Source organism: Malania oleifera, chromosome 7 (genome assembly GCF_029873635.1).
Source record: "Malania oleifera isolate guangnan ecotype guangnan chromosome 7, ASM2987363v1, whole genome shotgun sequence".
Taxonomy (NCBI): Eukaryota; Viridiplantae; Streptophyta; class Magnoliopsida; order Santalales; family Ximeniaceae; genus Malania; species Malania oleifera.
Genome location: NC_080423.1, coordinates 71,265,956 through 71,338,044, shown reverse-complemented (window position 1 = coordinate 71,338,044; position 72,089 = coordinate 71,265,956). Strand labels below are relative to the sequence as shown.

Below are 72,089 nucleotides of genomic sequence, written 5' to 3'. Positions count from 1 at the left end.
CGAAATTTCTTTTAAATAAATTGATCCAACTGCCAAAAATCCATCTAAGGCCGAGAACTCTTATAAAATTAACCTAGAAACCCTAATGCCTTGCTTTTTGCATTAATATTGAGAGACTTGAACATTCTTGCACATCTCTTGAGATGTTTTGAATACTCTTGCTAAGAATCATTGCCTGCACTACAAAGAACACACTTTTACTTGGGCATTCACATATTCAAGATCTGAGAAAATACACACGCAACTTCAGCTAAATCTAGGTTTGATCTTGAGGTTTGGAAAAATAGTTTATTGAGCTTTCAGCTTTTTATTAATTGATCATCTTCTCCATTATTCATTTATTGAAAAATCTTTTTGGGAGCAAGAAACTTATTTTTCCACAGTTATTTATTTGAGAAATCTTTTGGGAATAGCTTTCTAAGGTTTGTATTCTTGTGATATTCAAAGTTGTATTTTATTCCAAGAGATCTATCTTATTGGTGCAAAAAATATTTGAAAAATATTATTTAAATCTTTGAAATATTCAAAGTTACACTTTTATTCAAAGATTTAATTGTACGAGTCATTTGATAGCAAGAACTTAGATCTGCATAATACTCAAAGATTTTTTTCATCTCACAAACTTATTCTTGAATAATTATTTTGAGAGATTGGAATCATTTGATTGTAAATACTAAGAGCCTCTAAATACATATCCTTGAAGAATATTATTTTTGACACATAGTGTTTAAATCTTTCCAATATTCAAGGTCGTATATTTATTCAAAGATTCAACTTGAAAAATTATTGATAGCAAGAACATAGATCTTTGTATTATTAAAGATTATTTTTTAAAGGATCTTATTTTCTAATCTTGCAAAAGTATTATGCAATTGAATCACACATTTCTCTAAAGAATTTATAAAATCATTTTTGGGAGATATTGATTTAAAAGGTAAATTTGTGAAGAATATAATTCATATAACGATCTTATCGTTACATACATACTGAGCTTTAAGTTTTATCATATAAATATGTGTTAGGAATTTTTATTGTACTCATTACCTTGTTTAGAAGCATCTGAGTGTTCAAGAATTTCATCTATCTATTGTATTGACGGTTCGGGTTATGAACGGGGAAGGAGGAAGTTGTGCCTCGTGTAAGCAGCGGAGTAGGAGGAAGTTGCGCCTTTTGTAAGCAATAGAGTAGGAGGAAGCTGTTCCTCTTGTAAGCAGTGGGTTTGTAACAGGAAGCTCTGTCCCGATTAAAGGAGTGGATTAGTGCAACCCTTGGGGGTTTTGCTCAAGGCAAGGACGTAGGCCGAGTTTGGACAAACCTCATTAAAAATTCGATGTCTGCACTCTATTTCTCTATCTCTCTCTATATTTCCACACTTATATTCATATTATATCTACTATGCATGTGTTAAATATTGATATATATATATATATATATATATATATATATATATGAATATCTAAATTATGTGAGAATAATTGGGTAATACTGAATTAATTGAGATATCCACGGATTAAATCAATTGAGTTGTATACTACTGAAATCGGTGTGTATCTAAATTTGTACTTGTAAGTTTGGGTTTTCAATTAAGGATTGAAGTACCAAAATATTTTTAAATACCCAATTCACCCCCTCTCTTGGGAATACACCTAAATTAGCACTCTAGTAGACTGTTCAGAGAGAAAATGTTAAAAATGCTTAACCGCACCTTCATGGATCTCCTTAGGGGATGCCAGAATCATACCGTCCTCTAAGACCATAAAATCAATCATTGACAAATTCTATTTTTGATTAATAAGCACACGAAAAAACTTGGAATTTTGATCACCCTCCACTAACCATCACTTCTTCGCAAGTTGAGGAACACGGGTTCCCTCCATTTTTTCCTAATAATCTAGTTCACATTTTGTAACCTGGTACTTTGTCTCCTCTTCCTGATTATATCCCCTCTGTAACTGCTCCTCCAAGTCTATCGTTCGATTCTCTAGATCCTTGGTAGTAAGGTCCGCCCGGCCAAAGACCTCTACATTCCATCTCTTTAAAGCAATTTTAGCATTTTTGAGCTTAGGAACCAACTTACGCATGGCTGAAACCTAAACTAACTCCATCCATATTGGATGCATAAAAGAAAGGAAATTTTCATAGGAAATCCACATATTTTGATACTTGAAAGGAGGTGGCCTATATTTTGTTGTAGGATTTGAGAAATGTATCAGTATAGTTTTGTGATCCGACATCTTCCTTGCCAAGTATTTCAGCTTAGAAGTTTGAAAACGATTAATGAACAACACATTCACAATAGCTTGGTTAAGCTTCAATCATAATCTAGTCAGACCAACTTGCCCATTAAGCCAAGACATACACCCACCATGGGACTTTAAATCAACAACACCACAATTGTTCAAACAATCGTTAAACTCCTCCATAGCAGCTAAAGGTCTACGCTACCCCTATTTCATTCCCCATCCTCTTGAATAATGTTAAAGTCCCCTATAACAAGCCAAGGATTCAATCCTACTTGTAAAGCTTCCAAATCTGTCCAAAGATCCCTATGCTCATAAAAGGAGCATTTCGTATATACAAAAGTGACAAGCACCTTTATCCCATTTAAGACTGCCCATCCTGCGATCGTTTGATTTGACATACTCACCACTTCAAAATCATCATGCCAATTATACATTACCCACACTTTACCTCTCATTGATTCATTCCAACAATACTTACAAAAATCTAAAAATTATGCGAAATGAAACATAGATTCCTCATGCATGAACAGTTTCGAAATGGCCAACATAGATATCGAATATTTCCTAACCAAATTCCTCAAGTGTTTTTTTAATGAGCCTATACCGTGCATGTTCCACACCATCATTTTTGTCCTCATAAATTAAGTCTTACATAACGGGTAATAACCCATTGGGACTGCCTCACTCCATTACTGGAAGCTTTTACTAATGGAATTCTGGGGATTAGATAAATTACCTTCTGAATCATAGCCTTTTACAATGGCCAAACCATGTAATTTTATTTCATTCTCATGTGCAACTTGAAAATGTTCTAGATCCAACCCCGTATTGGCAAGTAGTAACTAGTTCTCTTGTTTCAGTATTTCAGACACCAGGTTTGAATGATTACTCATGTTATCTCAAGTCATAAACAACTCCTTATCACACCGCCAATCAGCCTCCTCTTGATGTGGTAGAACATTAAAGACAAAATCTCGTATGTCGGAAGCAAGTTCAATAATCTCCTCTTCTTCTATGACCATATTTTTTCTAAGCATCTCTTCACACTACACTCTTCCACTTGACTGATGCACAACACAATCTTCAACCACCTCTAGAATTTATTTTCCTCCCTTACTTCCTTCATCCACCACCAATGCATTACACTCTCTTTTCATTTCAATCTATTCCATTTCACCATTTTCAATTGTCTGAAAATTATTGCCTGGCCCACTCGAATGCATTCCCTCATCAATGAGGACCAAGTGAGAACTACCCTCCTTTAAAATCTATTTTCTATTGTCCACAACTAACTTACCTCCTTTCTAATCTCCTTATAATCAAACACAATAATATGATCCACTCCAACATTTCTACTTGCACTTTCATTTAAGTTGTTGACCCTCCTTCCCACCTCCTTCCAAGCTTTGACCTTCCCTTTCTTCCCTTCAATCATCATCCCGTTCTTATTAACTATTTTAGCTTTGACACTATCACCTAGCCTACAAGCAATCTTTGTATGGCTATGCTGGAAACAATTTTTGCTATGAAAACCTTGTTTCCCATACACCATTTCCTTCTAAACATGATGTTTTTGACAAACCACCAATGGGAAGCCATGAACTAGCTCCTCCTGCAAATCCACTTCAACAAAAATTCTCGCACCCGAAGCGGGATTTCTATATAGTGTAGCATTATTTGTTTCAAGAAACTTTCCAAACCTTGTAGCAAGAATTTGAAGACAATCTAGCCTATACAAGAGCAGTGGAAATCCAGGTAGGAAGATTCATTGAGGAGCAATGCATGATTCCTTTTTAACATCAAAATCAATCGTCCAGTTGAACAAGCAGAACTGACAACTAGCCACAACCCATCCCTCCCTCGCCCATGCATGCAAATAATCTTTCTCATTAGCCAAGTGCAGCAACACATGATATTCATCAATAAAACTAATCATTAGAACCTCAATGAAACCCCACATCATAATAATTTGAAGCCGCAGCACATCAATTGATAGTCTCTTCGATAAGAATTTCAGAATAAGTGCAAACTTAAGATCCTCAGTCGTTCTATCCATCTTAACGTTTGAAAAGAAAATGTTTAATTCCCTATTGATAATCTTAGGTTTCCTCAATGGTAACCGAAATTTGGATTGAGGGACTAGTCTTTCCTTTTTGTACAACAACCAACCCATCAACCTAGGACCCCGACTTGAGAGCCCTCTCGTTCCCGCCGGCGACAAGGGTTACCGGAGGGCCGCCCTATGAGGGGCAATGATGATTTGAAAATATTGGTTTAGTTTAAATCAAGATCAGTGTTTTGATTGGTAAAAATTGGAACTAAGATCAATGTTTTATTTATTATATTTACTACTGTTAAAAATCATATCTTATAGGCACAAACAATCATTTATTTTCTAAAAAAATTCAAAAATTCCAAATATAGGAGTTGAGATCGATTTTTAGGGACATATCTCTTTGCCAGAATAGATGATGTAGTGGCTACAGACTTGTGGTCTAGCCATTGATTGTCTACTGAGTCTATCATGTGTTGGAAGATAAAGACCTGCCATGCAGTAGATGAAAATTAAGACATGAAATTGCGAACAACCAAAGTGAAGCTCTCTTTAGTGGTCACTGGTGAAGCCTTACTGCCTCAATGATCAAAGTTGTGAAGGCAAAATTGGATTGTGGAGTCTATTGAAGCACTAAGGTGAAGCCTTACTCCTCCCTCAACCCATGTGGCGTGCGTGATGTGAAACTCTATCTAGGGTTTCTTCTCTTTAGATGGCATACTCCGCTTGAATTTGAATTGTTATACCCCTGAACCAAGCTTCCCCTTCCCTTCATAACATGAACTTGAAAAGGATAAAAGTCATCCTTTAGAGTGATCTAAAGAAGAGAGAAGGTAAGCATCCCTACATTCAAACATATAATAGCTAAGCTAGTATCATATTATAGAAAATTTAAAATTCCAAACCCATTTTAAAAGGACAAATGACATAGGATGAAAAATTTCGACATGTTGAGCAAATGACTAGGTATCCATGTCACAAAGGACCATATGGATGGCCTTATGCCTCAATTGCACAATGTGGTGAAAGAATGGTGCTGGCTTTTTGAGTTCAATCCCTATTTTGATGCTGACAAGGCACAAGGATCTTATGTGTGTACTTAGCATATGAACAGGTTTACAGTTCAACACACACATAAGGAGACTAAAAATAGAAGTCAGAAAGGACATAAAACTCACATTATTGTGGCCTATTCCATGAAGATTTGAAGAGAAAGAGAAGAAGAAGACAACTAATTTCATTTGTATTTGCATTTAGTTTTTATCTTTGGCTTGTAATAATGTATGCATCTGCATGATATAGATCGATTGAATGCTTAAATAACCGTAGACTGACCTTAGGGCATCTACATTTCATAAAAAACTTTTTTCATAAAATGATAAAATCTTACAAAGGTTTTAAAATAACTTTAAGGTCAAATTAGGGCTTACACTTCATAAAAAACTTTTTTCATAAAATGATAAAATCTTACAAAGGTTTAAAAATAACTTTAAGGTCAAATTAGGGCTTAAACTGAGGAAGTTATTGAGCTCAGTCGACTCACCAATTTCAAGTATTAATAACCTTGGTTGGCCGAACCTTGCAAATGTCAACAGTATGACTTGCTGTTGACCTTATAGGTCCGCTCGGTTTTGATTATGATAAATATTCATTGTATCTAATGGGTGTTTGAGGTTTTGTGCAAGAACTAAGATTGTTAAGATCGAGATGGGCACAAAGCAAGTAAAGCCTGAAGACCAATTATTATTTTCAAATGTAATATATTCATTTGTAGAATTGGTCTGTAATAGTTAATTAGGGTCTTTGGTTTGTAATAAGCTCACACACATCACAAGCATGATAATACGTAAGCTCAAAGCAACCATAATGAAAAATGACCTTAAAATGACCTTAGGGTTTACCTTTCAGTCAATCGACGCCAGATTTTTTCGGTGTCTTCATTTTGGACAAATATGACCCTAGGACACACACCATTGTTCATATGATTGTTAGGCACTTGAATAAGGTTTGTGTGTTTCAATATAGGACCGAAATGCACACATTGTGCACTTTCGGTCGACCGACCAAGGCAGTTCATTCTGCCTCAGTCTACTTAAACAGGCCTGGGTCAACAGTTAACCAAGGCCCTGATCGACCGAACTAGTATAGTTCAAAACCTCCCAGTCAACCGAAACCCTTCGAGGTCAACAAATTGACCATCTGGTCGACCGAGCCAAAATTGTATTGTAACTACCTGGTCGATCGAGGGTCCTCGAGAGAAATCCCAACTATTTGGTCAACAGAACCATTCAGTTCAAAATGGCCTAGTCGACCGAACCTCGGTAAAGTGGAAAATCGCCCACTTTCAGTCGACCAAGTCTTTAGTTCAAAAGTGTCCTGGTCAACCGAACCATATGAACTCTAGTTGACCAAAACTGTTCTGGTCCACTGGACCTCTCGAGTTGCCTTGATTTTTACCACGGTTAAACACTTTTAAACAATATTAATAATACCCTACATGTCCTAACGGCTATAATTCTTCCAATGTGTTGACCATATTGGTCTCGCCTGGTTTTGATAATGACAAATACTCATGTATTTAATGAATATCTAGTTCATGTGCAGGTCCACATTAGCAAACACATTGAATGCACGTGAAAGCTTAAAGCTTGAAGACCAATTCAAGCTTTTCAGTTGTAATATATTTTTTCAGTAGAGAAATTGGTCTGTAATAGTAATTAGGACATTTGGTTTGTAATAAACACACACATCACATGTATGATTTATTACGTAAGCTCAAACCAAATATGAACTAAAAGTGACCATTTGGTTTGTAATAAGCACACACATCATCGAACTTTTTTGGTGTTTTAATTTTGGACATAAATGACCTTAGGACACACATTGCACATATATTTGTTTGGCACCTCATTAGGATTTGTGTGTATTAAAACGGAACCGAAATGCACACTTTGTGCACTTTCATTTGACCGAACCAGGCAGTTCATTCTGCCCTGGTTGACCGAACCAGGCCTAGGTCAACAATTGACCAAGGCCTTGATCGACCGAACCAGGTAGTTCAAAAAGCCCCGATCGATTGAAACCTCCCTGGGTCAACATTTTGACCATTTATTCAACCGAGCCCTTTTTGTACTCCAACTACCTGGTCGACTGAGGGTCATCGGGAGAAATCCCAACGATTTGATTGACTGAACCATTCAATTCAAAATGGCCCAATTGACCGAATATCAAAAATTTGAAAAATAACCCTCTTCTGGTCGACCGAGCCTTTAGTTCAAAATCCCCCTGGTTGACCGAACCATATAAGACCTGGTCGACCAAAACATTTCTAGTCGACCGGACCTCTTAGGTTACACCTAATTTTTTACCACAGTTAATATTTTTAAATAGGGCTAAAATATTTTAAACTTCATTAAACTTTCCTAACAATCCCTAATAGGTCCCCAACAGTCAAATATTTTTGTATGTTTATATATACTCTTTCATTTGGGAGAATTAAGCATCGATTAGCAAAAACATAAAATCAAATTCTCTCCCAAGCAAAGTATTTCTCATTGCTCATACTCTTCCAAATACACTCTAGTTTACATTCAAAACTCATTAAATCATCTATAAGTGTTCTTGAGGGTTTAGAAAGAAAGATCTATTTTTATTGAGAGCCAAACCAAAAGGATTCTTAGGGGACTTTGCTAATAAGTTCATCCTAAGAAGACTTTACTAGATCTTCTGAGACTGCATATTCATTGCAAAATCTTGAGAAGCTCGTATTTGCTTTTGGTTGCGAAATATTTTCAAAATCATTTACAAATATCTATTTTTCTTTATTTTGAAAACCATTTGAGGAGATATTTGTTTTTGAGGTGAAACATCTTTGTTGCAATATTTATTCACTCATATTTTTTTTTTCTAAAAACAAAGATCATATATATTTTGCAAGTCGAAGCATATACATTTTTATGTGATTGAGATATTCTGCTGATCGATACTCATAAGGCTTGCTTGATATTCTGTGTGAGCACGTTTGATTGAATATTTTGAAATGCACAGATTGTCGTTGACACTCTCATGTACGTATTACACTGATAGAAAATATTTTTGAGAGTTGAACCATTTAGACCACACTGAGCTTACATTTTAAATCATCTACGATGTTTGTGATTGTGCGCATTTGGGGTACAAATTTACTTTACGTGAAAGCACCCTTATACTATACCTTTTGATTGTATATCTGAGAGATTCCAGGCGTTGCCTAAGGGGGCGGTAATCCAGTCCGGTAAGGATTGGTGTATAGGTTGAGGTCAGCCCTGTGCTAATTGACCTAGTTTGTATAGGTGCAACTCCACCCGTTTAAGTGAGCAAGTTATTGTGATAATCCTTGTGCTGGTTAGCCAAGGTGAGAACGTAGGCAGTTGGCCGAACCTCGATAACATATCTGTGTGTCACCCTTATCTTTACTACTTTCTGGTGCTTGAGTAATTGATTAAATAGCTTTATTTAATTTCTAATATTACTTGCACTAGATTGACCATGGGATTGTGAACATACTGCTATTAGGAGGAATACTTAGGGGATAGATTTTAAAAATACCAATTCACCCCTACTCTTGGGATCACGGTAAAGCTAACAGTCTATATATAGCCCATCATTTGCTAAGATTAGCAAGAGATTAGCATATTTGATTAGGTGAAATTCTTTGAAAATCCCAAAACCCATAATACTCATCTTTGAGCCTCCAACACTTATTCTTACCAGATTTTACTTCTCAAGTACTTTTGTAAGTGTGATTAAAGTGTGGTTGTTCTATAGGTTTGCTCTCCTTGTTTGGTAGTTGTTTCTTAGGAAACTTTGTTAATAAGTCTCACCTAAGAAGACCTGCATTAAACTTCTGAGTATTGCATATCCATTGCAATAACTTAAGAAGTTCGTATTTGTTTGTGGATTGCAAAATCTCTTTAAAACATTTTCAAATATCTTGTGATATTTATTTTGATATAACTTTGAGAAGATATTGGTTTATGTGATAGTGGTCTTTGTTGCAATATTCATTCACTCATATATTATCTGCTGAATACAAAGATTACACATCTTTTGCAAACCAAGCATATACATTATCTGATATTTACATGCTTGACACATCCTGCTGATTGAAATATTTGAGACTTGACATCTTTGTGTGAACTTATCGGCTGAATATCTTGTATTACAAAGATTGCTTGATTGATACTCTCATGAAACTCATTACACTAATAGTATATATATATATCCGAGAGTGGAAATACTAGACCACACTAAGCTTACATATTAAATCATTTTGTGGTGTTTGTGATTGCGCGTAACTAGGTACAAATCTGCTTTACGTGAAAGCACTTTTATATTGTACCATTTGATTGTAATACACATTTTTTGTATTTCCAAGAATGGGCCTGAAGAGGGAGACTAGCCTTGGAATAGTCTCGGATTAGCTTAGACCCGGTTAGGAAAGCTAGGTGCACCATCCTGTTAAGGCGTGTAGGTTGAGGTCAACCCCGCTAATTGACCTGGTTAAGGTTGAGGTCAGCCCTGTGCTAATTGTCTTGGTTGTAATCGGTGCCGCTCTATCCTTAAGTGAGCTATTAGTGGAATCCTCGGGCTTGCGAGCTAGAGGCGGGGACGTGGGCACAATTGGCTGAACCCCAATTACATATCATGTGTTTGTTTATATTTCCACACTTTATATTCACCGCACGTATATGTTATTATGTGAATGATGTGCTTGATTTCAATTTCCGCATATCATATTTATCGGCGTATTTGGAAGTGCATAGAAAGACCCTAGGTTGTAATATTTTGCTATCACCTAGTTCAACCTAGGAGAAAATTTTAAAATTAAAATTCAACCCCCCTCGTGAGAATACACCAATTCTAAAAATTGGTATCAGAGCCTCATTGCACTTGACTTAAACATTTTTTCAAAAAGATCGCAATGGCTCACATTGGTGTATCCTCATTCTGTGAGGGACAGTCACTTTCCAGTCCTCTATTATTTTATGGTGTCGACTTCACCACGTGGAAAGTCAGAATGACCATATTTTTGAAATCTATGGGCTGGAGGGTTTGGCTTGTGACTGCTAAAGGAAGATGTGCAAAAATAAATGAAAATGATTTTAATGTGATTAATTCTAATGCCATAGACATATTATATCTTGCGTTAGATTCTGATATTTTGTTGAGTATCTGACATGTTATAGTGCACAATAAAATGGGATGAACTAGAAAAGAAATATGGAGAATCCCATGAGAAGGAAATCGTAATTCCTCCAAATGCTCCAAGTTCAAATGACCAGGAGGAGGTAAATCTTGAGCTAGAAATTAACAAAGAGGTATATGATTCTCACTCTAGCTTGTTTGATTGCTCAGGTGATATTTATTGTGATGATCCTCATACCAAATCATATGATGTATCAGATTCAGGATCATTAGTTAAATATCATAATAATTATGTTACTATTGCATGTGATGATTCATCTGTTGATTCCTATAATATATCTTGTGATGAATCTTCAAATGTCTCTTGTGATGATGATGGTATGAATGAATGCAATGATTCATGTGTCTTTCATTTTGATAAATCATGTGATGAATCATTTGATGAGATGCCTTCATATGGAAAACTAGAAAAGACCTCATTTGAAATGCGTAAAATTCTAATTAAGATATCAAAGAAGAAAACATTTTTGAAAGATAAAAATGAAAAGGTGGCAAAGTACTTAAGGTTTTGAAAATCATTTGCCTAGAAATAAAAAGGAAAATTTATTTTGAAATGTTTTTCAAATCCCCAAATGATAAAGACAACTTAAACAACCCCTTCGGACCTAAAAATAAAACTCATTTCAAAAAGGGTTCAGGTTGCTTACATAGAACCAACCGTCTAGCCTCACTAAAGAAAAATGAAATAAATAAGCACAATCCTTTACTTATAATCAATACCTGCTTATTTTGCAAAACTATGTGGCATATATGGTTTAATTGCTCGCTTAGAAGTGCCAGAGGCCTAGAAGAGGAAATGAAATGGATAATCAGCGAAGCAAACCCTGTAGGACTTAAGGAAATTGCATTCTAGTTATCCTTCCTTTGTTCCTAGGTTTGGGGGTTGTGACCACTTAGGCTTTGGAAGTGGTTTGGGCTTAAAATGGAAATTCTTAGTATATGTATTCACCATGCTCTCTTGCCATACTAACAATCATAAGATTAGCAAGCCAATTCAAAAATTGGATAATTTCCACTTCAAAATGGACTAGGCATCTTTGTTAGGTAAAATATTTTCAAATGCTTAACTCATGCTTAAATATAATACTGCTATTGTCCATTGCACTAAATTGAGTGTTAGGGTTCCATTATCACTATACCCTAAACTCACTTTTGAATATAAAAAGCCTAAATCAAAATCAAGTCATCACTCTAGGCTTAAAGCACTATTGATCATAAATGACTAATGTATATATTGAGTGCATCTCATAGCTATAACCAAATTTGATGTATCCTCTAGGGAATTGGTCCCTCTGAGTTTGAATTACAAATCCTTAAATTTTGGTCTATCTCATCTATAAGGAGCCCTTACCAAACCATGATCATACTTGGTGAGGTTTCACCCATTCCTTGGTTCATATCCTTGCTCCTCTATGTCGTCATTTCTAAAGGATACTCTCCAATCACCAAAGAGCATAGTTTAAGAAAAGCCACATACTCCTTTGTACTCGGTGCCAAAATAGTTTGAACTTAAAGGGAAGTAATTTACGATCAATAAGTTGATTCTTGGTACGTACCTCAATTGTGTAATATCTCTTCACCAAGAATCCCTAAGAATCATGTTTATGTTGTAACATATCAAATCTGAGCCCAAGGGAGAACTTTGGATCAAAATGAAGAAAAATCAGGAAAATTCACTATGCTCGGTCGACAGAGCATTGGATGAGTAAAGTCTCCCGGTCGACTGAACTATGTTGACTTTGACCCTCACGGTCGACCGAACCTCAGTGAACATATTCCAACGATCGACCAAAAGTTTTAGTTTTCCCCTGCTCAATCGAACATAGCTACAGTACTCCCTTTTGGTCGATCGACCATCTCAGTTCATTTTCTCCTTGGTTGACCGAACAATGTTAGTGCAAGGGGAAGTTCAATTGTTGGTCAACCGTATCTATTTCTGGTTGACCGAGCTACGATATATATATATATATACTTTCTCCTCATTTGCAGGTCATTTGTGCAAAAATCTTGAGAGATCCTTCACCCCTTCCTACTATTTCCAAGCAAACCCTATCACCAAGCCTCACATCCTTGCAGTCATGGCACACATTGAAGCCCACGATAATGCACACGCTAAGGATGAGTACTTCCTTTCAGAAAGGTGCAAGGTCAGATACATACAGGAATTTCGTCCTAAGGAGGTAATATTAAGTAAGATCCTAGATCAGGACTTCATGAATCAGCATTTTAGCAACATAATAGATATGTTCAAATATCAAGGTTGGAAAATGTTTATTTCCTATCAGGCTGGGGGTTATTACCCAACGTATGTTAGAATGTTTTACGCTAATTTGGGTAATGATGAAAATGGGTACTTCTCTCGTGTATTAAGGATAGATGTATATTTTGTTGCACAATACATTTCAGATGTCCTTAATATTGACTGTGGAGATTTCGAGTGCCCCGATGTGGTAATTCTTAGATTTTCGAATAGGAATTCTCAGTTGCCACATTTGCAAACTTGACCCTATCTGATCCTAGCACGACTAGCTAAAACCATCCCCCATAATACAGACAGTTCACTTTAGAGGCTAAGGTTGTGCACCACTTGATCATGTATAATGTCCTGCCCAAGGCAGGGTCTAAAGTGCACGTGTCATTTTTGGTAAGTTTCAATATGTGGTGTCTCTTTTCTTAGAAGAAATTGGATTTGCCCAGCTTAATAATCCGATGGATGATGGCCAAAACGATTGGCCACCGAATTATAATGCCGTATGGGGGTATCCTGAACAAGCTCTTTAGGAATATTGAAGTCACGCGCTCAAATGTGGCTTCACTGAAGAGGAGATGACCTGCTGATATATTCTCTAGCGTGACCCTGAGACTGATGGGGTACGAGCTTGTCAGCAACATCTGGGTGCCTTCTAGGGGAGTAGCAGCACAGGTAGAGGCCTTGTAGGAGCCACCACAGCTCGCGTAGCCATCAAATGTGGATCTTATGGCCGCCATCACTAACTTTTCTAACTCATTCATACAATTTCAAGGATCAGTCCAGTCAAACTTGTGAGACTTGGCATTGTCATCCACTGCACTTCGTGAGGAGTTCCAGCAGTTCTCCATCTCTACTTCCAGTCGCTTTACAGATTTAGAGAGGTCCATGACAGCTAGCTTCAGCGAGCTGAACAACCATATTCAGGAGATGCAAGATGAGAGAGATAGGATGACCATGGACTTTGACTTTGATGTTGGTAACGGTGGTGATAGAGGAGATAATGGAGGGGAGTTCTAGACTCCAGAGTAGTCTATAGATCAGATTACATGGCTTTGAATCATTTTATTTTATTCTATATCATTTGGTCTGTACTAAATAAAAACAACTTTTACTTTTATTTTGTATTCTCATATAGATACTATGATATACTACCCTATTTGATTATAATATATATCAATAGTACCTTGCATTGTATGTGCTTGTGGTTAAATGATTATTCTATTGAAATGCATGAATAGTATAGAATGCTTCCTGCATGGCAGATGTAGTTTATAAGAATTGCCTGCTGGTAGATGATAGGTTCTTGCAAGCCTTACTCATGTGATACTACTTGTTTGAGAATCATTTTTGTGTAGGTAAAATTTTAGGAAATGTCTTGTTTATAGCCGGCATGCTGCCAAATTTTCTACGGACATTTGCTCAAATGACTAAAACAATCCTCTTTTGTGTGCACAACATCTAAATATGTCAAAAGCTAATTCATTTACATATTACATTCCTGGATTCAATTGTGCATTTATATATACATTTAAAGTGATTGTTTCATAACTTGCATAAATTTAGGGGGAGCTCTCTCGTGGGAACTTTCCAAGTCTTAGCAACTGATACTAATGATTAACTTATTTTCTTGCTTCAGGCTTTGTGAAAGTTGATTATCGATTGTGTGCACAATTCATATTTCTATCGCTTGCTTATATTGATTATCATCTATGATGCACAAATTGTCCATTTAATGATCATCTTGAACGTATATATTTGCTTGATTGGACCATACTGAACTGTTTGAGTAGTTGTGAATAAACTGCTAGGACTTATTTGAACTCAAACAGGTTACACTTATACAAGTTTTATTTTGGAAAGTTCAATTTACAATTAGCACTCTGCCGAAATTTTTCTAAATCTTTCCAAAATTCTTTTTGTATAAATGTAATAATCACCCATTGCCTAGGTTATTAACTCATATGGCCCTTTTTTCTGTTGCCAAAAGGGGGAGATGAAAAGGGGTAAAAATAATGGGTAAGAGGACTTTGTTTAAAAAAAAAATTGGATGCATATTGAGAGGGGGAGCCTTCTTAGGCTTAACCCAATATTTTTGCTAATTATATTTGTCATCATCAAAAAGGGGGAGAATGTTGACCTTATAGGTTCCCCTAGTTTTGATTATGAAAAATATTCATTGTATCTAATGGGTGTTTGAGGTTTTGTGCAGGAACTAAGATTGTTAAGATCGAAATGGGCACAAAGCAAGTAAAGCCTGAAGACCAATTATTGTTTTCAATTGTAATATATTCATTTGTGGAATCGTTCTGTAATAGTTAATTTGGGTCTTTGGTTTGCAATAAGCTCACACACATCACAAGCATGATAATACGTAAGCTCAAACCAACCATAATGAAAAATGACCTTAGAATGACCTTAGGGTTTACCCTTCAGTCGACCAACACCAGATTCTTTTGGTGTCTTCATTTTGGACAAAAATGACCCTAAGACATACACCATTGCACCTATGATCCATTGCACCTATGATTGTTAGGCACTTGAATAGGGTTTGTGTGTTTCAATACAGGACTGAAATACACACATTGTGCACTTTTGGTCGACCGGACAAGGCAGTTCATTTTGCCCCGGTTGACCTAAACATGCTAGGGTCAATAGTTGACCAAAGACCTGGTCGACCGAACTAGTATAGTTGAAAACCTCTCGGTTGACCGAAACCCCCCGAGGTCAACAAATTGACCATCTAGTCGACCGAGCCAAAATTGTATTACAACTACCTGGTCGACCGAGGGTCCTCGGGAGAAATCCCAACTGTCTGGTCGACCGAACCATTCAGTTCAAAATTTCTTGGTTAACCGAACCTCGGTAAAGTGGAAAATCACCCACTTTCGGTCGACCGAGTCTTCAGTTCAAAAGTGTTCTGGTCGACCAAACCATATGAACTCTAGTCGACCGAAATTATTCTGGTCCACCGGACCTCTCAGACCACGATTAAACACTTTTAAACAAAGTTAATTAGGGTTAAAATGATTTCAGCAAATATTAATAATACCATACATGTCCTAACGGCCATAATTCTTCCAATGTATATATATATAGCCCATCATTTTCTAAGATTAGCAAGAAATTAATAGATTTGATTAGGTGAAATTCTCTGAAAATCCCAAAACCCATAATACTCATCTTTGAGCCTCCAACACTTATACTTACCAGATCTTACTTCTCAAATACTTTTGTAAGTGTGATTTAAGTGTGGTTGTTCTATAGGTTTGCTCTCCTTGTTTGGTAGTTGTTTGATATAATTTTCTTGAGAGCTAAACCTAAGTATTCTTAGGGAACTTTGTTAATAAGTGTCACCTAGGAAGACCAGTATTAAACTTCTGAGTATTGCATATCCATTGCAATAACTTGAAAAGTTCGTATTTGTTTGTGGATTGTAAAATCTCTTCAAAACATTTTCAAATATCTTGTGATATTTATTTTGATATAACTTTGAGAAGATATTTATTTATGTGATAGTGGTCTTTGTTGCAATATTCATTCACTCATATATTATTTGGTGAATACAAAGATTACACATCTTTTGCAAACCAAGCATATGCATTATCTGATATTTACATGCTTGACACATCCTGCTGATTGAAATATTTGAGACTTGACATCTTTTGTGTGAACTTATTGGCTGAATATCTTGTGATACAAAGATTGCTTGATTGATACTCTCAAGCACTGATTACACTGATAGTAAATATATATATCCAAGAGTTGAAATACTAGACCACACTGAGCTTACATATTAAATCATTTTGTGGTGTTTGTGATTGCGCGTAATTGGGTACAAATCTGTTTTACGTGAAAGCACTTTTATATTTTTCCATTTGATTGTAATACACATTTGTTGTATTTCCAGGCACGGTCCTGAAGAGGGAGACTAGCCCTAGAGTAGTCTCGGATTAGCTTAGACCCGGTTAGGAAAGCTAGGTGCGTCATCCTGTTAAGGCGTGTAGGTTGAGGTCAGCCCTGCTAATTGACCTGGTTAAGGTTGAGGTCAGCCCTATGCTAATTGACCTGGTTGTAATTGGTACTTCTCCACCCTTAAGTGAGCTATTAGTGGAATCCTCGGGCTTGCGATCTGAAGGCGGGGACATAGGCACAGTTGGCCGAACCTCGATAACATATCGTGTGTTTGTTTATATTTTTGCACTTTATTTTTACCGCACGTGTATGTTATTATGTGAATGATGCACTTGATTTAAATTTCCATATATCATATTTATCCGCATATTTGGAACTGCATAGAAAGACCCCAGGTTGTAATATTTTGCTAACACCTAGTTCAACCTAGGAGAAAAGTTTAAAATTCCAATTCACCCCTCCTCTTGGGAATACACCAATTCTAACACTTGCCTTGGTTGACTGACCTGTTTTGAGCTAATGTTCCTTTGTCAACCAATCCATTAAAATTTACTTTTCTAAACACTTGGTCGACTGGCCTTGTAGTTCAAAATTGTCTTGGTCAACCGAACCTCAAGAATGGTCAGCTAGCATTTTACCTTGGTCAACTGAACCCATGAAGGGTTCAAAATCGCCTTGAGATGGTCGACCATCTTGCTTCTTTAGTCAACCGAGCTGTTAGTAAAAAATCAAAGTTTATACAAGTTGGTCAACCGAACCTCTCGGGTTGCCAAATTTTTACCGTGGTAAAAGGAAGTTGATTTTAATTAAACCTCATTAATCATTTTCCCAAATTCCTCTTATGTCCCCAATGACATATTTTTTAGAAAAACAACATATATCCCTTCATAAGCCAAGATTAGCAACTTTGATTAACTCCAAATTCTCTCTAAACCCTTTGTTAATCAAAGTTCCCTCAAACCAATTTTTATTGATGAAATCATTTCTTTAGGACATATTTTTATCAAATCTCTTCCACCCACTTTTCATTTATTTATTTTCAAATTTATTTTGAAGGAGATCATATTTATTTTGGGCATTTATTTTATATTCATTTACATTTACCCCTATTTGCATCTTCATTTATTAAAATCATTTTTGAGAGTAGCCTTAATATTTCTTTCAGTAATTTTTATTGATAAACAATTTTGGAAGAAATCTTTTATAGCACAAATATTTTCTTAAACTTAAACTATGAAATTAGGATAGCTTTCCCGAGACCCAGGGGGGGTGTGAATTGGTTTATTTTAAAATTTTAACCTCTTTTGATTACTTACTTGTTTTAATATAACAATAAGAAAATCAATCAATCAACTAATAATCACAACCAAAACACACCACAAGATACTGAAAATTTAAACACACAATCCAATCAACCAAAGTATAAAATTTAAACAAACATGCAAGATTTGTTAAGCTTTCTGTTAGCTGCCCTGTGGATGTTTGCAACCTGCTTTGAATGAAATTTTGGTTTGCGTTTCTCTTGATTAAGATTTTTACAAATTAACCAATGTACTCCCCTTTGGGTTTCTGCAAACGATTAATTAAAACGTACTTTCTAAATATCAAGAGTCTTCCTTAAATATGAACTTTAAGCCCTACAACCTGCACTTAGCATACATAAGAATATGTTGTGTAGAAAATAAAAAGTAAGGAAAAGAGAGAGACACAAAGATTTTGCAAGGTTTGACTTCAACACAGCCTACATCCTCGCCCTTGGCAAACCACCAAAAGATTCTGCTATCGTAGTTCCTTTACTGAGTGGAACAAAACCTTTACAAGCACTTCTTCAAATATGCTAGAGCCCACCTCTCCAAATGATGTACTCTCATTCGGTCAAAGATTCAAAAACCTGGAATCATAAAATAATAACAAGAGAAACAATAAGAGGATGTGTACAAAGAGTGCTCACACAAAGAGCAAGTTAGTACAATTCAAATCTATGTACTTCAAATTTTGAATATCAAGAAAGAAATACACTTTGAAGCTCAAGAATAGAACTCACCAAACTCCCTTTTCTCCAAATGAGAAATCAGTGAGTAAAACCCAGGGATTAATGATTAATGATTTCAAAAAACCAGCACCTTCAGTTTGCAAAAGTTGAGCAAGTAAGAACGTTGAGAGTAAGAGAGCTTATAGCAGAATTTTCAATTCTTGGTATAATTTGATTTGCAAAACCATGTATTTATAGGCTTTCAAAAGAGTTTTCGTGTTGCCCAAGTTTACTTGGAGTATTTCCCAAATGTTTATAAAAATTTGAGGCACAAGCAACCTATATTTAAAAAATAAAACTTTTGAAAAATTTGCCCACTAATAGTGTTCAGACGACTGAACATTTGAGTTCAGTCTTCTAAAGTTCCTTAGCCTTTGAAAAATTTGAACTGGATACAAAGTCAGATGACCGAGGTTGAGGGTTAGATGATTGAAGTCTTAGGTTCAGATGACTGAAGTTTGAGTTCAGTCTTCTGAGGTGCTTCTGCAAATTTTTCTTTCACCAATAAATCTTTAGACGACTGAACTTATTCTTCAGATGTTTAAAGTAATTATTTAGATGTCTAAAGTAATTCTTTAGACGACCGAAATTGAAGTTCAGTGTTCTAAAGTTGCCATTTTAGGCTTCTAAGTAGAAACTTTAGTCTTTTAAGGTTCTTGTTTTTTGATTTTTCAATTCCAATTCAAAATATGATTTGCTCTCTTTATTTATTCCTTTATAAAACTTTTTCTAGAGTTATTAAATAGGTCCCTAAGTCCATATAATTCCTCTAAAGAGTTTCAAAATATATTTCAATAGATATTTTGACTTTAAAGTACTTACATTGTTTTTCCTAAAACCTTATACTCTAAGCTTGAAATCATCCACTTTATATTTGCTTTCAAATCCCTTGGATGTCATCTGGAGCTGGTTTTAGCTTCCCATGCTTTGATCAGTATAGTGTTTCTTTGAACTTTTTTTGGATCACTTGTTCATTTATATAGCATGATGGTCCACGATGATCGTTGTTTTCTTGTTAAACCTCAAACACCATAACTCAACCATTCCAAGTTAAAATGTCCTTTGTTTGTTATCACCAAAACTGATTGAAAAGTCTAGTTAGGCAAAAAATCTCCCCCTTTTTGATGATGAAAAACAAGGAGTAAAGATAAGGATTTCTTTGATAAATACTCCCCTTTACTATAAGCATCCGATAAAAATGAAGTAAACAAGAAAACATATTACTTTAACCAAGCATGTCAATATAAGTGGTTTTAAGTGCACTTTTCCATATTGTTAAGTTCACTTTACTACCGTATTGTTAAGTTCACTTTAGCATATTGCTCGTAGTTCATTACTTTTGCATTTTGTATTTATCTTTGCTAGCAACATGTTCTCCCCCTTTGTCATTATTCAAAAAAAAAAAAAACAAGTAATAGGAAAGAGAACCATTTTTATAATCAATAAGAAAAATTTTTACATAAAGAAGCGCTACATCCAAAAAGTGTCAAAAACCACCAACAACAACAAAAAGAGTCCAACCAATACACTGCAAACTACAACATTAGCTACTTGCTAGTTATCTATACTTAGTTACATTCAAAAAGTTTCATTGTAGCTAGTGATCTATGCTAGTTGCATCCTAATGATTTTCTTCTTCTTCTTCCTGGCCTTCTTCCTCAAAGCCTTCTTCTTGTCTTTCTTCTTCTTCTTCTTCTTCTTGGTCTCCTTCATCCTCAGTTCCTTCTTCCCTTTCCTGTTCTCCTTCTTCTTCAAAACCTTCTTCCTTGTCTTCAGTTTCTTCATCAGAACTATCATCTTCACTTCGAGGGGCTGAGCTGATATCCATGGGATCACCTCCCCTAGAAGATTTAGCCAGATATTCCTCAATTCTAGTGATGCGTTGATCAAGATGTAACTTTTTCTTTGATACTCTGAAGCCCGATGCGCACTTCATATGAGAAACTAGAGAAATCTTTTTGAAATGATAAAAACCATGAAGGTGCATCATGTGAAGATCCCAGATTTTTGGGTGGGAGAAGAAGGAGCTGCTGGTGCACACTGGGTTCTACCCATTTTCAAGTACCAACTTGAACTACCTTTGTCATACCCCATTCATTTTAGGGTGGTAACATTAAAAAGATCATCGCGAGTTCTCTTTACGAAGAATTCAGAACTGTTAGAGATATGAAGGTGGGCGGCGAAAAGAAGAGTAAGGACACCTCTATATGGAAGAACAACTCGAGAGGACTCTAGTTTGGCCCACATCCATTTGATAATTAAACAAGCCAAATCTAGTTTCTTTCCTTTGAGAAGACACCAAAGGATGAAGCACTCCATGTATGTAAGGTGGTCAAACGAACCTTGTTTAGGAAGGATGTTTTAGGCAACACTTTTGTGTAAAATTTGAGCTTTCAAACTAAGTTTCTTGTATAAAAAAGGATGCCCAAAATAGGAAGGTTCGCTGTCCATGATCAATAGGAGAAAAGTTTTGGGAGTAAACCTTTGTTCTAAAATCCAAGATTGAACGAGCGTAGGACATTCAAATTCTCCTGGATTAATTTTGGAAATAGGAGATAAAATTTTAGAATTTAACAAGATTTTCTTCCCTTTTACTTCAAAAGAAAAAATCTCATTTTTTGTAAGTCATATTTGCATAAAATATTTTAATAAGATATGGGAAGATGCCTTTTGGTTGCTAAGTAACAAAATCATACCATCCTATGTTTTTGAATAAGGGAAGGATTTCTAGAAATTCTACATTTAGGAAAGAGACATCCAACACCTTACCTAGAATGGGATCTATGAAGCTTGGCTTGAGGTGAAACAAGCCATTTGTCAAGGTTTTGCTCATCCCTTCCTGATGAAGAACCACGATTGGCTGTTTGTTTAAGACGAGGCATATTCAGAGAGATGAAGAACCTTGAAGGAAGAAACCCTAGGCTTCATCGGATTGATCTTGGAGGAGCAAACAAGGCTTCATATTGTATGATTTCTAGGTGAGAGTGAAGAGAATTAGAGAGAGATGGGTTCGAAAGAGTGAAACAACGAACTTCAGAAGGCTGAAATTAGGGTTTTAAAAGGGTTGTTATATTTAAGTCCCGCGACTTTGGAAGACTGAGGATTATCTTCAGTCATTTGAAGATTTTCAGATACGGAATTTGAAAAGTCAGTAGCCTCCTAGTCGTCTGAAGTTCTAGGTTCAATTGTCTGAACCTGTTTGCTACAGTGTTGAGTCGTCTGAAGTTTTTGGTTCAGAAGACCGAAGATCAAAAACATTTTGTAATTTCTTTTCTAACACACTTGTCTACTATGAATTAACCCAAGAGCTCTCCTAATGGTTATAAATCTTTCTTCACTTAGGGGTTTTATAAATGTGTCTGCCCATTGGTCACTTGTATTAATGAATTCAAGTATTATATCCTCTTTTTTGGACATGATTTCTTAAAAAATGATGCCTTATGTCTATATGCTTGGTTCTTGAGTGTGAAATAGGATTTTTGGATATATTTATAGCACTTGTGTTGTCACAATTCATTGGTATTGTTTAATAATCTAGATTGAAGTCTTTTAATTGTTGTTTCATGTATAGAATTTGTGCGCAACAACTCCCGGTTGCTACATATTCAGATTCGGCAGTTGATAAGGCTATAAAGTTTTGTTTCTTTGAAACCAAGATACTAAAGATTGTCCTAGGAAGTGACATGTGTCATTTGTACTTTTTCTATCAATCTTACATTTGGCATAACCAGCACCAAAATAACTTATCATTTCAAAGTCAGTATCCTTTGGATACCGTAAGCCTAGATCAAGTGTGCCTAGCAAATACCTAAGTATCCTCTTAACTGCTATTAGATGTGATTTCTTAGGTGCTGATTGAAACCTAGCACACATACACACTAAACATAATATCGGGTCTACTAGTGGTTAGATATAGTAAACTACCAATTATTCCTTTATAGTATTTTGTGTCTACTTGTTTTCCTTTTTCATCTCTATTAAGGCTTGTTGAGGTACTTATAGGGGTTCCTATGGGTTTACTTTGCTCCATATCAACCTTCTTAAGCATATCTTTAATGTATTTTGTTTGATTTATAAATGTTCCATTTATGGCTTGTTTAATTTGTAACCTTAGGAAATAATTTAACTCCACCATCATACTCATTTCAAATTCTTTTTGCACACATGTGGCAAAGTCTTTACATAGTTCTTCATTTGTAGCTCCAAATATAATATCATCCACATATATTTGAACAATTAGCGTTTCTTTGTTTTTGGTTTTGATAAATAAAGTGCTATCTACCATTCCTCTTGAAAATTCATTTTTGAGTAAGAATTTACTTAGCCTCTCATATGAAACTCTAGAAGCTTGTTTCAAACCATACAAAGCTTTTGTTAACTTAAATACATGATTTGGATTTTTTATGTCTTCCAAACTTGGAGGTTGTTTAACATACACTTCTTCATTTATATATCCATTTAAGAATGCACTCTTTACATCCATTTGCTATAATTTAAAGTCTTTATGGGCAGCATAGGCTAGGAGCATTCTAATTGCTTCCATTCTAGATACGGGAGCAAAGGTTTCATTGTAGTCAATGCCTTTTTCTTGATTATAGCCTTGTGCTACTAGCCTAGCTTTATTTTGTACAACTACCCCATTTTCATCCTTTTTATTTCTAGACACCCATTTGGTTCCTATGATTGATTGTTCTTTGGGTTTAGGTATAAGTTGTCATACTTGAATCCTTTCAAACTGATTTAGTTCTTCCTACATAACTACAATCCAAGAATCGTCTTTTAGGGATTCTTCAATATTCTTGGGTTCTTCTTGAGATAAAAAGGCATAATGGTTGCATATATTTTTTAATGATGCTCTAGTGGTTACTCCTTTTGATGGTTCTCCAAGGATTTGATCTTTTGAATGAATTTTAACATATTTCCACTCTTTAGGTAGTTCTTGATTTTCTATGAAGTTTTCATTTAAGGTTTCGTCATTGTTTTCTTCTTTTATTTCAATATTATCTTCTTTTTGTGAGATATCTTCTCTTACATCATTTGTTATTTCTTTGACATAGTGATTTGATTCATAAAAAATTATATGTATGGATTCAACAATAGTAAGAGTTCTTTTATTATAAATCCTATAGGCTTTACTGTTTGTGGAATATCCTAAGAAGATACCTTCATCAGATTTTTCATCAAACTTACCTAAATCATCTTTGGTATTGAGAATAAAGCATTTGCACCTAGAAACATGAAAGTAGGATATGTTGGGTCTTCTACCTTTCCATAGTTCATACGGTGTTTTATCTAAATTTGATCTAATAGATACCCTATTTATTATATAACAAGCTATGTTTACAGCTTCTGCCCAAAAGTTTTTAGGTAGATTATTTTCATTTATTATAGTTCTTGCCACTTCTTGGAGGGTTCTATTTTTTATTTCTACAACTCCATTTTTTTGTGGAGTCCTAGGTGCTGAAAAGTTATAATTTATTCCATGATTATCGCAAAATTTATCAACTTCTTTGTTTTTGAACTCTTTACCTTGATCACTCCTAAAGTTGGTTACATTATAACCCTTTTCATTTTGTAGTTTCTTGCATAGAGTGATTAGCATGTTACAAGCCTCATCTTTATTTGTTAAGAATAATACCCATGTAAATCTTGAATAATCATCTACAATTACAAAGGCATATTGTTTGCCTCCTAGGCTTAGGTAACTAGTGGGACCAAATAAGTCTAGGTGCAAGAGTTCTAGGGGTCTACTAGTTGATATGTACTTTTTATTTTTGAAACATGTTTTGACTTGTTTTCCTTTTTGACATGCATCACAGTTTTGTCTTTTATATATTTTGTATTTGGTAATCCTTTTACTAAATTTTTCTTGGATAGTTTAGATAATAGGTTCATGCTAGCATGTCCTAGTTTCCTATGCCAAAGCCAACTCATTTCATTCATTGCAGCCAAACAAGTCACTTTTTGATTTACTAAGTTCTCAAGGTTTATACAATATACATTATTTATCCTATGAGCTATAATAAGGTTTCATTGTTCTTAAGGTTTTGAATAACATATTTTTCTTTCTTAAAAATTATTTCAAAACCTTTGTCACTTAACTGACTAATGCTCAAAAGATTGTGTTTTAATCCTTCTACCATTATCAATAGTAAGAGAGGGTTCTTTACCTATTTTACCAATGCCAACAATTTTACCTTTGGCATTGTCACTGAAGGTCACGTATCCCCCATCCTTTTGCTTTAGTGTGGTGAACTTGGTCCTATCACCAGTCTTGTGTCTTGAACACCCGCTGTCCAAGTACCACTTTTCCCTTTATGGTGTTGTCCTAAAGCACACCTACATTGGATGATTCATAGTGTTAGTTTTTGGAATCCAAATTTTCTTAATTTTCTTTGAATTTTTTTTAGATTATTTACTTTCCACTTACCTTGAATTTTAACATATTTTCTTTTGAGTGGGAAATTGAACATCACATGACCTTTATTCTTGCACATGTAGCAAGAGTACTAGCATAGTGCTTTGCTTCTCTAACGATTTATAACTTCTTACTCCTTTTATTTGCTTTTCCATTATTTCCTATCCCTTCTCTATTTCCAAGTGGTCTTTGTTGTCCAATCATTTTTTCAAAATTTTCTTTTCCTTTGGTAAAGTTATAAATTGTTTTCTCTTTATCCTCAATTGATTTCTTAAGTTCAATTATCTCTAAATCTTTTTTATTTAGATCATCTACTTGAAGTTTGCCTATCTCTTGAGTCATATCTTTCATTTCCTCTTCTAACTTTTCAATACAAGAATCTTTCTCCTTTTCAATGGTTTTAGAGGATTCAAGTTGTTTTATTAATTCTTTATTTTGTTCTTTCAAAGTTATGTTTCTTTTGGAGACTTTTATGAATCTTTTATGCAAAAAAAATAACTCAGCTTGTAGTTTTTTATAGGAGGGCATGCTATCGCAAGATTCATCACAAGACTCATTTTGTTAAGGAGAAGTAATAATTTACCTCTTCATCATTTGCCATGAAGCATATATTTTCCATCTCTTGTCCACTTGACTCGTTCTCCATTTCGCTGGAGCTTGAATCACCCCAAGTAGCTTTCATGGCTTCATTCTTTTTCTTTTTTTCTTTCTTGAGTAATGGGTAGTCCGACTTGATGTGCCCTGGTTTCTTACAATGATAACATATAGGAGGGTCATTTTTACTTTTGTTTTCTTTTCTACTTGTTTTCCCTTTTTCAGATTTCTTTTTATTAAACTTTCTAGGAAACCTTTTATTTCTCCTATAAAACTTGCCAAGTTTTTTAGTGATGAATGCTAATTCATCTTGGTCTAAGTCACTTGATTCACTTTCATCTTTACTTGAGCTATGACTAGAAGCTTTTAAGGCAATGAACTTTTTATGCTTGGGTTTAGGGTTTCTTTCCTTTAATGTCATTTCTTAGGTGAGTAGTGAACCTATGAGTTCATCTATTGAGGTGGTTTTAAGATTCTTGCCTTCCGTAATGGTAGTAGCCTTTGGTTCCCATATGGAGGGAAGGACTCTTAGTATTTTCCTAATCATTTCGTAGGTAGTGTAGGTCTTTCCTAAGGCACATAAAGAATTTATTATGTGAGTAAATCTGGTCTACATACTAGAGATTGTTTCATTTGAATTCATTTTGAATGCTTCATACTCACTTGTTAACAAATCTATCCTATTGTCTCTAACATCTACCGTTCCTTCATATGTTACTTCTAATTTGTCCCAAATCTCTTCAGCTGTTTTGCAAGCCATCACCCCTATTGAATTCATTAGCATCTAATGCATAGTATAAGACATTTATAGCACTTGAATTTATTTGACGCATTTTATAGTCTATATCAGTCATATCCTTTTTCCCTTTAGGAATTTGTTTTCCATCTACTATCTTAGTAGGAATTAGATCTCCATCCATAACTACTTCTCAAGCTTTCCAATTCATGTGTTGGAGATAGATTTGCATTCTCTTTTTCCAAAAGGTATAGTTATGTCCACAAAAGATTGGTGGACAGGTTGAGGATTAGCCCTCACTGAAGGGAGCTAGTCCTATATGTGCCATTAGATCTTTTTATAGTTTCTTGTTAAGAATTACAATAACTAGGCTCTGATACCAATTGAAATTATGATAGCTCTCCCAATAGGGGGGGGGGAGTGAATTGGTTTATTTTAAAATGTTAACCTGTTTTGATTACTTACTTGTTTTAATATAACAACAAGAAAATAAATCAATCAACTAATATCCACAACCAAAACACACCACAAAATACTAAAAATTTAAACACACAATCCAATCAACCAAAGTATAAAATTTAAATGAACATGCAAGATTTGTTAAGCTTTTTGTTAGCTGCCATGTGGGTGTTTGCAACTTGCTTTGAATGAAATTTTTGTTTCAGCTTCTCTTGATTAAGATTTTCGAAAATTAACCAACTTACTCCCTTTTGGGTTTCCGAAAATGGTTAATTAAAACGTACTTTCTAAATATGAAGAGTTTTCCTTAAATATGAATTTTAAGCCCTGCAAACTGCACTTAGCATACATAAGAATATGTTATGCAGAAAATAAAAAGTAAGGAAGATAGAGAGACACAAAGATTTTACGAGGTTCGGCTTCAACACAGCCTATGTCCTCGCTCTAGGCAAACCACCAAAGGATTCCACCATCGTAGTTCCTTTGCTGAGCAGAACACCTTCACTAACACTCCTTCAAATAGGATAGAGCCCATCACTCCAAACAACTTACTCTCATTTAGTTAATGATGCAACAACCTAGAATCATCCAATAACTACAAGAGAAACAATAAGAGGATGTGTACAAAGAATGCTCACACAAAGAGCAAGTTAGTACAATTCAAATCTATGTACTTCAAAATTTAAATATCAAGAAAGAAATACACTTTGAAGCTCAAGAATAGAATTCACCAAACTCCCTTTCTCCATATGAGAAATCAGTGACTAAAACCCAGGGATTGATGATTAATGATTTCAGAACACCAACACTTTCAATCTGCAAAAGTTGAGCAAGTAAGAACTTTGAGAGCAAGAGAGCTTATAGTAGAATTTTCAATTCTTGGTATATTTTGATTTACAAAACCAAGTATTTATAGGCTTTCAAAAGAGTTTCCGTGTTGCCCAAGTTTACTTGGAGTATTTCCAAAGTTTTTAGAAAATTTGGGGCACATGCAACAGATATTTAAAAAATAAAACTTTTGAAAAAATTGCCCATTAACAGTGTTTAGGCAACTGAACCTTCGAGTTCAGTCTTCTAAATTTCCTTAGCCTCTGAAAAATTTGAACTGGATATAGGGTTAAACGATTGAGGTTGAGGGTTGGACGATTGAGGTTGAGGGTTGGACGATTGAAGTGTCAAATTTAGACAACCAAAGTCTGAGTTCAGTCTTCTGAGGTGCTTCTGCAAGTTTTGTCTTTCACCAATAAATCTTCAGACAACTGAACTTATTCTTCAGATGTCTGAAGTAATTCTTTAGATGTATGAAGTAATTCTTCAAACGATCGAACTTGAAGTTCAGTCTTCTAAAGTTGCCACTTCATGCTTCTGAGCAGAAACTTCAGTCTTCTAAAGTTCTTGTTTTTTGATTTTTCAATTCAAATTCAAAATATGATTTGCTCTCTTTATTTATTCTTTTATAAAACTTTTTCTGGGGTTACTAAATAGGTCTCTAAGTCCATATAATTCCTCTAAAGAGCTTCAAAAGATATTTCAATAGATATTTTGACCTTGAAGTACTTACATTGTTTTTCCTAAAACCTTATACTCTAAGCTTGAAATCATCCACATTATATTTGCTTTGAAATCCCTTGGATGTCAGCTTGAGCTAGTTTTAGCTTCCCATGCTTTGATCAGTATAGTGCTTCTTTGAGCTTCTTTTGGATCACTTGTTAATTTATGTAGCTTGATGGTCCACGATGATCCTTGTTTTCTTGTTAAACGTGAAACACCATAACTCAACCATTCCAAGTTAAAATGTCATTTTTTTGTTATCACCAAAACTGATTGAAAAGCCTAGTTAGGCCAACAAACTCCATATTCTCCAAATATTTTTATTTGAAAAAATCTTTGTTGGAGATTATATCTTTATACACATACATGTATTTGTTGTGTAAAATTATTTGATAAGAACCCTTAATCTACTGAGCATATTTCTTATCATTAGAGAGTGTATTTTTAGAGCTTCAATGTGTACTTTAGGACCCTCATTCTAGCCTTCTAGTGAATTTCTTGTAGCTTATTTGCAAATCTACTCAGAAAACCAACTGCAAAATTAATATTGGGTCTTCTGTTGCATTGGTACACCAAACTCTCAATTATGCTTCTGTAGCTCTTTGTATCAACAAGTGGAAAGGGATCTTCAATGGAGAGCTTAATGGATAGTGCATTCTGCCATCCCAAGTGCCTTCAATACTTCTTGAGCATATCGTTGTTGAGAAATGAAGATTTCTCATGGATGCTGCCACACTTCAATGCCTAAGAAGAAGTGTAGTAGCCCCAAGTTTGTCATCTCAAATTCGGAGCATAGATCTTCACAAATGTTGTTGATCTTCTCCTCGTGGTCACATGTAAGAACTAGATCATCTACATATAGTACAATTATTACATACATCCCATTCTCCTTCAGTATATATAAATTTGCATCAGAGGTACTTCTATGTACAAAATCCATAATTGGTGAAGAAAGAATCAATCCTCTGGTACCAAGCTCTGAAGGCTTGTTTTAGCCCATATAAGGCTTTCTTCAACATGCACACTTTGTTGTCTGAATTTGGCAATTCAAATCTAGGGGGTTGCATCACATAAACCCCCTCTTTAGGATGACCATTAAGGAATGCAGACTTCGCGTCCATTTGAATTAGCACCCAGCTTTTGTGTGCAGTAGTATGGAAAACCACGCGGATTGTTTCCATGCGAGCTGTTGGTGCAAAGGTTTCAGTAACATCAAAACCTGCCACCTAAGAAAATCCTTGTGCAACAAGACGTGCTTTGTACTTCTCTAAAGTACCATCAACTTTATATTTTATCTTCCATATCCACTTCATGTTGATTGCCTTCCTATGAGGGGGATGATCCACAATCTTCCAAGTATCATTTTCATGATACTTTCATATTCAGCTTCCATAGCCATTCTCCACTTCGGATCAGCTAGTGCTTCATCTAGGCTACTTCGTTCTTTAAGTGTATTGATTATATAAGCCATTAAGGCCATATTTACGAAGTGTTCATCTAATCATTGTTGTTCCTCTATTATCTTCGACTTTTGAGGTCCATTAGGTTGTGAACATTGATTCACAGGTTATGTATTGCCTTTGTCAAAAAGCTATTTTACCCACTTGGGGTGTGGCTTCTAGACAGATGCTATTGGTATGACAGGCTAGTTTTGAATTTCTTCATCATTCACCTCAATCTGCTGCTCTAAGTAAGGCACATGGTGGGTTACTTCATCAGTTGATGATAAAGTGGGCCGATCTCTATCTCCCACTGAGTGTGGTCCTTCATCAAATACCACATCTCAGCTTGTGACGATCTTCTTTGCCTCTACATCATACAAATGATATGCCTTCGATTCTGTTTTGTATCCCAAGAAGATGCACTTGCGACTCTTGTCATCTAACTTCCTTCGACTTTCATCTGGAATATGCACAAAACATCTGCAACCAAATGTTCTAAGATGAGAAATGAAGGGTTTCTTACCATAGTAAGCCTGGTGAGGTGTTTTATTCCCCAAAGCTTTAGTGAAGCATCGGTTGAGGATATACATAGTTGTATTAATAGTTTTTTCCCAAAACGATTTTGGAAGGTCTTGTGCCTTCATCATTGCTCTAGCCATCTCCATCACAGTGCGATTCACTATTCCACAATGCCATTCTATTATGGAGTTTTTTATGCCAACAATTGGCACTTGTTGCCAAATGCATTGTGATAATTGTTGAACTCCCCTAATGAGAACTCGCCTCCTCGATCTGTTCGAAGTTTATTTAGCTGCAAACTTGTTTCATTTTCAACAAGTTTATGCCACACTTTAAATTTTACAAAAACCTCAGCCTTATCACAAAGAAAGTACCCCCAAATCTTTCTACTATAATCATCGACTTACAGCATAAAATAGAAAGATCCTCTTAGTGCAGGAGTAGTCATTTTACCACAGAGATCTACATGTACCAGTTCTAAAGGAAGCTTTCATTTATTGTTGCTCTCTTGTGGAAATTACATACGATGTTGCTTGCCTAACATGCAAGCTTCACAAGGCTCTGCAATATCAACTACTACAGGCAGATCAACCACCATTTCCTTTCTCTGCATCTCCTTCAAAACTGCATAGGAGATGTGTCCAAACCTTTCATGCCAAAGTCTGCTTGTTGTATCTCTAGTTGTTGCGGCAAGTGCCACAAACTCATACATGCTTTTCTTTCGAATACCTTAACCCATAATCCTACCATTGCTATCAATGATCTCAGCTTTTTTTTTCATAAATTGTACTTCATAGTCACGGTTAGTGATAGCAACTACAGATAAAAGATTCCTTTTAATTTGAGGAGCATAAAGGACATCTGAAAGAGTTTTACCTTGGCCATTCGTGGCTTTTAAGGAAATGGATCCATTGCCCTCTACTAGACACTTTGCATTATTTCCAACAATCACATTCATAGGTTCATGTAAAGGCTTAAGGGAACCATACCAGTCCTTTTTGCTGGTTATGTGTCGGGAAGCTCCACTGTCCAGTACCCATGAGCAATCCCCCGGTACTGTTTGAACAATTTAGCACATTTCTTCTGTAACCACAGAAAGATTTAATTATGGTTCAGCACAATTTGCTACTTGTTTGACATTCTACGTAGGTGACTCACTCGAAAAATGAGTAACTCCAAAGCTATCCCAAGTATAGGAGTTACATCGTGTAATACTCAGCCCAAGGGCTAGATCGTCTCCTCAGGGAATGCATTTTAATTTTCAAATTTTATATTTTTCCAATCGAAAACAAAAAGGGCACTGAACTCAGTTCAGATTTGAGGTTTTCAGGGTTGGTTCAATTTTACTTTTGACAAATTAAATGATACGCAATTTAAACCCTAAACCTAACATGCATGGTATTAAAGAACAACAATGTAAATCCTAATCTATTCAAGGAATTAAAATGCTCGTTAATTAAAGATGGCAATTTAAAACACGTAATTAAAACACACAATGGAGACATAGTCAAATTTAAACACACACGCAACAGTAAAAATCGAACCTTTAACACGAACTTGAACCGTAATCACAAATTAAACACAACCATGAACTTCAACGAAAAGGGAACATTCAAACGATTTAAAAAAAAAAACGAACTTTAACAAACCAACCCTAACTAAGCAGAGCTTCGGCACGAAAACTAAATCTCTCGAAAAGTTTCAAAACAAAAATACTTTTCTTTTTTTTTTTTCTTTTTTTTCTCTCTTCTAAAAAAAAAATAAATTGAGATTTAATCAGAAGAAAACAAAAATAAATCAACTCAAGCAATATTTAAACCTAATACTAATTTTAATTAAGAGAGAGATAAATAAACAAAAAAAAAACTTCATTAAACACAAAAATAAATAAATAAAGCTCCTTAACAATTATTCAAAAGCTGAGAGTTTCAATAAACTTTAATAACTAAATAAACAAGGGTCAGTTGCAATAAAAAAAAAAAAAAGGAGAGAGAGAGAGAGAGAGAACAGAGTGTCCGGGGTGCTGAGGCTGCTTGTGCTGCTGTTTGGGGCTGCGGCTGGGACTGTTGAGGTCTGCACTAGAGTGAACGCTAGGCTGTTACCTTGCTGTGGCTCTCGAGTTGAATGGAAGTGCTCTCGGGTAGCTGGTGCCGAGGATGGGAGCCTCGACTGGGCTTGCGAGTTGCTAATGAGAAGGAGATCGCCTCGGGTAGCAGAGGAAGCTCGCTGGAGTTGCAGTAGAGGGGTTGAGCTGTGACAGTCTGCTATGATCGCTGGGTTCTGAGGGAGATGCAAAGGGCAGTGGCTGGAGAGACAGCTAGAGCTACTGCAAATTCTAGAAGGCTGCCGGAGGGATGAAAGTAGTTGAGGAGGACAGGGGAAGAGGAAAGAAGCAGAAAGAGATGGAGATAGCTAAGGGAAGGAAGAGACAGAGCAAGAAGAGGAAGATGAAAGGAGAAGAAGAACAAGAGAAGAAGGAGAAGGAAGAAGAGAGGAGAAGAAGAAGATGGACGAACAGCTGTGCTCGGGTAAGAATTTAAAGAGAGTTGTGGCTGCCCCAACCAGATAGGAGACCCAACCCGGCTTGCATGGCCGGGTCAAATAACCAACTAATATGTATTGTTTTTCTTTTCTCTTTTTCATTTTTTTCGTTCTCTGTTCACCACAAAATTTGTCCTTCTTGAAGCCTGTTTCTCATCATACTCAAAACACAAAAGTTGTAGATAATTTTTTCCCTTTTTTCAAGAAATTTGAATCATCTCAATCAGAGTTCGGACAAAAATGTTATGCATAAAATACGAATAGGTGCTGGTTTTGATTCTCGAGAATTTTCCTGCGTCAAAAAATTACCAAAAATTCATAAGTTGCACAATAAAATTCAAGAATGATAAATTCATAACTTTATTAAAATATTGGACAATTTTGGATATTTAATTTAAAATATAAGTCGTAAAGATCATATTAAAGTGCCCAATTATGCAGTTTTAACGCGTAATCAGTAGGCTTCAACATGCCGCTCTTTTCATCGTGGATATGTTTTCTACAATCTTTGGCTGCATGCCCTTTTTTTTTGTAATAGTAGCACGTACCAGAAAATCCCTTCTTGTTCTTTCCCTTCTTCTTTTCAACATTATTATCATTGCCTTTGATTTGCATGATGAATGCACTACTGCTTTCATTTTCTCTAGTTCACTGCCTCATCTCCTCCTCTAGTAGTAAAGCACAGAATTCCTCAAAGGTTATGCAAGAGTTCTAATCTGCGTGTTAAGAGCATTTACCAGACTGTTATATTTTGATGGCAGCACTCAAATACATCTTTGAGCTAACTCCTCACTGGTCTTTGCTATGCCCACTACCACCATCTGACCACATCGATTTTTGATTCTGGTGATGAATACTTTTTCCAATTTTCCATTATGTAGCTTTTCTGCAACAAGTTGATTCTCCAAGTTTTGAATGCATGTCTGGTTCCTTGTTTTATATTGATTCTTCAAACCATTCGAAGCATCTACAGCCTTGCATGTATGTTGGATCAACATAAGTACAAAATCGGATACACTTGTGACAATAGCACAAAGTGCATCTGCATTTCACCTTTTCCATGCTTTGATGGGGGCATCATTTGGAGGGATGATTACCTTAAGATTGGTGGGATTAGGCATGCCAATCGGTTTTGGATCCATACCTTAAGTTGTATCAAGTAGTTCATATGAATCCAAAATAGCACTCATCCTGAACTTCCACAAAGTATAGTTCGTGCTGTCTAGCTTTCCTTCTATGAATGCTGGTGGACGTATCTGAAGTCCTGGTGGAGATGTAATAGCGGAAATGAAGTTGCTGCCATTGCAATGTCTCAACAATTATAGTTGTTTCTTCTTAGTAGCCTTCTGCCCTGATACCATGTAGAATAACAACACCAAGATCTATTTTAAAGAAATGATTGAAGAGATAACACAAAGTTTTATTACAACAATTGGATTACAAAAATTTGTCCAATCATGCACTCACTAAATGAGCTTCAATGGCGAAAGGACAAAAAATAGAAAAAAAAAGGACACAACCTTGCAATCGAGATGTGTGTGGTGCTTCGGTGGGGAGGGGGGTCTTATATATAGCCTCTGGTCCATGGAAGAAGCACATGGGTGGCTCACCTACCATGGTAGGTGGTGGTAACTCACCTACCATGGCCGACTTTGACATTAGTGGCCGATTTTGACATTAGTGACCGTCTTTGACATTAGTAGCTGAATTTGATATTAGTGGTCGTCTTTGACATTAGTGGCCGTCTTTGACATACCATACCCACCATTCACACTGGATAGGCCATACTGTATCGGAGGGCTTTGCTCCCCATCCCCCCCCCCCCCACAGGTGGAACTGCCCTCGGACCCTCCTATCTCAGAGGGGAACGTCTTCGTAGTACCATTGTAGTCTACTGCTTCGACCTCATCTGAACCATATGTCAAGTAAGTGTGCCAATTAACTCATGGGAGGAGGGCATTGTACATATATACACCAACAAAACTGTGGTGGATTGGAAAATATTTAAATTAGCTACAAATTTTTAAAACCCAATTCACCCCCTCTTGGGATCACACCAATTCCAACAATTGGTATTAGAGCCTTATTGCAAAAAGTTTAATAGCTTAAGCTAAAGATCGCAATTGCTCATTTTTTGTGTATCCCTATTTTGAGGGTCAGCCCCTCGCAAATCCTTCATTAGCTTTATTGTAAAGGTTTTACTATTTGATTAAAAATGTTTTTTTGAAATCAATTGATTGGAGGATTTGGAATGAGCTTGGAAAATGAAATCGTATCCTATTGAAAATGACTTTAAATGCATAATTTTCCCAAATATGAAAATGATTTTAAAAAGCATGACATAATTTTAATGCATATCATTTGAGTGCCATGCATATATTTATCTTGTGTCTTAGGTATTAATGTTTCTACAAAGTTTATGATTTATACTATTTCTAAGGTTTTTGGGAAAATCTGAATTGTATGGAATGACCGAGATAAGAGAACACCACCTTGCGCTCAAACGTCAAAGGAAAAGTAAACTGAAAGGGTATATGTATCTTTCCTTCCATTTTATTGATTATTTCATGCCATGATTCATGTGATATTTTTGTTGAATTTTTAATCATGTGTAATTATTACATGTTATCTTGTGAGATGCCTGAAAAGAAATGTCATTAATACTCATATGACTATAGGATTTATTATTAGAAGGGATCATAATGATTTAAATGCCTAAATAATGTTTGTACTTAAAATTCTAAATTTTAGTATACACTATTATCATACTGAGAACCCAAAGAAAATCTAGCCAATATGTCAGTCTTATTGAAATATCCAATCTTAGCTTAACACATATATATCATTATGATTTGACAATATATGATAATATTGACTATATCATGCTTATACAAAACTATCAATTCTTAAATTTAAATCTCATAAGCATGTTTAAAATAGAATCCCCTTGAAATAGACAAAGAGGCTTTATCTATGGAAATAACTCTTAATGTTATATATGCTTTAATATAAAAGTCTTGAATATAGCATAATTTGTCCATCACATAGTAATGAGTTTTAGGAAATTTATCTTATGGTATGTAATGTAAAATCCTAAACTCGTCATTGAGCTTAAATGATAGATCTTTTCAAAATGATAAATTTAATCTAAGAAAAATCTTAAGCTCATCCCCATATTAGAAAATATTAGTCAGACCAATTACTACTAACTGAATACATAGTATCTTGATTGCATAACTGAGGGAAAGCAAAAAATTTAAAATTTCATCTAATAAGCACTTTATTGCAATAAGCTTAATCTCAAAAAAATTATTATTATTTCGTATTGGATGATTTGAGTAATAAATGCACATCTCCATTTATGCTAAATGATTATATTTTCTGATGAATTGATATTTTCTTTTAACTTCTTTGAACTAAATGCATATTGTCCATTATTCGCTTAAATGACAATTTCATTTAATGGAAAAATATTTTTGTCTGCTTTACTGATGTGCATGCTTATACTGAATGCATCCTGCATGACTAATGTAGTCATGTGAATTGCATGCTAATAGATATTATAGGTTCTCGCATGCTTGAACTAAATTATAAATTGATTGCGTGAATCTATCAGGTTTCGAGGTAGATGGAAAAATGGGAAAATGTTCAATTTACAGACAACATGCTGCTGAAATTTCAGTATAACTTTTCCCAAAAATGAAGCCATATAATAGAATAAATTATGATAAAATGCAAGCTGGGTGAACCTTAGGAATATCCCTATAGAAAATGCATGCAAAATAATCGAATAAGTCTGTACATGTTGAATCTATATGCTATGTGCAAAATTGAAAAACTCGTACAATCAAATTTCTTTGCTTTCTCCTAGGATGTCCTTTATTATATACGCAATATGTTCTCCTATGAGGGACTAGTTCATGGACACCGTTTGGTCCAAAATCTTTTGGTTATGAACTTCATGTTGGACCTAAATGGTTAATAAATACGTCATAAATTTCAAGTCCATGTAATTAGGGATATTGCATGACTTAGGGGGAGTTCTTGTATTGCACACACTCATTGTATATTTTGAGTTGTGTCATCCTTTTTGAATCCCTATTGCATTACCTTCGAGTATATCTTTAATTGGCTATCATGCTTTTGAATGACTAATATTTGCTACATACTAAAGTCATTTGATAGGATGAATCTATAAGGAATGGTTTTAAATGGTTATCATCCTTGTACTTAATGCAAGTATTTATGCATCCAAATATATAGGGGGAGTTTAAGCCCCACCCTTAGGAAAAATGAACAAAGAGCTTAATGCCTATATTCTCTTGTATGCTAAGTCTTGTTACGAAGAATGAACATAGGTTGATTATGCTTAAATAAAATTCACCCTTGGTCGTGAATGTACTTATGTGCACATGAGAATATATCCGGGGTGCATAAGCCCTATCCTTGATAAAAGGATTAGAAGCAGCTATCTCATGGACTCACATTTTCATTGTTACTTCTTTTTGAGTCCGAAATTCTTTTGTACCCAGAGCATCATATCCTATTTTCACTGAATTATCCTTGATATAGGATGCTCTTGGGGTATATGAACACCATGTATGACTTAGTGTTTGATTTTTAGCGCACGTGTGTTCTAGGAAAGATTTTACTGCTAGAGCACAAATTGTTTAATGTATATTTAGTAAAATATGTTAGGAATGAAAAATAGTACTTATACTGCTTCAACTCTTAATAAACTTTCATAATCAGCATCAGTATAAGTAGTTAAAGAATCTAAGCACTTAGTCAAATTGATAGGGGGAGCATCTTAAATTAAATCCCTATCTTGTTGTGCTCACAAACTTTTCTTATAGATTTGATGTTCTGAATTCATTGTGACATGTGCTTAATGAAATGATTTTATTGAAAATCTTTAATTAAAATATATTTTTTGGCCACAAGTTCTTTGATCTAGCCATATGATCTGAATTTAAATTGTCATATCCTTAGAATCCGTATGGGTGTTTTTTTTTGGCTATTTATTGAAGTATTTTGTGCTTAAATGTAGAACCAGAAAAACATTTGCTTGCTTGAACTTTATTTAAAAAATTCCTTTTCAGCAAGCATCGCGCCCTGTCTTTATCAAAAATCATAATGGGATATATATATATTTATTTATTTATTTATTTATTTATTTATACTTATATACATATATATATATATATATATTCATTTATTTGCAAGAAATGAACTTACAAAGAACATATCATGTTTTCTTGCATTTGTGCTTAAATGTCTTCATGACTCGTGCTATTCGGGTTTGAGATTTTATGTCATGAAATTTCAAATTTTAAAAGGGCGTTGCATAACTGGTTCATAGATTTTTTTTTATGAAAATGCATGTGAACTTGTTAGATCGTTTTTTTGCTCAAACCTACATTTTTGTTATATATGCCGCATGTTTTTAAATTCCAATTTTTTGCGGGTCTTATGTTGTGCGTAAATTGAAATGATTTATGTATATTTCTGATCTAGCTCTGTTCATCATGCCATTTTTATCTTTTAGATGACCAGTTCAATTAAATTGTTTTGTATGCTTAGTCCAAAATTTTCTATGTCCAAATCTTGTACCAAAAAATGAGAGAGTTTTCAAAGAAAAATTAAAAATTATTTTAAAAAGCAGGAGTTCTTTTTGCTAAGTCTGTTTTTAAATACTCAAAATGTTTTCTCTTAACTTAGCCTTCTATGCTAATGCCAAAAGGGGGAGAATTTTAATAAGCAAAATGTTAATAACCAAAAAGAGGGAAGTTTTTAGGGGCAAAATTATAAGTAGTTGTGCTTTAATGCAAAACTTAAATGCATATGTTTTGAAATGTCTTCTTTTGTGAATATGATTACGCTATATTGTTTACATTTTTTAAATTATATATATTGTTAGGGGGGCCTTTTTAAGCTATACCCATTTTGCTATGGTGCGTTTGTCATCATAAAAAAAGGAGAGATTTTTTGGCTTTTTGAGCCCTATCCCTATTTTGATGCTGACAAAAACACAAGGATCTTATATGTGTACTTTGCATGTGAACAAGTTTACAATTCAGTACACACATAAAGAGACTGAAAATGGAAGCCAAAAAGGATGTAAAGCTTACATTATCGTGGAATATTCCGGAAAAAATTGAAGAGAAAGAGAAGAAGAAATCTAATTTCATTTGTATTTGCATTTAGTTTTTATATTTGGTTTGTAATAATGCATGCATCTGCATGATATGGATTGAATGCTTAGATGACCATAGACTGACCTCAGGACACCTACACTTCATACAAAACCTTTTTCATAAAAAAGATAAAACCTTACAAAGGTTTTAATATAACTTTATGTTCAAATTAGAGCTTAAACTAAGGAATTCACTGAGCTCGGTCGACCGAGCAGTTTCAATATTAATCAGCTCGGTTGATCGAACATTAAAAAAGTCAATAGTTTGACTTGCATTGGTCAACCAACTTGTTTTGAACTAATATTCCTTGGTCAACTGATCCATTAAAATTTAATTTTCCAACCACTTGGTCGACCGAATCTCAAGATTGGTTAACCAGCCTTTTGCCTTGGTCAATCAAGCCCAAGAAGGGTTTAGAATTGCCCTGAGATGGTCGACCATCATGCTTCTCTGGTCAACCGAGCTGTTTTACACAGGTTGGTCGACCGGCCCTTGCCCTTGGTCGACCAAACCTCCCGGATTGCCAAATTTTTATCATGGTAAACAAAGGTTAATTTTAATTAAACTTCATTAATCATTTTCCAAAATTCTTTCTATGTCCCTAATGGTCATATTTTTCATAAAAACAATATATATCATTCATAAGTCAAGATTAGCAACTTTGATTAACTCCAAAATCTCTCTAAACTCTTTGTTAATCAAAGTTCCCCCAAACCAATTTTTATTGATAAAATCATTTCTTTGGGGCATATTTTTATCCAATCTCTTCCACTCTCTTTTCGTTTATTTATTTTCAAAATTTATTTTGAAGGAGAACATATTTATTTTGAGCATTTGTTTTATATTCATTATGTTGACTTTACTGTAATCCCAAGAGGAGGGTAAATTGGATATTTAAAATTTTTCTCTTCTAGAGCATATATAAAATAAACTAATAAATATGACAAAATTAAATAGCACAAGAAAATCAATCTAGCATGCACAGTATAGTGATCAAAATGTGAGAGTGTATATGTTAGGATATTTGAATCAAGATAACAATATCAATCACAAAGTGCAATATCAAAGATCTTAAGCACAAGCAAATATCTCGAAGAAAAATTTTCTCAAAAATCAAGCACAAGATATATTTGAAATTAGTTTGCAAAATTATTTCACAAAAAAACACAATACGAGCTCTTGAGTTTTGCAACAATAATGCAAGACAAGCTCTAGAGAGTTTTCCCAAAGCTAACTTATGAATGAAATCACAAGGGAAAATTCAAAGCTTACTCTCAATAAAATCAATCTCAATCAAATATGAGCAATGAGAGTGTAAGCTTATAGTATGATCTTTAAAACACTCTTACTAAATGATTTTCGATAAGGAGGATGAGTAAAAATGGAAGTAGAATGCTTGTATATGAAAAATGGGTATTTGAAAATTAAGAGAATATATTGCTAACGATGTTTTCTAATGAGTGCTAATTAAACCAAATGAGGGAGGACACTCCAAAAAATATAACTATTCGGGACTTATTCAGTATTTTTGAAAATGTTTAAGTAAGGTTAATGAAAAATAACCCTTATTTAACCTCAATAAAAATTGAGCAACCCGAGAGTTTCGGTCGACCATACTAAGGGTTTGGTCGACCACTTTATGAGCTTTGGTTGACCGTGGAGTTTTTCAACAGAGAATATGGTCAACTGTATTCAGGCGATTTTGAACCATTTGCAGTTCAGTCAACCAAGGCAATCGGTTGACCATTTTCTAAGGTTTGGTCGACCAAGTCAGTTTTGAACTGGTGGTTAAGTTGACCAAGTTGTTGGGAGTCAACCAAGTGTCAGTTTAGTCGGCCATGTGATCGATGCACATTCATTTCAGAACGGTCGACTAAGTTGTCAACATGTCGACTTTGGTAAGTTCGATCGACCGAAGCTTCTATATAGCTTTGGGTTCGGTCAACCAAAACCACTTAAAGTGTGCATTCAATACTTGATTTTCATTTGAAGTCACCCTTGTTCACATAAGTATAACTTCTGAGTTATAGGAGACTTTTCATGTGATATTTAGGGACCTAAAGTCAATTTGTGGTCATTGAGCTTATCCGTTCTATCATGCGTGCAACATTAATTATTACAGACCTTGATTAATATTATAGACCCAAAATAAAATGAGCAATATATACAATTGAAATTATTCGGTTTTCATTTCATTTGCTTCATCAAATGGTACCATATGATGTGAATGTTGCGGTCCTTATGGCTTCCTTGTGTCCTTACCATCCCATGCGTGCTAAAGGTTAATTCCTATTAATAAGCTCAATGCACAGGTAATAACTATTGGATTTGTCATAATCAAAACGAGAAGGACTCATTGAGTCAACACATTTACATTTACTCTCATTTGCATCTTCATTTATTAAAATCATTTTTGAGAGTAGCCTTAATATTTCTTCCGGTTATTTTTCTTGATAAACATATTTGGAAGAAATCTTTTATTGCACAAATAATTTCTTGAACTTAAACTCCAAATTCTCCAAATATTTTTATTAGCAAAAATCCTTGTTGGAGATTATATCTTTATACACACACATGTATTTGTTGTGCAAAAATTATTTGACATGAACCCTTACTCTACTAAGCATATTTCATATCATCAGAGTGTATTTTTAGAGCTTCAATGTGTACATTTTTGCTTGTATTTTCAGAAGCATTTTTCATGTACAAAAATAGTTTTAATGTATCGTTTGGGTTCATCCCGGAATTGAACTGGAGAGTCTCGGCCCCATAAGTGATACTGGTTTGGTTCAGCCTGATAATTGAACTAGGGTGTCTCCTCTTCGTAAGGAAGTCCAGTTGAGCTCATCTTGATAATTGAGTTGGGGTTTACCTCGCCCTGTTAGGAGACATTGTAACGGCTTTTACTCAGCCCGTTTAAGTGAGCAGGGATAGTGTAATCCTTGGGGGGGTATGCCCAAGGCAGGGACGTAGGCTGGTTTGGCCAAACATCGATAACAAATATCATGGGTCTCTCTCTCCTTATCTCATTTAATTACTGTACTTTAGTTTCCATATGTGTATGCTTGCTTATTTAGTGTTATAATTATTTGCATGCACGCACTTAATTTAAATGAGATATGCTCACACGTGTACATCTACACTGATATTCTAATCATTTTACATACACGCTTTTAATATTGAATGGGATATGAACTATGGTGAATCGGAAAATATTTAAATTAGCCAACAAATTTTAAAACTCAATTCACCCCCCTCTTGGGGTCACACCAATTCCAACAATTTGTATCAGAGCCTCACTGCAAAATGTTTAACCACTTATGCTAAGGATCACAACAGCTCATTTTCGGTGTATCCCTATTTTAAGGGTCAGCCCCTTGCAAATCCCCCACTAGCTTTATTGTAAAGGCTTTACTATTTGATTGAAAATGTTTTTGGTGAAATCAGTTGATTGGAGGATTTGGAATGATCTTGGCAAAGGAAATCATATCCTATTGAAAATGATTTTAAATGCATAGTTTTCCCAAATCTAAAAATTATTTAAAGGAAACATGGCATAATTTTAATGCATATCATTTGAGTGTCATGCATATGTTTATATTGTGTCTTAGGTACTAATGCTTCTACAAAGTTTATGATTTATACTAGTTCTAAGGTTTTTGGGAAAATTTGAGATGTATGGAATGACTGAGATAGAAGAGAACACCACCTCGTGCTCAAACGTCAACTGAGGAGTAAACTGGAAGGGTATATATATCTCTCCTTCCATTTTATTGATGATTTCATGCCATGATTCATGTGATATTTTTTGTTGAATTTTTAAATCATGTATAATTATTGCATGTTATCTTCCGAGATGCTTAAAAATAAATTTCATTAATAATCATAAGACTTTAGGATTTATTATTAGAAGGGATCATAACGATTTAAATGCCTAAGTAGTGTTTGTGCTTAAAATTCTAAATTTTAGTATACACTGTTATCATACTGAGAACCCTAAGAAAATCTAGCCAATATATGAGTTTTATTGAAATATCCAATCCAAGCTTAACACATATATGTCATTATGATTGGATAAAATATGATAATATTGACTATATCATGCTTATACAAAACTATCAATTCTTAAATATAAATCTCATAAGCATGTTTAAAATAGAATTCCCTTCAAATGGACAAAGAAGCTTTATCTGTGGAAATAACTCTTAATGTTATATATGCTTTAATATAAAAATCTTAAATATAGCATAATTTGTCCATCACATTGTAATGAGTTTTAGGAAATTTATCTTATGGTATGTAATGTAAAATCCTAAACTCATCATTGAGCTTAAATGATAGATCTTTTTAAAATGATAAATTTAATCTAAGAAAAATCTTAAGCTCGTTCCCTTATTAGAAAATATTAGTCAGGCCAATTACTGTTAATTGAATACATAATTTCTTGGTTGCACAACTGAGGGGGAGCAGAAAATTTAAAACCTCAACCAATAAGCACTTTATTGTAGTAAGCTTAATCTAAAAAATATATATATATATATATATATATTATTTTTTTTTCATATTGGATGATTTGAGTAATAAATGCACATGTCTATTTATGCTAAATGATTATATTTTCTGATGAATGGATATTTTCTTTTAACTACTTTGAACTAAATGCATATTGTCCATTCTTCACTCAAATGACAATTTCATTTAATGGGTTGTGCATGCTTATACTGAATGCCTCCTACATAACCGATGCAGTGATGTGAATTGCATGCTGGTAGATATTATAGGTTATCGCATGGTTGAGCTGAATTATAAATGATTGCGTGAATCTATCAGGTTTAAGGTACGTGAAAAAATGGAAAAATGTTCAATTTACAGATGGTATGTTGCCGAAATTTCAATAGAACTTTCTCCAAAAATGAAGCCATATACTAGAATAAATTATGATAAAATGCATGCTAAGTGAACCTTAGGAATAACTTTATAGAAAATGCATGCAAAATAATTGAATAAGTCCGTACATGTTGAATACTATATGCTATGTGCGAAATTGAAAAACTCGTACAATCAAATTTCTTTGCTTTCTCCTAGGATGTCCTCTATTATATACACATAATGTTGTCCTAGGAGGGACAAGTTCATGGACACCATTTGGTCCAAAGTCTTTTGGTTATGAACTTCATGCTGGACCTAAATGGTTAATAAACACGACATAAATTTCAAGTCCATGTAACTAGGGATATTGCATGACTTAGGGGGAGTTCTTGTTTTGCACACACTCATTGTATATTTTGAGTTGTATTATCCTTTTTGAATCCCTATTGCATTACCTTTGAGTATATCCTTAATTAGCTATCACGCTTTTATATTGATGTGCAATATGTCATGATATGTGCTGAATGACCAATATTTGCTACATACTAAAATCGTTTGATAGGATGAATATATATAAGGAATGGTTTTAAATGACTATCATCCTTATACTTAATGCAAGTATGTATATATGCAAATATATAGGGGGAGTTTAAGCCCCACTCTTAGGAAAAATGGACAAAGAGTTTAATGTCTATATTCTCTTGTATGCTAAGTCTTATTATGAAGGATGAACATAGGTTGATTATGCTTAAACAAAAATCATCCTTGACCGTGAATGTACTTATGTGTACATGAGTGATGCGAACCTCAAACGACACGCGTTGAGACCCAACAAACAATGTTGGAATGCTTGCCCAAGAAAGCTAAAATTCAGATTTTTGGATAGATATGAATGGTAGATCTCGACCCGTTGTTTACGACAAACAAGAACTTTGGTATATATGACCTCAACCCGTTGTTTGGTGCGAAACACGAACCTTGGTATAAGGAAGACGCCACAAACGGTGGTGGAAAGCCGTTTGATAAGTCATTGGTGAACGCCACGGGAAATCCTGATAAGTTCGAAAAGTTCTTCAAAAGAACCAAGAAGAAACAAAGCCTCAAAGCCTCACATTTTTATTTTCCTTTCTTTTCTTTTCTGACTTTTTTTTTTTTTTCAACTTGATAAACGTCACAAAACAAGAACAACGAAACAATATGAAAGCTAAAAAAAATAGAATGATAGCAGGAAACGAAAGATAAAAGGATGGTAAACCTGATTTTAGAGCCTAAGCTCTGATACCAAATGATGCGAACCTCAAACAACACGCTTTGAGACCCAGCAAACAATGTTGGAATGCTTGCCCAAGAAAGCTAAAATTCAGATTTTTTGATAGATATGAATGGTAGACCTCGATCCGTTGTTTATGACAAACAAGAACTTTGGTATATATGACCTCAACCCGTTGTTTGGTGCGAAACACGAACCTTGGTATAAGGAAGACGCCACAAACGGTGGTGGAAAACCGTTTGATAAGTCATTGGTGAATGCCACGGGAAATCCCGATAAGTTCGAAAAGTTCTTCAAAAGAACCAAGAAGAAACAAAGCCTCACATTTTTTATCCCTTTCTTTTCCTTCTTACGATGGTGAGATATATATAGCTAATATGGGAGGCATGTACATTAAACACTTAACAATTCCCACACAAACATGGGAGACAAGAACATTAATACTTAGCAATTCCCATACAAACATGGGAGACAAGGACATTAAATATACCAACTTACTAGACACACTAATGACTCTCACAACTTACTAAAATCCTATGCAAGCTAAGTTGCCTTGCAATACACCATTAAGTCAAATCCCATATTTGAATTAACACACAATTATTAGTAAGGAGATTAAAGCCATTAAGCAAGATTAGCTCCATCACAAACTTGAATTAAGTTAAGTAAGTCTTCATCTTTCTTTGGGCCATGCTTGGAGTGCCCCATTTTTGAATAAGCCCAAATATCTTGAATCAGCCCGTGAAGTATTTCTTTGATTTTCTTGGATCTCGCTCTGATGATAGGCCCAACTGAAATATATAATGGATCCTTCCATGGTGCTTATTGATTCTCATCATTCCCCCACTCTTCAAAAGGATTCGTCCTCGAATCCATTCCATGTAATATTAAACCAATAAGACAAGAAAATATTGTAGAAACAATGAATCAAAGGAGTAGGAAAAAAAAAAAAAAAATCTTTTTGCTTTCTTTTCTTTTTGAGTGTCTCCTTTTCTTTTCTTTTTTCTTTTCTGACGTATTTTTTTTTTCCAACTTGCTACACGTCACAAAACAAGAACAATGAATCAAAACATAAGATAAAAGATAGTAAACCTGATTTTAGTGCCTAAGCTCTGATACCAAATGATGCGAACCTCAATCGACACGCTTTGAGACCCAGCAAACAATGCTTGAATGCTTGCCCAAGAAAGCTAAAATTCAGATTTTTGGATAGATATGAATGATAGACGTCAACCCGTTGTTTACGACAAACAAGAACTTTGGTATATACAACCTCAACCCGTTGTTTGGTGCGAAACACGAACCTTGGTATAAGGAAGACGCCACAAACGGTGGTGGAAAGCCGTTTGATAAGTCATTGGTGAACGCCACAAAAAATCCCGATAAGTTCGAAAAGTTCTTCAAAAGAACCAACAAGAAACAAAGCCTCAAAGCCTCACATTTTTATTTCCATTCTTCCTTCTTACCATGGTGAGATATATATAGCTAATATGGGAGACATGGACATTAAACACTTAACAATTCCCACACAAACATGGGAGACAAGAACATTAATACTCAGCAATTCCCATACAAACATGGGAGACAAGGACATTAAATATACCAACTTACTAGACACATTAATGACTCTCACAACTTACTAAAATTCTATGCAAGCTAAGTTGCCTTGCAATACACCATTAAGTCAAATCCCAAATTTGAATTAGCACACAATTCTTAATAAGGAGATTAAAGCCATTAAGCAAGATTAGCTCCATCACAAACTTGAATTAAGTTTAGTAAGTCTTCATCTTTCTTTGGGCCATGCTTGGAGTGCCCCATTTTTGAATAAGCCCAAATATCTTGAATCAGCCCGCGAAGTATTTCTTTGATTTTCTTGGATCTCGCTCTGATGATAGGCCCAACTGAAACATATAATGGATCCTTCCATGGTGCTTATTGATTCTCATCAATGAGAATATACTGGGGTGCCTAAGTCCCATCGTTGATAAAATGATTAGAAGCACCCGTTTCATAGACTCACATTTCCATTGTTACTACTTTTTGAGTCTGAAATTCTTTTGTACCCTGAAACCCATCCCAAAGACCTCTTTTCTTTCTCTTCTGTTCTGCATCCCTATCCCAAAATAATTAATTGAGTTCATATAGGCATTTCGGATGCCACTATTAAAATAGCTTTTCTAGCTATATTTTTCTGTTACTATGCCCAATTCATAAAGTATTTGACTTGGTTTAACAACAGCTACCCAATATTCGGGAGATCCTTTCCCTGAATGCATATGTGCTTCCATAGGTTTTACTGTAACTAATTTGTCTGGAAATATACGTACCCATATTTTTCCACCACGATGTGCATTTTGGGTCATTGCTCATCCTCCTGCTTCTATTTGTCTAGATGTGATCCAAGTGGGTTCAAGGGCCTGAAGAGCATATTTGTCGAAACAAATGTGATTACCCCAATAAGTATTCCCTTCATTTTTCCTCTATGTTGTTTACGAAATCTAGTTCTTTTGGGGTTATAGTGGATGGTTGTTTCTCACAATTCAATCTCTACTACAGAACCGAACATGAGAGTTTCTTCTCATCCAGTTCCTCGCGAATGAAAGAATTTGCAAAACATCATATCCTATCTTCATTGAATTATCTTTGATATGGATTGTTCGTGGGGCATATGAACACCATGCATGACTTAGTGTTTGATTTTTAACGCACGTGTATTCTAGGAAAGATTTTACTGGTGGAACACAAATCTTTTATCATATATTCAGTAAATATGTTAGGAATGAAAAGTAGTACTTATACTATTTGAACTCTCAATGAACTTTCATAATCAGCATCAGTATAAGTAGTTAAAGAATCTAAGCACGTAGCCAAACTGATAGGGGAGCATCTGAAATTAAATTCCTATCTTGTTGTGCTCACCAACTTTCTTACTTAGATTTGATGTTCTGAATTCATTGTGGCGTCTTCTTAATAAAATGATTTTATTCAAAACCTTTAGTTAAAATATATTGTTTAGCCACAAGTTTTTTAATCTGGCCATATGATCTTAATTTATATTGTCATATCCTTAAGATCCATATGGGTATTTTTCTGGCTATCTAATGAAGTATTTTGTGCTTAAATGTAGAACTAGAAAAACATTTGCTTGCTTGAACTTTATTTAAAGTTTCTTTTTCAGCAAGCATTGCCCCCTGTCTTTATCGAAAATCATAAGGGGATCTATATATATATATTCATTTAATTGCATGAAATGAACTTACAAAGATCATATCATGTTTTCTTGCTTTTGTGCTTAAATGTCTTCATGACTTGTGCTATTCGGTTTTAAGATTTTATGTCACGAAATTTCAAATTTTAAAAGGGTTTTGCATAACTAGTTCATGGACTTTTCATGAAAATGCACGCGAACTTGTTAGATCATTTTTATGCTCAAACCTGTATTTTTGTTATATATGCCACATGTGTTTAAATTCTAATTTTCTACGGGTCTTACATTGTGTTTAAATTGAAATGGATTGTGTTAGCCTAACTTCGCTTTTCAATCTTGTTTTGATGATAACAAAATGAAAGAGGTTTTAACATGTGGTGTTGAGTGATGTGTTTTGGGTAAAAGGACTCTCAAAGTTGATAAGATGAAGTTCAATGCTAATCTAGTGGAAGCTCCTCAGAATAATGAAATCATGAACAAAAAATGAAGAAGTTAAAAGGGCAAACAAACCTTAAAGTCAAAAGTGAACCTTGAGAGGCTGAAGGAGGCTGAAGGACCTAGTGCTTAAAGAAGACCATGATTAGAAGGACTGTTGTAAGTACTTCAAAGCTAAATGCTATTTAGATATGTGAAAACTCTCATAAATCAAAGGAATCTAAGAAACACCTTGTTATAAGAGCTTAAAATATGTTTTTTTTTTTTTTCATTTTGAAGCTCATTAGGTAAAGAGACTTAGAGACCTTAGTTTAAGTCTTGGAACACATTTTTCATAGTTAAACAAGTTAATATTCCAAGATTAATTAAGCAAAGAATAGTTTAATTCAATAATTTAATTAAATGAGAAAATTGTTCTTTGGAAAATTTTTGAATTTCAAAATTAATTTAATAATTTAATTAAATGAGGAAATTATTCTTTGGTATCAGAGCGAGGTCACGGGTTTGAGCACTCCCAGGAAGGATGATTGTTGGCTTTATGGGAAGTCAGCAGTCAACCCTGTTGCGAGGGATCGTAGCAGTGGGCCTCAGCTCGATAGTGCTTGGCGTGCCAGCCCATCGCACCACTACTTGGAATTGGTGTAGGCCCTCATGTCCACTCGACACTTAGTGTGGGGCTCTACTCTACTGTTTAAAGGAAAAAGTTGTGCCCCTTCTATCATCAAATGGTTTTAGAAGAATCGGTAGCGCTTGATCCTGACAGATTGTGTATATTTATGATTTGCCTTTGTTCATCATGTCATTTTTATCTATTAGATGACGAGTTAAATTATTTTGTGTGCTTAATTGCTATTTTTTAAAAGAAAAAAAATAGTTCAAAATTTTCTATGCCCAAATCCTATACCAAAAAGGGAGAGAGTTTTCTAAGAAAAATTAAAAATCATTTTAAAAAAGGGAAGTTCTCTTTGCTAAGTCTGTTTTTAAATACTCAAAATATTTTCTCTTAGCTTAACCCTTTTTGCTAATGCCAAAAGTGGGAAATTTTTAATGAGCAAAATGTTAACGACTAAACAGAGGGAAGTTTTTAGGGGAAAATTTCTAAGTAGTTGTACTTTAATGCAAAGCGCAAATGCATATTTTTTGAAATGTCTTCTTTTGTGAATATGTTTGCGCTATATTGTTTACATTTTTAAATTATGCATATTGTTAGGGGGGCCTTTTTAGGCTTTACCCATTTTGCTCTAGTGCGTTTGTCGTCATTAAAAAGGGGGAGATTGTTGACTTTTTGGTCAGATCCCTATTTTGATTATAACAAGCCACAGTATCTCATCTGTGTGCTTTGATTATTTGAGCAAGTTTATGTTTTAGTTCGCACAAATGATAATGCAATTTGGAAGCCATAAAAAGCACCTAAATGAGCATACCCCGGTGTATTCCATGGAATTGGAGAGGAGCAGCGCTTGAATATTGACTTCTTTTTCAAGTTGTGTTATATTTTCTTTTATTCATTTTGAGTCTATAATAACTATTCAAAGATTTATAATAATTATTGCATGACATGCATGGTAGAGACTATATGTTCAAAGACCATAAAATGACCTTAGGGTTGGTTGACCGACGCCAGACTTTTTTGGCTAAATTAAGGAGCCTTGACCTTAGATAGACCCTAGGTCCCTACATGTAACTTTAAACTCAAATTAGGAGTTAAATGCACACTTTAAGTGTGTTCGGTAGACCGAACCTAATAGAGTCAACTAGTTGACTATTCGATCGATCATTTTCAAATGAACTGGGCACATATGGTCAACCAAATTGACACGTGGGGAATTCCCATGCCCTGGTCGACCAAAATCTTAGTTCAAATTTGACCTAGTCGACCGAACCTCTAGATTTGGTCAATTGAACATGCTCTGGCCGACCGAACCTCGAAGGGTTCAAAATTGCCTTAATCTAGTCAACCAAAACCTTAGTTCAAAAATGTCACGGTTGACCGAACTTAGTGATATGGTCGACTGAACCTCAAATATGGTTAACCGAAACCTTTCGGGTTGGCAAATTTATACCGCAGTAAATCAGGGTTAATTTTCATTACACTTAATTAAACAATTTTCAAAATACCCTTGATATCCCCAACAGTTATATTTTTGCCCAACTCTATATATACCCCTTCATTTGTTATAATTAGTAATTAATTAGCATATAGATTAGCAAATTCCTTTCTCTGAAAATTTATGTGCTAATTCTTTCATACTCCTATTTTTTACAAAGGATATTGCAAAATCTCTTTCTTATACTCATTTTCATCACATATCTTTGAGAGTGATTATTTTTTTGGATATGCATTCATTCTCTTCGCAAGCTAACAACTGTCCCATACTTGCATTTGTTGATTTTGGAGAGTAGCTTAATGTTTTTCCTAGGGTATTTTACTTATAAATATTAGATTGGGAAAAACTCTTCATTGGCTTAAGAACTTGCATTCTTATTGCAAGTTTCATAAGCTTACTTTGTGTTTTGCTAAAATCATTTTAGCAAGCTTAAACCCTAATATCCAATGTACTTGATATTTGAAAAATATTTTTTGGGTGTTTGCACTACAAAAGGACTGGTTTTTAGTGACGAAATTATTAGTGACGGATTCAATTTCATCAATTAAAGTGGGTATTAGTGAAGGTTTTAGTAACTGTCACTAATACGAAACTATTAGTGACGAAATTAAATTAATCACTAATAATTTCGTCACTAAAAATCGAAAAAAAATTGCGGGAAATCATTTTTTGTGCAAAATTTATCTCAAAAAAATATTTGCGATGATTTCTAGGGTATTAGTGATGAATTAAATCCGTCACTAAAAGATATTCATTAGTGACGATTAAATAACCATCACTACTATTATTTAAAAAAAATAAAAAATTTTCAGAGTATTAGTGATGAATTTATATATTCGTCACTATTGACCCATTATTAGTGACGGATTGGAGAACCATCACTAATACATCCTGTATTTAAAAATAAATAAAAAATTTTGTTTTAGAGTATTAGTAACGAATTTATATATTTGTCACTATTGGCCAATTATTAGTGACTGATTTATATATTCGTCACTATTGCCCCATTATTAGTGACAGATTTGAGAATCGTCACTAATACTTCTCGCATTTAAAAATATTTAAAAAATTTTTATTTTGAGTATTAGTGACGGATTTATATATTCGTTACTATTGGCCCCTTATCAGTGTCAGATTTCAGAACCGTCACTAATACGTCCCGTATTTAAAAATAAATAAAAATTTTTGTTTCAGAGTATTAATGAAAAATTTATATGTTCGTCACTATTAGTCCATTATTAGTGACGAATTTGAGAATCATCACTAATACTTCCCTTATTTAAAAATAAATATATATATTTTTAATATTATTAGTGACGAATATTAAAATTCGTCACTATTTTCCCATTATTAGTGATGGATATGAGAACCGTCACTAATACTTTCCTTATTTAAAAATAATAAAAATTTTATTTAATACTATTAGTGACATTAGTAATGGATTTAAGAACCGTCACTAATACTTTCCTTATTTAAAAGTAAATAAAAAATTTATTTAATATTATTAGTGACGAATATTAAAATTCGTCACTATTGACCCATTATTAGTGACATATTTGAGAACCGTTATTAATACTTCCCTTATTTTAAAAAAAATAAAAATTTTATTCAATACTATTAGTGACAAATTTTAATATTCATCACTATTGACCCATTCCCCCAAAACTCTTGCTTCGCCAGTTTTTCACCCAATATTTCGCCCAATCTTTTGTTTCCAGCGCGCAACCCCTCCCGTTCCTCCTGTCTCCGTCACCCGCCACCATCGCTGTTGGCTCGCTATCGCTGTTGGCTCACCCTCACCGTCGCAGCCCAGCACTCGCACGTCGCCTTTCGCTACTCCGACCACCGCCGCTGCTACTCCTCGCCAGGTTTGTTTCTTCTTCTTCTTTTGAAGTTGGAGACCAACTTGTCAAGAAATATTCAAATGAAAAATGATACTCAACTTAAGCAGATTTTTCAATTCCAGATAATTACAAACATCCTTGAAGCTGAAGTTACGCTACTGAGATAAAATTTGCGGTTTTTTTCATTGATAGCTCTAGGGCCTGAGGGTTATTTTAGCTATTTTGTTTTAATCTCGTCTCTGGAAATCAAGAATTGAAGATTTAGTTATTGATATTTGAAAACCTCATAACTCAGTTAGATTAGAGTTTCTATTAACCATTTTTTTTTTTAAGCTTCCTAACTTTCCTTAATTGTCTGAGGGGGTGTCAAAATTCCAAGTTTTTCTATTGCTCTAAATGGAGGGCATCTTGGTTTAGTTTCCTGGGGGGTTTTAAAAAAAAAATTCAACACTAGCTGAGGGCCCGAAAAATTTTAATCTGGATTCCTTCAAATCCAAAATCTGGAAGATTTAGGCTATGTTTTTGGAACAAGAATTCTGTTTGGAAATAAGAAAGCAATATATTTCACATTTTGTCCTCTCAGAGTATTGAATAGTATTTAAAATATATAAATATAGTTTCATATGATTAAAAAATTAAAAATAAATATTAGTGTTGCATAGAATTAAAATTTGATCATTTATTATATATTTTACTTCATTTCTCACTTAAAACCCAAAAAAACCGTTCTAGTTCCTCCATATTTTATTTTTCACTGAGATATATATTTAATAATTATAAATGAAAAATAAAACTATTTTTATGTCTATTTAATAGTGCCTAAACCTTCTATTCTTATTCATTTTGTTTTTTTGATATAAAAACTAATTCTAATATTTTTTTTTTCATTCCATTTCATTTCCAATCTTCATTACCAAACAAACCATTAATAGTAGTACATTTTTCAAGAAATATCATGGGGAATTGGAATCAAATCAGTCTGTACGCGAACTCTTGTTGAAATTTCTTTTTTCCACTCTGCCACACTATCATAGAAAAAGGGAGTTATTTAATCTCTGAAAAATCAACTTCATTGGATATGGTTGGTGTTAAGGTTATAGAGTTCTTGTGATCTTAACACATGATTTTGGCATGTGATTTTAAACTAAGAGGTATGATACATTAACCTGGATGCTACTTTACAGTTGTCATGGGGATGATTTGATTATATTTCTTTGACGTTATGGTTGATTTGAATTGTTTTATTTTGGTGTTCTAGAATTTAAGATATATGATTATTGAATCCTTATGGTTATTCATGTGACTGATAATATTTCGAAAAACATCTCTTGGAGCTACATAAGGTGAGCGTCTTACCCCCTTCAGTATCCAAATGGGTACTAAGTGAGCAAACCCTAAGGAGTGCTCAAGGGCAGACTCTTGATATCCTGGGGGAGTATCTTGGGCTTTTGTGTCAGATTAGGAAATCCATGGACAATCCATTTTGGAATGAAAAAGTGAGATTCTCTTTGGCCCTGAGATTTAGGTGTACGTCCTCCTCCGCTATTAGTGTTTTAGTGACACATTTAATTTTTTTCCAATCAAAATTAACTAGTTATAAAAAATTATTCAAAACGACTACTGAAATGTTAGAAATCTTGTCTTGATGGAAGGTATTATGTGATATGAACTATAAATTGAACTACTGAAATACATGCTTGTGTTGAACGCCAACTGCATGGCTGATGCACTACATTGTGAATTGCATGCTAGTAGTGGATTTAGGTTCTCGCATGCTCAAACTAATTGGTATCTGCATGATGTGTATTATTGTGATTTGTTTGCTTGAATCTATCAAGTTTTAGTGTAGGAATTTTTTGGGAAATGTCCAATTTATAGATGACATGCTACCAAAATTTCATTAAAGTTTTTCCATAATAAAACTACGTACAAAGAAATGTATACATGATCAGTTAAAACTTAAAGTCATTTTAACTTGCGCCTCTCACGTGTTGAAATTCGTAAGAAAAGAGGTGATCTTAGGCTTACAATTGAAAATCTAAAACACTTGGCTATTGTTGGCCTAACAAGGCTTATAATTCTTATTTTGATGATAACAAATCATGATGTGTTTAATGTGGTTTAAGTGAAAGTTTTTTAGGAAAAAGGCAAAGCTTAAAGGTAATGACAAAACTCAAAAGGATGATAAAGCTTATGGATTAAAAGAAATCTTGAAAAGCATGAGGATTAAAGATAACTTGACGAAAGCTCAAAGAAAAGATTAGAAACTCAAAGATGATGGAAGAACAAGGACTTACTTGAAGATCAAAAGGAATAAAGTTTTAAGGATGTCTGTATGTACTTCAAGTTAATTTCAACTATAAACTGAATTAAAACTCTCATAAAATTAAAAGAAACTCAGAAATGTAATTTTAGAAAAACCCTAAAGTATGGTTTTCAAATCACAGAAAAGAAATGTTTTTTGAAAAACAAAAGGTCCAGGCGACTGTCCTTTTGTGGCACGCGACTGCTAAATTAAATGGAGAATTTTTCAAAGAGACAGGAGCATGCTAGGCGACTGCCATGGTTCTAGCAAGCAACTGCCAGTGTTCTGTGTTGTGAGTTTCTTCTATGATAGACGACTGCCATGCCATGGCAAGCGACTGCCACTCGAATGTTGGTTTAAAAACTCTCAATGGGAAGATTTTTTAAATGGATTTTTTGGACACAATTATTTTGAAAAGTTGGAAACTACTTCAAGGAAACTTTGGGGGTAAGAAATTACTTTTAAACTTCTATAAATAGCCCCAAACTTCAAAGATTTTAACACCAAGAAATTTCCAACAATCAATGTTCTCTAAAAAGCACTCAAATACTCTTGTGTTCATTCATCTTCAACTAATGAACTTCTGCTAATTCAAACTCCGAAGTAAAGCCTTCAAAGTTTGAATCTTTCAAATTATGGAGGATACTTGGTGATCTAAATTGAGTATTGAGCTTCATATTCTTTTATATTTGAATTACTTTGAAGTATTCTTGTGCTGAATGTTGTGCCAACCTACTCTGCTGTGAGAGTGTTTTCTTGTACACAAACTCTTCTCTATATTGGTTCTTATGTATAAATGATTCAGGGCTGTAGAATCATTGGACCAAATGAGGGAATTTCGTTTGGAGAGGCAGGCTCTAGCCTAACGAAAGGAGTGATTATAATCAGTATTGTTCCACCCGTCAACGGAACTGAACTAGTGAATCCTTTGGTGGTTTGCGAAAGGCGAGGACGTAGGCTGGGTATAAGTCGAACCTCGTAAACCCTTGTGTCTCTCTTCTCTTCCTTACTCTTTATTTTTCAACAATACTTACAACCTGTGTGTATGCTTTAAATTGTTAATTCTGAGTGTATGGTTATTAAATAGACCGGAGGATAATTTGTTTTGGCTTGATCAGTATTGATTGCGGAAACCGAAAGGGACTACGTTGGTTGATCATCCTAAACTTATTAATCTGAAAATTTGTTTAAAAGCTAAACACAAAGAAGAATTGTGAGTTTGGAATAAACACAGGGCTTACATAAATTCAGCATGATTTACAATTTATTACAGGGCTATTGTCGCAAAGAACAAAATTTTGATTATCTAGTTGATTGGTTGTGGTTGAATTGTTTTTGTATTCACTTTTTGTGATTATTGATATACAACAAAGAATTAAACTTGAAATAATTTTAAAAGTTCAATTCAGCCCCCCTATTGGGAAGCTATCCTAATTTCAATTGGTATCAGAGCCTAGTTATAGCAAATTCCTAACAAGGAGCTATAAAAAATCTAAATGACTAACATAGGAGTAGCTCCTTTTGGAGAGGGTCAATCCTCAACTCATCCACCAATCTTCTGTGGACACAACTACACCTTTTGGAAAAAGAGAATGCAAATCTACCTCCAACACATGGATTGGAAAGCATGGGAAGTAGTTATGGATGGAGACTTTATTCCCACTAAGATAATAGATGGAAACATATTCCAAAAGAGAAAAAAGGATATGATCGATTTAGATTATAAAATGCTCGAAATAAACTCAAGTGCTATGAATGCTTTGTATTGTGCTTTAGACACTAATGAATTTAATAGGATCATGGCTTGTAAAATGGCTAAAGAAATATGGGACAAATTAGAAGTTACATATGAAGGAACTATTGATGTTAGGGACAATAGGATAGACATGTTAACAAGCGAATATGAAGCTTTCAAGATGAATTCAGATGAATCCATATCAAGCATGTACATAAGATTCACCCACATAATAAATTTCTTAAGTGCCTTAGGAAAAACTTATACCACCTACGAAATGATTAGGAAAATTTTGAGAGACCTTCCCTCCATATGGGAACCTAAGGCTACAGCCATTACTGAAGGAAGAAACCTTAAGACCACCTCTTTAGATGAACTCATAGGTTCACGAATTACCTATGAAATGGCTCTAAAAGAAAGAAATCCTGAACCAAAGCATAAGAAATCTATTGCACTAAAAGCATCAAGCCACAGCTCAAGTGAAGAAGAATGTGAAACAAGTGACTTAGATCAAGATGAATTAGCATTCATCACTAAGAGACTAGGAAAGTTCTATAGAAGGAATAAAAGATTTCCTAAGAAGTTCAACAAAAGAAAAACTAAAAATGGAGAATCAAGTAGAAAATAAAATAAAAGTAAAAATGAATCTCCTATATGTTATCATTGTAAGAAACCAGGACATATCAAACTGAACTGCCCATTGCTCAAGAAAGACAAGAAGAAAAATAAGGAAGTTATGAAGGCTACTTGGGATGACTCAAGCTCCAGCGAAATGGAAAACGAATCAAGTGGACAAGAGATGGCAAACGTATGCTTCAAGGCGAATGATGAAGAGGTAAATTCCTACTACTCTTCAACCGAATCTTGTAATGAATATTGTGAGGAGTCATCTTATAGTATGCTCTCATACAAAGAATTACAAGATGAATTATTTTCCTTACATAAAAGATTCATAAAAATTTCCAAAAGAAATATAACCTTGAAGGATCAAAATAAAGAACTATTGAAGCAACTTGAATCATACAAAACCAATGAAAAAGAAAAAGATTCTTGTATTGAGAAGTTAAAGGAGGAAGTAAGTAAAGTAACTCAAGAATTAGGAAAAACTCATAAAGAAAACTTGAATAGAAAGGATCTAGAAATAAATGAACTAAAGAAATTAGTAGAAGAAAAAATTATATATAATTTTACAAAAGGTAAAGATAATTTTGAAAAAATGATTGGACAACAAAGGCTACATGGGAATAAAGAAGGAATAGGTTACAATGGTAAAATAAACAAAAAGAATAAGAAATTATACATAGGATACTTTATGAAGGAATTCAAGCACTATGCTAGCACTTCCTCAAACAACAAACATGAACACACTACTTGCCATATGTGCAAGACTAAAGGTCACGTAATGTTTGATTGCCCACTAAAAAGGAAGTATGTTAACGTACAAGGAGAATGGAAAGGTAATAATGGAACTAACAAAAAAACAAAGAAAGTTAAAAGGATTTGGGTTCCAAAGACTAACACAATGAATCCTCCATTGTAGGTATGTTTTAGGACAGCATGATCAACAGACAAGTGGTACTTGGACAGCGAGTGTTCAAGACACATGACTGGCGATAATACCAAGTTTTTCTCTCTAAAACAAAAGGATGGAGGATATGTCACCTTTGGCGATAATGCCAAAGGTAAAATCATTGGCATTGGGAGAATAGGTAAAGAACCTTCTATTACTATTGATAATGTATTATTAATAGAAGGATTAAAACACAATCTCTTAAGCATCAGCCAATTGAGTGACAAAGGATTTCAAATAACCTTTAAGAAAGAAAAATGTGTTATTCAGAATCCCAAAGAAAATAAAATCTTGTTTATAGCTCTTAGAATAAATAATGTTTATTGTATAAATCTTGAGAATTTAATGAATCAAAACGTAACTTGTTTGGCAGCCATGAATGAAATAAGTTGGCTATGGCATAGAAAGTTAGGACATGTTAGCATGTACTTATTATCCAAATTATCAAATAAAAATCTTGTAAAAGGATTACCAAATACCAAATTCATAAAAAACAAGAGGTGTGGCGCATGCCAAAAGGGAAAGCAAGTTAAAACAAGCTTTAAAAAGAAAAAAGTATATATCTACTAAAAGACCCCTAGAACTATTACACCTAGAATTATTTGGCCCATATAGAACCTTAAGCCTAGGAGAAAAACAATATGCTTTTGTAATAGTGTATGATTATTCAAGATTCACTTGGGTATTATTCCTAACAAATAAAGATGAAGCTTGTGACATGCTAATCACCTTATGTAAGAAATTACAAAAATGAAAATGGCTAAATTAAGGAGCCTTGACCTTAGATAGACCCTAGGTCCCTACATGTAACTTTAAACTCAAATTAGGAGTTAAATGCACACTTTAAGTGTGTTCGGTAGACCGAACCTAATAGAGTCAACTAGTTGACTATTCGATCGATCATTTTCAAATGAACTGGGCACATATGGTCAACCAAATTGACACGTGGGGAATTCCCATGCCCTGGTCGACCAAAATCTTAGTTCAAATTTGACCTAGTCGACCGAACCTCTAGATTTGGTCAATTGAACATGCTCTGGCCGACCGAACCTCGAAGGGTTCAAAATTGCCTTAATCTAGTCAACCAAAACCTTAGTTCAAAAATGTCACGGTTGACCGAACTTAGTGATATGGTCGACTGAACCTCAAATATGGTTAACCGAAACCTTTCGGGTTGGCAAATTTATACCGCAGTAAATCAGGGTTAATTTTCATTACACTTAATTAAACAATTTTCAAAATACCCTTGATATCCCCAACAGTTATATTTTTGCCCAACTCTATATATACCCCTTCATTTGTTATAATTAGTAATTAATTAGCATATAGATTAGCAAATTCCTTTCTCTGAAAATTTATGTGCTAATTCTTTCATACTCCTATTTTTTACAAAGGATATTGCAAAATCTCTTTCTTATACTCATTTTCATCACATATCTTTGAGAGTGATTATTTTTTTGGATATGCATTCATTCTCTTCGCAAGCTAACAACTGTCCCATACTTGCATTTGTTGATTTTGGAGAGTAGCTTAATGTTTTTCCTAGGGTATTTTACTTATAAATATTAGATTGGGAAAAACTCTTCATTGGCTTAAGAACTTGCATTCTTATTGCAAGTTTCATAAGCTTACTTTGTGTTTTGATAAAATCATTTTTAGCAAGCTTAAACCCTAATATCCAATGTACTTGATATTTGAAAAATATTTTTTGGGTGTTTGCACTACAAAAGGACTGGTTTTTAGTGACGAAATTATTAGTGACGGATTCAATTTCATCAATTAAAGTGGGTATTAGTGAAGGTTTTAGTAACTGTCACTAATACGAAACTATTAGTGACGAAATTAAATTAATCACTAATAATTTCGTCACTAAAAATCGAAAAAAAATTGCGGGAAATCATTTTTTGTGCAAAATTTATCTCAAAAAAATATTTGCGATGATTTCTAGGGTATTAGTGATGAATTAAATCCGTCACTAAAAGATATTCATTAGTGACGATTAAATAACCATCACTACTATTATTTAAAAAAAAATAAAAAATTTTCAGAGTATTAGTGATGAATTTATATATTCGTCACTATTGACCCATTATTAGTGACGGATTGGAGAACCATCACTAATACATCCTGTATTTAAAAATAAATAAAAAATTTTGTTTTAGAGTATTAGTAACGAATTTATATATTTGTCACTATTGGCCAATTATTAGTGACTGATTTATATATTCGTCACTATTGCCCCATTATTAGTGACAGATTTGAGAATCGTCACTAATACTTCTCGCATTTAAAAATATTTAAAAAATTTTTATTTTGAGTATTAGTGACGGATTTATATATTCGTTACTATTGGCCCCTTATCAGTGTCAGATTTCAGAACCGTCACTAATACGTCCCGTATTTAAAAATAAATAAAAATTTTTGTTTCAGAGTATTAATGAAAAATTTATATGTTCGTCACTATTAGTCCATTATTAGTGACGAATTTGAGAATCATCACTAATACTTCCCTTATTTAAAAATAAATATATATATTTTTAATATTATTAGTGACGAATATTAAAATTCGTCACTATTTTCCCATTATTAGTGATGGATATGAGAACCGTCACTAATACTTTCCTTATTTAAAAATAATAAAAATTTTATTTAATACTATTAGTGACATTAGTAATGGATTTAAGAACCGTCACTAATACTTTCCTTATTTAAAAGTAAATAAAAAATTTATTTAATATTATTAGTGACGAATATTAAAATTCGTCACTATTGACCCATTATTAGTGACATATTTGAGAACCGTTATTAATACTTCCCTTATTTTAAAAAAAATAAAAATTTTATTCAATACTATTAGTGACAAATTTTAATATTCATCACTATTGACCCATTCCCCCAAAACTCTTGCTTCGCCAGTTTTTCACCCAATATTTCGCCCAATCTTTTGTTTCCAGCGCGCAACCCCTCCCGTTCCTCCTGTCTCCGTCACCCGCCACCATCGCTGTTGGCTCGCTATCGCTGTTGGCTCACCCTCACCGTCGCAGCCCAGCACTCGCACGTCGCCTTTCGCTACTCCGACCACCGCCGCTGCTACTCCTCGCCAGGTTTGTTTCTTCTTCTTCTTCTTTTGAAGTTGGAGACCAACTTGTCAAGAAATATTCAAATGAAAAATGATACTCAACTTAAGCAGATTTTTCAATTCCAGATAATTACAAACATCCTTGAAGCTGAAGTTACGCTACTGAGATAAAATTTGCGGTTTTTTTCATTGATAGCTCTAGGGCCTGAGGGTTATTTTAGCTATTTTGTTTTAATCTCGTCTCTGGAAATCAAGAATTGAAGATTTAGTTATTGATATTTGAAAACCTCATAACTCAGTTAGATTAGAGTTTCTATTAACCATTTTTTTTTTAAGCTTCCTAACTTTCCTTAATTGTCTGAGGGGGTGTCAAAATTCCAAGTTTTTCTATTGCTCTAAATGGAGGGCATCTTGGTTTAGTTTCCTGGGGGGTTTAAAAAAAAAAATTCAACACTAGCTGAGGGCCCGAAAATTTTAATCTGGATTCCTTCAAATCCAAAATCTGGAAGATTTAGGCTATGTTTTTGGAACAAGAATTCTGTTTGGAAATAAGAAAGCAATATATTTCACATTTTGTCCTCTTAGAGTATTGAATAGTATTTAAAATATATAAATATAGTTTCATATGATTAAAAAATTAAAAATAAATATTAGTGTTGCATAGAATTAAAATTTGATCATTTATTATATATTTTACTTCATTTCTCACTTAAAACCCAAAAAAAACCGTTCTAGTTCCTCCATATTTTATTTTTCACTGAGATATATATTTAATAATTATAAATGAAAAATAAAACTATTTTTACGTCTATTTAATAGTGCCTAAACCTTTTATTGTTATTCATTTTGTTTTTTTGATATAAAAACTAATTCTAATATTATTTTTTTCATTCCATTTCATTTCCAATCTTCATTACCAAACAAACCATTAATAGTAGTACATTTTTCAAGAAATATCCATGGGGAACTGGAATCAAATCAGTCTGTACGCGAACTCACGTTGAAATTTCTTTTTTCCACTCTATCACACTGTCATAGAAAAAGGGAGTTATTCAATCTCTGAAAAATCAACTTCATTGGATATGGTTGGTGTTAAGGTTATAGAGTTCTTGTGATCTTAACACATGATTTTGGCATGTGATTTTAAACTAAGAGGTATGATACATTAACCTGGATGCTACTTTACAGTTGTCATGGGGATGATTTGATTATATTTCTATGACGTTATGGTTGATTTGAATTGTTTTATTTTGGTGTTCTAGAATTTAAGATAGATGATTATTGAATCCTTATGGTTATTCATGTGACTGATAATATTTCGAAAAACATCTCTTGGAGCTGCATAAGGTGAGCGTCTTACCCCCTTCGGTATCCAAATGGGTACTAAGTGAGCAAACCCTAAGGAGTGCTCAAGGGCAGACTCTTGATATCCTGGAGGAGTATCTTGGGCTTTTGTGTGAGATTAGGAAATCCATGGACAATCCATTTTGGAATGAAAAAGTGAGATTCTCTTTGGCCCTGAGATTTAGGTGTACGTCCTCCTCCGCTATTAGTGTTTTAGTGACACATTTAATTTTTTTCCAATCAAAATTAACTAGTTATAAAAAATTATTCAAAACGACTACTGAAATGTTGGAAATCTTGTCTTGATGGAAGGTATTATGTGATATGAACTATAAATTGAACTACTGAAATACATGCTTGTGTTGAACGCCAACTGCATGGCTGATGCACTACATTGTGAATTGCATGCTAGTAGTGGATTTAGGTTCTCGCATACTCAAACTAATTGGTATCTGCATGATGTGTATTATTGTGATTTGTTTGCTTGAATCTATCAAGTTTTAGTGTAGGAATTTTTTGGGAAATGTCCAATTTACAGACGGCATGCTGCCAAAATTTCATTAAAGTTTTTCCATAATAAAACTACGTACAAAGAAATGTATACATGATCAGTTAAAACTTAAAGTCATTTTAACTTGTGCCCCTCACGTGTTGAAATTCGTAAGAAAAGAGGTGATCTTAGGCTTACAATTGAAAATCTAAAACACTTGGCTATTGTTGGCCTAACAAGGCTTACAATTCTTATTTTGATGATAACAAATCATGATGTGTTTAATGTGGTTTAAGTGAAAGTTTTTCAGGAAAAAGGCAAAGCTTAAAGGTAGTGACAAAACTCAAAAGGATGATAAAGCTTATGGATTAAAAAAAATCTTGAAAAGCATGAGGATTAAATATAACTTGACGAAAGCTCAAAGAAAAGATTAGAAACTCAAAGATGATGGAGAACAAGGACTTACTTGAAGATCAAAAGGAATAAAGTTTTAAGGATGTCTGTATGTACTTCAAGTTAATTTCAACTATAAACTGAATTGAAGCTCTCATAAAATTAAAAGAAACTCAGAAATGTATTTTTAGAAAAACCCTAAAGTATGTTTTTCAAATCACAGAAAAGAAACGTTTTTTGAAAAACAAAAGGTCCAGGCGACTGCCCTTTGGTGGCACGCGACTGCCAAATTAAATGGAGAATTTTTCAAAGAGACAGGAGCATGCCAGGCGACTGCCTTGGTTCTGGCAGGCAACTGCCAGTGTTCTGTGTTGTGAGTTTCTTCTATGATAGACGACTGCCATGTTGTGACAGGTGACTGCCACTCGAATGTTGGTTTAAAAACTCTCAATGGGAAGATTTTTTAAATGGATTTTTCGGACACAATTATTTTGAAAAACTTGGAAACTACTTCAAGGAAACTTTGGGGGTAAGAAATTACTTTTAAACTTCTATAAATAGCCCCAAACTTCAAAGATTTTAACACCAAGAAATTTACAGCAATCAATGTTCTCTAAAAAGCACTCAAATACTCTTGTGTTCATTCATCTTCAACTAATGAACTTCTGCTAATTCAAACTCCGAAGTAAAGCCTTCAAAGTCTGAATCTTTCAAATTATGGAGGATACTTGGTGATCTAAATTGAGTATTGAGCTTCATATTCTTTTATATTTGAATTACTTTGAAGCATTCTTGTGCTGAATGTTGTGCCAACCTACTCTGATGTGAGAGTGTTTTCTTGTACACAAACTCTTCTCTATATTGGTTCTTATGTATAAATGATTCAGGGCTGTAGAATCGTTGGACCAAACGTGGGAATTTCGTTTGGAGAGGCAGGCTTTAGCCTAACGAAAGGAGTGATTATAATCGGTATTGTTTCACCTGTCAACGGAACTGAACTAGTGAATCCTTTGGTGGTTTGCCAAAGGCGAGGACGTAGGCTGGGTATAAGTCGAACCTCGTCAACCCTTGTGTCTCTCTTCTCTTCCTTACTCTTTATTTTTCAACAATACTTACAACCTGTGTGTATGCTTTAAATTGTTAATTCTGAGTGTATGGTTATTAAATAGACCGGAGGATAATTTGTTTTGGCTTGATCAGTATTGATTGCGGAAACCGAAAGGGACTACGTTGGTTGATCATCCTAAACTTATTAATCTGAAAGTTTGTTTAAAAGCTAAACACAAAGAAGAATTGTGAGTTTGGAATAAACACAGGGCTTACATAAATTCAGCGTGGTTTACAATTTATTACAGGGCTATTGTTGCAAAGAACAAAATTTTGATTATCTAGTTGATTGGTTGTGGTTGAATTGTTTTTGTATTCACTTGTTGTGATTATTGATATACAACAAAGAATTAAACTTGAAATAATTTTAAAAGTTCAATTCAGCCCCCCTATTGGGAAGCTATCCTAATTTCAATTGGTATCAGAGCCTAGTTATAGCAAATTCCTAACAAGAAGCTATAAAAAATCTAAATGACTAACATAGGAGTAGCTCCTTTTGGAGAGGGTCAATCCTCAACTCATCCACCAATCTTCTGTGGACACAACTACACCTTTTGGAAAAAGAGAATGCAAATCTACCTCCAACACATGGATTGGAAAGCATGGGAAGTAGTTATGGATGGAGACCTTATTCCCACTAAGATAATAGATGGAAACATATTCCAAAAGAGAAAAAAGGATATGATCGATTCAGATTATAAAATGCTCCAAATAAACTCAAGTGCTATGAATGCTTTGTATTGTGCTTTAGACACTAACGAATTTAATAGGATCATGGCTTGTAAAATGGCTAAAGAAATATGGGACAAATTAGAAGGTACATATGAAGGAACTATTGATGTTAGGGACAATAGGATAGACATGTTAACAAGCGAATATGAAGCTTTCAAGATGAATTCAGATGAATCCATATCAAGCATGTACATAAGATTCACCCACATAATAAATTCCTTAAGTGCCTTAGGAAAAACTTATACCACCTACGAAATGATTAGGAAAATTTTGAGAGGCCTTCCCTCCATATGGGAACCTAAGGCTACAGTAATTACTGAAGGAAGAAACCTTAAGACCACCTCTTTAGATGAACTCATAGGTTCACGAATTACCTATGAAATGGCTCTAAAAGAAAGAAATCCTGAACCAAAGCATAAGAAATCTATTGCACTAAAAGCATCAAGCCACAGCTCAAGTGAAGAAGAAGGTGAAACAAGTGACTTAGATCAAGATGAATTAGCATTCATCACTAAGAGACTAGGAAAGTTTTATAGAAGGAATAAAAGATTTCCTAAGAAGTTCAACAAAAGAAAAACTAAAAAAGGAGAATCAAGTAGAAAATAAAATAAAAGTAAAGGTGAATCTCCTATATGTTATCATTGTAAGAAACCAGGACATATCAAACTGGACTGCCCATTGCTCAAGAAAGACAAGAAGAAAAATAAGGAAGCTATGAAGGCTACTTGGGATGACTCAAGCTCCAGCGAAATGGAAAACGAATCAAGTGGACAAGAGATGGCAAATGTATGCTTCAAGGCGAGTGATGAAGAGGTAAATTCCTACTACTCTTCAACCGAATCTTGTAATGAATATTGTGAGGAGTCATCTGATAGTATGCTCTCATACAAAGAATTACAAGATGAATTATTTTCCTTACATAAAAGATTCATAAAAATTTCCAAAAGAAATATAACCTTGAAGGATCAAAATAAAGAACTATTGAAGCAACTTGAATCATACAAAACCAATGAAAAAGAAAAAGATTCTTGTATTGAGAAGTTAGAGGATGAAGTAAGTAAAGTAACTCAAGAATTAGGAAAAACTCATAAAGAAAACTTGAATAGAAAGGATCTAGAAATAAATGAACTAAAGAAATTAGTAGAAGATAAAGAAAAAATTATATATAATTTTACAAAAGGTAAAGATAATTTTGAAAAAATGATTGGACAACAAAGGCTACATGGGAATAAAGAAGGAATAGGTTACAATGGTAAAATAAACAAAAAGAATAAGAAATTATACATAGGATACTTTATGAAGGAAGTCAAGCACTATGCTAGCACTTCCTCAAACAACAAACATGAACACACTACTTGCTATATGTGCAAGACTAAAGGTCACGTAATGTTTGATTGCCTACTAAAAAGGAAGTATGTTAACATACAAGGAGAATGGAAAGGTAATAATGGAACTAACAACAAAACAAAGAAAGTTAAAAGGATTTGGGTTCCAAAGACTAACACAATGAATCCTCCATTGTAGGTATGTTTTAGGACAGCATCATCAATAGACAAGTGGTACTTGGACAGCGAGTGTTCAAGACACATGACTGGCGATAATACCAAGTTTTCCTCTCTAAAACAAAAGGATGGAGGATATGTCACCTTTGGCGATAATGCCAAAGGAAAAATCATTGGCATCGGGAGAATAGATAAAGAACCTTCTATTACTATTGATAATGTATTATTAATAGAAGGATTAAAACACAATCTCTTAAGCATCAGCCAATTGAGTGACAAAGGATTTGAAATAACCTTTAAGAAAGAAAAATGTGTTATTCAGAATCCCAAAGAAAATAAAATCTTGTTTATAGCTCTTAGAATAAATAATGTTTATTGTATAAATCTTGAGAATCTAATGAATCAGAACCTAACTTGTTTGGCAGCCATGAATGAAATAAGTTGGCTATGGCATAGAAAGTTAGGACATGTTAGCATGGACTTATTATCCAAATTATCAAATAAAAATCTTGTAAAAGGATTACCAAATACCAAATTCATAAAAGACAAGAGGTGTGGCGCATGCCAAAAGGGAAAGCAAGTTAAAACAAGCTTTAAAAAGAAAAAAGTATACATCTACTAAAAGACCCCTAGAACTATTACACCTAGAATTATTTGGCCCAAATAGAACCTTAAGCCTAGGAGAAAAACAATATGCTTTTGTAATAGTGTATGATTATTCAAGATTCACTTGGGTATTATTCCTAACAAATAAAGATGAAGCTTGTGACATGCTAATCACCTTATGTAAGAAATTACAAAAATGAAAATGGCTATAATGTAACAAGTTTTAGAAGTGATCAAGGTAGGGAGTTTAGAAACAAAGAGGTTGATAAATTCTGTAATGAATATGGAATAAACCATAATTTCTCAATACCTAGAACTCCACAACAAAATGGAGTTGTAGAAAGAAAAAATAGAACCCTACAAGAAATGGCAAGAACAATGATAAACAAAAATAACCTACCTAAATACTTTTGGGTTGAAGCTATAAACACAACATTTTATATTATAAATAGGGTATCTATAAGATCAAGTATAGACAAAACACCGTATGAACTATGGAAAGGAAGAAAACCGAATATCTCTTACTTTCATGTATTTGGATGCAAATGCTTTATCCTTAATACTAAAGATGATTTAGGAAAGTTTGATGCAAAATATGATATAGGTATCTTTTTAGGCTACTCTACAAATAGCAAAGCCTATAGGGTTTATAATAGAAGAACTCTTACTATCATTGAATCTATACACATAACATTTGATGAATCAAACAATTATGAAAATAAAATTAAGAATGATGAAAAAGAAGATATTTCACAAAAAGAAGAAGATCTTGAAATAAAGGAAGAAAATAATAATGAGACTTCAAATGAAAACTTTGTAGAAAATCTAGAATTACCTAAAGAATAGAAATATGCTAAAAGTCATCCAAAAGAACAAATACTTGGAGAAACTTCAAAAGGAATACCCACTCAAGCCTCACTGAAAAATATTTGCAACCATTATGCCTTTTTATCTCAAGATGAACCCAAGAATATTGAAGAAACCTTAAAAGATGACTCTTGGATTATGGCCATGCAAGAGGAACTAAATCAATTTGAAAGAAGCCAAGTGTGGGAACTTATACCAAAACCCAAAGACAAATCAATCATAGGAACTAAATGGGTATATAGAAATAAAAAGGATGAACATGGGATAGTTATAAGAAATAAAGATAGGCTAGTAGCACAAGGTTATAGTCAAGAAGAAGGTATCGATTACGATGAAACCTTTACCCCGTAGCAAGAATGGAAGCAATTAGGATGCTCTTAGCTTATGCAGCCTATAAGGACTTCAAATTATACCAAATGGACATAAAAAGTGCTTTCTTAAATGGATATATAAATGAAGAAGTATATATAAAACAACTTCCAGGTTTTGAAAATTCAAAAAATTCAGATCATGTACTTAAGTTAACTAAAACATTATATGGTTTGAAACAAGCTCCTAGAGCTTGGTATGAAAGGCTAAGCAAGTTTCTAATTCAAAACAATTTTTCAAGAGGAAAGATAGATAGTACTTTATTTATAAAACCAAAAAACAAAGACATGCTTATAGTACAAATTTATGTTGATGATATTATTTTTGGAGCAACTCATAAGGATTTGTGTAATGAATTTGCTAAGTCTATGCAAAAAGAGTTTGAAATGAGCATGATGGGAGAGTTAAATTACTTTTTAGGATTACAAATCAAACAAGCAAAAAATGGAACTTTCATAAATCAAACTAAATATATTAAAGACATGTTAAAGAAGTTTGATATGGAAGAAAGTAAACCTATAGGAACTCCCATGAGCACTTCAACTAGTCTTGACAATGATGAAAAAGGGAAACAAGTAGATACTAAGCATAACCGAGGTATGATAGGAAGCTTACTTTACTTAACAGCAAGCAAACCGAATATTATGTTTAGCATATGTATGTGTGCTAGGTTCCAATCAGCTCCTAAGGAATCACATCAAACAATGGTCAAAAGAATCCTTAGATATCTACTAGGCACACTTGAACTAGGTTTATGGTATCCAAAGGAAATTGAATTTGAAATGATAAGCTATTTTGATGCAAAATTTGTTGGATGCAAGATAGATAGAAAAAGCACAAGCGGAACGTGTCATTTTCTAGGACACTCTTTAGTCTCATGGTCTTCAAAGAAACAAAACTCTGTAGTTTTATCCATAACAGAAGCAGAATACATAGCTACAGAGAGTTGATGTGCCCAAACATTGTATATGAAACAACAACTAAAAGATTTTTAAATTTAATATCAAACTATTCCAATAAAATGTGACAACACAAGTGCCATAAATATTTCAAAAAAATCTGGTATCTCACTCAAGAACAAAACATATTGACATAAGAAATCACTTTTTGAGAGATCACGTGCAAAATGAAGACATAACGCTAGAATTTGTAAATACAAATGACCAATTAGCAGATATATTTGCAAAACCTTTATCTGAAGAGAGATTTATATTCATTAGAAGAGAATTGGGTATGATGCATATTCAATAAGTAAACTAAATTTTCTTCTGCTTGGCAGGCGACTGCTAGGCTACTAACTTTTCAAATTCTTCATTGACAGGCGGCTGCCTTATTCTAGCAAGCGACTGCCTCGCGGCGGGTAGGGTTTAAAACCCTGTTTTATGTCATTTTAACTTCCTTTAGGCGCCTGCTCCTTCTTCTCTCTCTCTGAAATTCTTCTTTCTTATTCTTTTCAACACAAAATCTTCTTCCAAATCAGTCTAAAACCGAGTATCAAACCTACCCCCCACACCAAATCGCGAGTATAACCTAGGGTTTATCAGCTTTCCTCTTCCATACAAACATGCCACAGATAAAATTGACTGGTAACAAGGGTTCTTCATCTTCGACAAGGATCAAAATTGATGAAGTGGAGAAATGGTTAGTAACTCCACAAACTAAGCAACTCTATAGAAACCAAATCGCCTCAGCCGAACACATTCTAGGTAAAGTTATTGATGTTACATTCTTCAATTCATATTTTCCTAAAATTATGGAACTTTTCAAGGAAATTGGGTGGGATCGGTTTATTACTTATCAAGAAAAAGGATACCATCCAAACGTGGTTCGAATTTTCTATGCAAATATGGAAAAGGATGATAATGGGATCAAAACAAATCTTCGAGGGCAAAATATTCATCTTAGTCCCATATCTTTGGGAAAAATTCTTTGAGTCAAACTAGGAGATTTTGAGGTCCACATTGTTGAGAAACAATGGATTATGTCCCAAGGATTTACTCTAGAAGAATTTTTACCCCTAGTCATAACTGATACACCTATCAACTTTGGGCATCCACCTCTTTACAAACAGCTTAATCTACAAGCTTTAATCCTACACAAACTTATTACATACAATATCCTACCACATTCTAGTTCTCATGATCATATTTCATTCCTAGATTGTTTTGTTATGTGGTGTATTCTTAAAGGGAAAAAGTTGGATCTTCCAAGTTTACTTATCAAATGGATTATTATGAAAGTTGATGCCCCTCATGTCATTCTACCATATGTTGGGATGCTAAATATGGTATTTGCTCATTTCAATGTTCTTACCCCATCATTTAACTTCACTAGCAAAACCCATTACGATATCTTTTCTGATACTATTCTTAAGCGTATGGGATATAAGAACTCTCCTCAAGGATGGTTTCATAAGGGATATCGTCATGTATCATCTGCACCACCACCTCAGTCTTCCATACCAACCTCTTCAGTTCAACTTGACCTAGAAACTCCTTCTTGGTTTGTTCCATTTTTTAATCACTATATGACCTTCAGTAATGGAATGCAATCTGGACTTGGTACACTTAGGGAGAAGGTTTCTACTGTGGAAACTCATTGTTCAAGCCTTGTTCAGCGTGTTGACAAGATTGAGCAACATTTGGCTAGCTCTTCTAAAGGCAAATCTCCGATGGATATCAGCTCTGCTCCATCAAGTGATGATGAATCTGGTGAACAAGAAGAAGAAGAAGAAGATGAAAGTGGATCGATGGAAGCCTCTGATTGATGTGTTTTATTTATGAGCTATTTATCACTTTTATGTATTAATGCTTTACTGGATAGTATGTTCTTTATGTTTGTAAGATCTATAAGTACTATGTATTGCAACACTCACTATATTTTTTATGTATTACTCTCCTCTCCTTTTTGATTGATGTCCAAAGGGGGAGATGTTTAAAAGAAGGGAGTGCAAAAATGAATGCTAATATGTTCTATGGTTGTAAAACTATGAATATGTACGGATCATTAATGGATTATCTTGTATGGATCTTGTATGGATCATTTTGCAAGTAACATGA

The 72,089-nt window shown here is 34.1% G+C and overlaps 1 protein-coding gene across 1 annotated transcript; it reads right to left on the bottom strand.

Annotated features, from left to right (window-relative positions):
- Window positions 1-20,358: 20,358 nt before the first annotated feature.
- LOC131160882 (uncharacterized) lies at window positions 20,359-29,975 on the bottom strand. Its single transcript, XM_058116757.1, has 5 exons — window positions 29,870-29,975; window positions 29,521-29,714; window positions 27,676-27,760; window positions 21,507-21,597; window positions 20,359-20,650 (listed from the first exon to the last, which is right to left on the bottom strand). Exons 1-5 carry the CDS (start codon window positions 29,973-29,975, stop codon window positions 20,359-20,361), a joined length of 768 nt encoding a protein of 255 aa, XP_057972740.1.
- Window positions 29,976-72,089: the final 42,114 nt, after the last annotated feature.

Excerpts from the sequence above, each read along its gene's own strand:
- LOC131160882 (XM_058116757.1), bottom strand. The coding sequence starts at position 29,975 with ATGGCCTTAATGGCTTATATAATCAATACACTTAAAGAACGAAGTAGC. Across the intron at positions 27,761-29,520 it reads TGCCAAATTCAGACAACAAA|ATTGAAAGTGTTGGTGTTCT; the intron begins GTGTGCATGTTG and ends CAACTTTTGCAG. Across the intron at positions 21,598-27,675 it reads ATATGGAGAAAGGGAGTTTG|CCAATCGTGGTTCTTCATCA; the intron begins GTGAATTCTATT and ends TTAAACAAACAG.